The 72,089-nt window shown below is 44.3% G+C and overlaps 1 protein-coding gene across 1 annotated transcript; it reads right to left on the bottom strand.

The window, feature by feature from the left end:
• Positions 1–48,463: 48,463 nt before the first annotated feature.
• LOC125544137 (Pectin lyase-like superfamily protein) lies at positions 48,464–52,166 on the bottom strand. Its single transcript, XM_048707717.2, has 5 exons — positions 51,391–52,166; positions 50,677–50,797; positions 50,239–50,413; positions 49,378–49,448; positions 48,464–49,283 (listed from the first exon to the last, which is right to left on the bottom strand). The coding sequence occupies exons 1-5, from the start codon at positions 51,739–51,741 to the stop codon at positions 48,649–48,651; spliced, it is 1,353 nt and encodes a 450-aa protein (XP_048563674.1). The 5' UTR covers positions 51,742–52,166; the 3' UTR covers positions 48,464–48,648.
• Positions 52,167–72,089: the final 19,923 nt, after the last annotated feature.

Raw genomic sequence — 72,089 nt, 5'->3', positions numbered from 1 at the left:
TGGGTTACCCACGTCCGGGTTGACAGGAATCCCTTGAAAAAAGGGAGGCACGATCTCCGCTTGGATAAGACGTGCCAATAAAGCCACGTCTTGGGACGTGGGGCGACGGGCCGGCTAAAACGGTTCGCAAGTGGTGGCCGGGTAGGCATGGTGTCATATTACCAAAAAGTGGTCGATGGGTTGAACTCGTAAAATATTATGTCCTCTGCGGTTGTGTATACAAGTCCGTATACAATCATCACATCTGAAGATCAACTGGGAGTTCGGAAGGGGGAACCCGCCTTGCAATGCTGAAGACAATCTGCGCACCGGACTCCTCGTTATTGAAGTCAGGTTCAGGGGCTAATGAGGGAGTCCTGGAATAAGGGGTCCTCGGGCGTCCGGCCTGTTGTCCATGGGCCGGACATATGGGCTATGAAGACATGAATGCCGAAGACTGTACCTGTGTCCGGATTGGACTCTCCTTGGCGTGGAAGGCAAGCTTGGCGACCGACTATGAAGATTCCTTCTTATGTAACCGACTCTATGTAACCTAGATTCCCCCCCCCCCTCGGTGTCTATATAAACCGGAGGGGTTAGTCCAGAAAGGATAGATATTCATTACCATAGTCATACAGGCTAGGATTCTAGGGTTTAGCCATTACGATCTCGTGGTAGATCAACTCTTTTAACACTCATATTCATCAAGATCAATCAAGCAGGACGTAGGGTATTACCTCCATAGAGAGGGCCCGAACCCGGGTAAACATCGTGTCCCCTGTCTCCTGTTACCATCGATCCTAGACGCATAGTTCGGGACCCCCTACCTGAGATCCGCCGGTTTTGACACCGACACACATCACTATAAGCCTTGCAAGCAATGCAACTAATGAGTTAGTTGCGGGATGATGCATTACGAAAACGAGTAAAGAGACTTGCCGGTAACGAGATTGAACTAGGTATTGAAATGCCGACGATCGAATCTCGGGCAAGTAACATACCGATGACAAAGGGAACAACGTATGTTGTTATGCGGTTTGACCGATAAAGATCTTCGTAGAATTTGTAGGAGTCAATATGAACATCCAGGTTCCGCTATTGGTTATTGACCGGAGATGTGTCTCGGTCATTTCTACATAGTTGTCGAACCCGTAGGGTCCGCACGCTTAACAGTGATGATCGGTATTATGAGTTTATGTGATTTGATGTACCGAAGGTAGTTCGGCGTCCCGGGTGATGTCGGGGATATGACGAGGATTCTCGAAATGGTTGAGATGTAAAGATCGATATATTGGACGACTATATTCAGACATCGGAAAGGTTCCGAGTGATTCAGGTATTTTTTGGAGTACCGGGGAGTTACGGGAATACGGGAAGAAGTATTGGGCCTCAATGGGCCAAGTGGTGGAAGAGAGGAGGCAGGGCGCGCGGCCCCCCTAGCCCAAACCGAATTGGACGAGGGGGCCGGCCCCCCTTTCCTCCTTTCCTCCCTCTTCTTCCTTCTCCCCTTCCCCCTTCCTTTCCTCCTCCTAGTAGGAGTAGGAAAGGGGAGTCCTACTCCTACTAGGAAGAGGACTCCTCCTCCTAGAGCGCCCTACAGGGCCAGCCGGCCTCCCCCCTTGCTCCTTTATATATGGGTGCCGGGGGGCACCCTCGAACACACAAGTTGATCATTGACCCCTTAGCCGTGTGCGGTGCCCCCCTCCACCATAATCCACCTCAATCATATCATAGCGGTGCTTAGGAGAAGCCCTGCGTCGGTAGCAACATCATCACCGTCATCACGCTGTCGTACTGACGAAACTCCCCCGTGAAGCTCTGCTGGATCGGAGTTCGTGGGACGTCATCGAGCTGAACGTGTGCTGAACTCAGAGGTGCCGTGCATTCGGTACTTGGAGCGGTTGGATCATGAAGACGTTTGAATACATCAACCGCATTCTCATAACGCTTCCGCTTACAGTCTACGAGGGTACGTTGATACGTCTCCAATGTATCTATAATTTTTGATTGCTCCATGCTATATTATCTACTATTTTGGACATTATTGGGCTTTATAATCCACTTTTATATTATTTTTGGGACTAACCTATTAACCGGAGGCCCAACCCACAATTGTTGTTTTTTGCCTGTTTTAGGGTTTCAAAGAAAAGGAATATCAAACGGAGTCCAAACGGAATGAAACCTTCGGGAACGTGATTTTCTCAACGAACAAGACCCAGGAGACTTGGACCCTATGTCAAGACACAAAAGAGGAGGCCACGAGGTAGGGGGCGCGCCTACCCCCCCCCCCCAGGCGCGCCCTCCACCCTCGTGGGCCCCCTGTTGCTCCACCGACATACTCCTTCCTCCTATATATACCTACGTACCCCCAAACGATCAGAGATAGAGCCAAAAACCTAATTCCACCGCCGTAACTTTTTGTATCCACGAGATCCCATCTTGGGGCCTGTTCTGGAGCTCCGCCGGAGGGGGCATCGATCACGGAGGGCTTCTACATCAACACCATAGCCCCTCTGATGAAGTGTGAGTAGTTTACCTCAGACCTACGGGTCCATAGTTATTAGCTAGATGGCTTCTTCTCTCTTTTTGGATCTCAATACAATGTTCTCCCCCTCTCTTGTGGAGAACTATTCGATGTAATCTTCTTTTTGTGGTGTGTTTGTTGAGACCGCTGAATTGTGGGTTTATGGTCAAGTCTATCTATGAACAATATTTGAATCTTCTCTAAATTCTTTTATGTATGATTGGTTATCTTTGCAAGTCTCTTTGAATTATCAGTTTGGTTTGGCCTACTAGATTGATCTTTCTTGCAATGGGAGAAGTGCTTAGCTTTGGGTTCAATCTTGCGGTGTCCTTTCCCAGTGACAGTAGGGGCAGCAAGGCACGTATTGTATTGTTGCCATTGAGGATAACAAGATGGGGTTTTCATCATATTGCATGAGTTTATCCCTCTACATCATGTCATCTTGCTTAAGGCGTTACTCTGTTTTTAACTTAATACTCTACATGCATGCTGGATAGCGATTGATGAGTGGAGTAATAGTAGTAGATGCAGGCAGGAGTCGGTCTACTTTGTCTCGGACGTGATGCCTATATACATGATCATACCTAGATATTCTCATAACTATGCTCAATTCTGTCAATTGCTCAACAGTAATTTGTTCACCCACCGTAGAATACTTATGCTCTCGAGAGAAGCCACTAGTGAAACCTATGGCCCTCGGGTCTATCTTTATCATATTAATCTCCTACTACTTAGTTATTTCCTTTGCTCTTTACTTTGCCTTTATTTTACTTTACATCTTTATCACAAAAATACCAAAAATATTATCTCATCAGATCTCACTCTCGTAAGTGGTTGTGTAGGGATTGACAACCCCTATTCGCATTGGTTGCAAGGATTTATTTGTTTTGTGCAGGTACGAGGGACTCACGCTTAGCCTCCTACTGGATTGATACCTTGGTTCTCAAAAACTTAGGTAAATACTTACGCTACTTTGCTGCATCATCCCTTCCTCTTCGGGGAAAACCAACACAGTGCTCAAGAGGTAGCAAGAAGGATTTCTGGCGCCGTTGCCGGGGTGGTCTACGCAAAAGTCAACATACCAAGTACCCATCACATACCCTTATTTCCCGCATTACATTATTTGCCATTTGCCTCTCATTTTCCTCACCCCACTTCACCCTTGCCGTTTTATTCGCCCTCTCTCTCTCTCTATCCTCCATCTCTTTCTCTATTTGCCTCTTTTTGCTCGCTTGCTTTTTGTTTGCTTGTGTGTTAGTTCGTTTGCTTGTCACGATGGATCAAGATAATACTAAATTATGTGACTTCACCAATACAAACAACAATGATTTTATTAGCACTCCGATTGCTCCTCTTACTGATGCTGAATCTTGTGAAATTAATATTGCTTTGCTGAATCTTGTCATGAAAGATCCGTTTTCCAGCCTTCCTAGTGAAGATGCCGCTACCCATCTAAATAGCTTTGTTGATTTGTGTGATATGCAAAAGAATAAATATGTGTATAATGATATTGTTAAATTGAAACTATTTCCTTTTTCACTTAGAGATCGTGCTAAAGCTTGGTTTTCGTCTTTGCCTAAAAATAGTATTGATTGATGGAACAAGTGCAAAGATGCTTTTATCTCTAAATATTTTCCTCCCGCTAAGATCATCTCTCTTAGAAACGATATTATGAAATTTAAACAACTTGATCATGAACATGTTGCACAAGCTTGGGAGAGAATGAAATTAATGATACATAATGGCCCTACTCATGGTTTAAATTTGTGGATGATTGTTCAGAATTTTTATGCCGGATTGAATTTTGCTTCTAGAAATCTTTTAGATTCAGCCACGGGAGGCACTTTTATGGAAATCACTTTAGGAGAAGCTACTAAACTCCTGGATAATATTATGGTTAATTATTCTCAATGGCATACTGAAAGATCTACTAAAAAGGTTCATGCGATAGAAGAAATTAATGTTTTGAGTGGAAAGATGGATGAACTTATGAAATTATTTGCTAATAAGAGTGTTTCTTTTGATCCTAATGATGTGCCCTTGTCTACTTTGATTGAGAATAATAATGAATCTATGGATGTGAATTTTGTTGGTAAGAACAATTTTGGTAACAACGCGTATAGAGGAAATTTCAATCCTAGGCCTTATCCTAGTAATCCCTCTAATAATTATGGTAATTCCTACAACAATTCTTATGGAAATTATAATAAGATGCCCTCTGATTTTGAATCTAATATTAAAGAATTTATTTCTTCGCAAAAGAATTTTAATGCTATGATTGAAGAAAAATTGCTTAAGATTGATGATTTGGCTAGGAACGTTGTTAGAATTGCTCTTGATGTTGATTCTTTGAAACTTAGATCTATTCCACCTAAGCATGATATCAATGAGTCTGTCAAAGCCATGAGAATTTCCATTGACGAGTGGAAAGAAAGAACCGCTAGGATGCGTGCTAAGAAAGATGCCTTTATAAAAGTGTGTTCTTCTAGTTCCTATGAAAATAATGATGAAGATCTAAAAGTTATTGATGTTTCCCCTATTAAATCTTTGTTTTGCAATATGAATCTTGATAATGATGGGACTGAATATGATCCACCTTTACCTAGAAGGCGTTCTAAGAATTCGGAATTTCTTGATCTTGATGCTAAATTTGATAAAATTGGGATTGAAGAAATTAAAACCCTAGATGTTGCTAAACCCACTATTATGGATTTCAAGGAATTTAACTATGAAAATTGCTCTTTGATTGATTGTATTTCCTTGTTGCAATCTGTGCTAAAATCTCCTCACGCTTATAGTCAAAATAAAGCGTTTACTAAACATATCGTTGATGCCTTGATGCAATCTTATGAAGAAAAACATGAATTGGAAGTTTCTATCCCTAGAAAAAACTTTATGATGAGTGGGAACCAAATATTAATATTAAAATTAAAATTTTTGAGTTTTATGCTTTGTGTGATTTGGGTGCTAGTGATACTATTCCCAAAACTTTGTGTGATTTACTAGATTTCCGTGATTTTGATGATTGCTCTCTAAACTTGCATCTTGCGGATTCCACTATTAAGAAACCTATGGGAATAATTAATGATGTTCTTATTGTTGTAAATAGGAATTATGTGCCCATAGATTTTATCGTTCTTGATATAGATTGCAATTCTTCTTGCCCTATTATTCTTGGTAGACCTTTCCTTAGAACGGTTGGTGCAATTATTGATATGAAGGAAGGGAATATTAGATTTCAATTTCCATTAGAAAAGGGCATGGAACACTTTCCTAAAAAGAAAATAAAATTACCATATTAATCTATCATGAGAGCCACTTATGGATTGCCTACCAAAGATGGCAATACCTAGATCTATCCTTGCTTGTTATGCCTAGCTTGGGGCGTTAAACGATAGCGCTTGTTGGGAGGAAACCCAATTTTATTTTATTCCTTGCTTTTTGCTCCTGTTTAGTAATAAATAATTTATCTAGCCTCTGTTTTGGTTGTGTTTTTGTGTTTAATTAGTGTTTGTGCCAAGTAGGACCGTTGGCAAGACTTGGGGAAAGTCTTGTTACACTTGCTGTAAAAAACAGAAACTTTAGCGCTCACGAGAACTACTTCCATTTTTATTTGGAAAGTGATATTTAGTTAATTCTTTTTTAAGATGATTAATAGATAAATTCCTCACGTCCAGAAATTTATTTTAGAATTTTTTGGGGTTCCAGATCTTGCGCTAGCTACAAATTACTACAGACTGTTCTGTTTTTGACAGATTCTGTTTTTCGTGCGTTGTTTGCTTATTTTGATGAATCTATGGCTAGTAAAATAGTTTATAAACCATAGAGAAGTTGGAATACATTAGGTATAACACCAATATAAATAAAGAATGAGTTCATTACAGTACCTTGAAGTGGTCTTTTGTTTTCTTTCGCTAACGGAGCTCACGAGATTTTCTACTTTAAGTTTTGTGTTGTGAAGTTTTCAAGTTTTGGGTAATGATTTGATGGATTATGGAACAAGTAGTGGCAAGAGCCTAAGCTTGGGGTTCCCATGGCACCCCCAAGGTAATCTAAGTACACCTAAAAGCCAAAGCTTGGGGATGCCCCATAAGGCATCCCCTCTTTCGTCTACTTCTATTGGTAACTTTACTTGGAGCTATATTTTTATTCGCCACATGATATGTGTTTTGCTTGGAGCGTCTTGTATGATTTGAGTCTTTAATTTTTAATTTACCACAATCATCATTGTTGTACACACCTTTTTAGAGAGCCATACATGATTTGGAATTTGTTAGAATAATCTATGTGCTTCGCTTATATTTTTTGAGTTATGTAGTTTTGCTCTAGTACTTCACTCATATCTTTTAGAGCATGGTGGTGGATTTGTTTAATAGAAACTATTGATATCTCATGATTCACTTAGATTATTTTGAGAGTCTTTAATAGCATGGTAATTTGCTTAAAATCTTAATATGCTTGGTACACAATATTAATAATAAAACTTTCTTATGAGTGTGTTGAATACTATGAGAAGTTCGATGCTTGATAATTGTTTTGAGATATGAAGATGGTGATATTAAAGTTGTGCTAGTTGAGTAGTTGTGAATTTGAAGAATACTTGTGTTAAAGTTGTGATTCCCGTAGCATGCACGTATGGTGAACCGTTATGTGATGAAGTCGGAGCATGATTTATTTTTTGATTGTCTTCCTTATGAGTGGCGGTCGGGGACGAGCGATGGTCTTTTCCTACCAATCTATCCCCCTAGGAGCATGCGCGTAATACTTTGCTTTGATAACTTGTAGATTTTTGCAATAAGTATATGAGTTCTTTATGACTAATGTTCAGTCCATGGATTATACGCACGCTCACCCTTCCATCATTGCTAGCCTCTCTAACACCGCGCACCTTTCGCCGGTATCATACACCCACCATATATCTTCCTCAAAACAGCCACCATACCTGCCTATTATGGCATTTCCATAGCCATTCCGAGATATATTGCCATGCAACTTTCCACCGTCCCGTTTATTATGACACAGTCCATCATTGTCATATTGCTTAGCATGATCATGTAGTCGACATCGTATTTGTGGCAAAGCCACCGTTCATAATTATTGCATACATGTCACTCATGAGTCATTGCATATCCCGGTACACCGTCGGAGGCATTCCTATAGAGTCATATTTTGTTCTAAGTATCGAGTTGTAATTGTTGAGTTGTAGGAAAAATAAAAGTGTGATGATCAACATTATTAGAGCATGGTCCCAGTGAGGGAAGGATGATGGAGACTATGATTCCCCCACAAGTCGGGATGAGACTCCGGACTAAAATAAAGAGGCCATAAAAAAGAGAAAAGGCCCAAATAAAAAAATGAGAGAAAAAGAGAGAAGGGACAATGCTACTATCCTTTTACCACACTTGTGCTTCAAAGTAGCACCATGATATTCATAGTAGAGAGTCTCTCATTTCGTCACTTTCATATACTAGTGGGAAATTTTCATTATAGAACTTGGCTTGTATATTCCAATGATGGGCTTCCTGAAATTGCCCTAGGTCTTCATGAGCAAGCAAGTTGGATGCACACCCACTTAGTTTCTTTTTGAGCTTTCATATACCTATAGCTCTAGTGCATCTGTTGCATGGCAATCCCTACTCACTCACATTGATATCTATTGATGGGCATCTCCATAGCCCATTGATACGCCTAGTTGATGTGAGACTATCTTCTCCTTTTTTGTCTTCTCCACAACCACCATTCTATTCCACCTATAAGTGTTATGTCCATGGCTCACGCTCATGTATTGCGTGAAAATTGAAAAAGTTAGAGAACACCAAAAGTATGAAACAATTGCTTGGCTTGTCATCGGGGTTGTGCATGATTTAAATATTTTGTGTGGTGAAGATAGAGCATAGCCAGACTATATGATTTTGTAGGGATAACTTTCTTTGGCCATGTTATTTTGAGAAGACATAATTGCTTTGTTAGTATGCTTGAAGTATTATTATTTTTATGTCAATATTAAACTCTTGTCTTGAATATTTTAGATCTGAATATTCATACCACAATTAAGAAGAATTACATCAAAATTATGCCAAGTAGCACTCCGCCTCAAAAATTCTGTTTTTATCATTTACCTACTCGAGGACGAGCAGGAATTAATCTTGGGGATGCTTGATACGTCTCCAACGTATCTATAATTTTTGATTGCTCCATGCTATATTATCTACTGTTTTAGACGTTATTGGGTTTTATTATCCACTTTTATATTATTTTTGGGACTAACCTATTAACCGGAGGCCCTGCCCAGAATTGCTGTTTTTTGCCTGTTTTAGGGTTTCGAAGAAAAGGAATATCAAACGGAGTCCAAATGGAATGAAAACTTCGGGAACGTGATTTTCTCAACGAACAAGACCCAGGAGACTTGGACCCTGCGTCAAGACACAAAAGAGGAGGCCACGAGGTAGGGGGCGCGCCTCCCCCCCCCCAGGCGCGCCCTCCACCCTCGTGGGCCCCCTGTTGCTCCACCGACGTACTCCTTCCTCCTATATATACCTACGTACCCCCAAACGATCAGAGACGGAGCCAAAAACCTAATTCCACCGCCGTAACTTTCTATATCCACGAGATCCTATCTTGGGGCCTGTTCCGGAGCTCCGCCGGAGGGGGCATCGATCACGGAGGGCTTCTACATCAACACCATAGCCCCTCCGATGAAGTGTGAGTAGTTTACCTCAGACCTACGGGTCCAAAGTTATTAGCTAGATGGCTTCTTCTCTCTTTTTGGATCTCAATACAATGTTCTCCCCCTCTCTTGTGGAGAACTATTCGATGTAATCTTCTTTTTGCGGTGTGTTTGTTGAGACCGATGAATTGTGGGTTTATGATCAAGTCTATCTATGAACAATATTTGAATCTTCTCTGAATTCTTTTATGTATGATTGGTTATATTTGCAAGTCTCTTCGAATTATCAGTTTGTTTTGGCCTACTAGATTGATCTTTGTTGCAATGGGAGAAGTGCTTAGCTTTGGGTTCAATCTTGCGGTGTCCTTTCCCAATGACAGTAGGGGCAGCAGGGCACGTATTGTATTGTTTCCATCGAGGATAACAAGATGGGGTTTTCATCATATTGCATGAGTTTATCCCTCTACATCATGTCATCTTGCTTAAGGCGTTACTCTGTTTTTAACTTAATACTCTAGATGCATGCTGGATAGCGGTCGATGAGTGGAGTAATAGTAGTAGATGCAGGCAGGAGTTGGTCTACTTGTCTCGAACGTGATGCCTATATACATGATCATACCTAGATATTCTCATAACTATGCTCAATTCTGTCAATTGCTCAACAGTAATTTGTTCACCGACCGTAGAATACTTATGCTCTCGAGAGAAGCCACTAGTGAAACCTATGGCCCCGGGTCTATCTTTATCATATTGATCTCCTACTACTTAGTTATTTCCTTTGCTCTTTACTTTGCCTTTATTTTACTTTGCATCTTTATCACAAAAATACCAAAAATATTATCTTATCATATCTATCAGATCTCGCTCTCGTAAGTGGCCGTGTAGGGATTGACAACCCCTTTTCGCGTTGGTTGCAAGGATTTATTTGTTTTGTGCAGGTACGAGGGACTCGTGCGTAGCATCCTACTGGATTGATACCTTGGTTCTCAAAAACTGAGGGAAATACTTACGCTACTTTGCTGCATCATCCCTTCCTCTTCGGGGAAAACCAACGCAGTGCTCAAGAGGTAGCATATGTGGATGATACTCTTCCCTCTCGTTGCTATGCATCACCATGATCTTGCGTGTGCGTGGGAATTTTTTTGAAATTACTACATTCCCCAACAGTGGCATTCGAGCCAGGTTTATGCGTAGATGTTATATGCACGAGTAGAACACAGGTGAGTTGCGGGCGATACAAGTCATACTACTTACCTGCATGTCATACTTTGGTTCAGCGGTATTGTTCGATGAAGCGGCCCGGACCGACATTACGGGTACACTTACGCGAGACTGGTTCTACCGTCATGCTTTGCACACAGGTGGCTGGCGGGTGTCAGTTTCTCCAACTTTAGTTGAACCGAGTGTGACTATGCCCGATCCTTGTTGAAGGTTAAAACAGCACTAACTTGACAAAATATCGTTGTGGTTTTGATGCGTAGGTAAGAACGATTCTTGCTCAGCCCGTAGCAGCCATGTAGAACTTGCAACAACAAAGTAGAGGATATCTAACTTGTTTTTGTAGGGCTTGATGTGATGTGATATGGTCAGCACATCATGCTAAATTTTATTGTATGAGATGATCATGTTTTGTAACACAGTTATCGGCAACTGGTAGGAGCCATATGGTTGTCGCTTTATTATATGAAATTCAATCGCCATGTAATTGCTTTACTTTATCACTAAGCGGTAGCGATAGTCGTGGAGGCAATATTTGGCATGACGACAACGATGCTTCGATGGGGATCAAGGTGTCAAGCCGGTGACGATGGTGATCATGATGGTGCTTTGGAGATGAAGATCACAGGCACAAGATGATGATGGCCATATCATATCACTTATATTGATTGCATGTGATGTTTATCCTTTATGCATCTTATTCTGCTTGATTGGCGGTAGCATTATAAGATGATCTCTCACTAAATTTCAAGGTACAAGTGTTCTCCCTGAGTATGCACTGTTGCCAAAGTTCGTCGTGCCGAGACACCACGTGATGATCGGGTGTGATAAGCTCTACATTCACATACAACGGGTGCAAGCCAGCTTTGCACACGCAGAAATACTCAGGTTAAACTTGACGAGCCTACCATATGCAGATATGGCCTCGGAACACTGAGACCGAAAGGTCGAGCGTGAATCATATAGTAGATATGATCAACATAGTGACGTTCACCATTGAAAACTACTCCATTTCACGTGACGATCGGTCATGGTTTAGTTGATATGGATCACGTGATCACTTATATGATCACAAGGATGTCTATCTAAGTGGGAGTTCTTAAATATGATTAATTGAACTTTAAATTTATCATGAACTTAGTACTTGATAGTATTTTGCTTGTCTATGTTATTGTAGATAGATGGATCGTGTTGTTGTTCCATTAAATTTTAATGCGTTCCTTGAGAAAGCAAAGTTGAAAGATGATGGTAGCAATTACACGGACTGGGTCCATAACTTGAGGATTATCCTCATTGCTGCACAGAAGAATTACATCCTGGAAGCACCGCTAGCTACCAAACCCGCTGCAGGAGCAATGCCAGATGTTATGAACGTCTGGCAGAGCAAAGCTGATGACTACTCGATAGTTCAGTGTGCCATGCTTTACGGCTTAGAACCGGGACTTCAACGACGTTTTGAACGTCATGGAGCATATGAGATGTTTGATGACCCACAAGTATAGGGGATCTATTGTAGTCCTTTCGATAAGTAAGAGTGTCGAACCCAACGAGGAGCAGAAGGAAATGATAAGCGGTTTCCAGCAAGGTATTCTCTGCAAGTATTGAAATAAGTGGTAACAGATAGTTTTGTGATGGGATAATTTGTAATGAGCAACAATTAACAAAAGTAAATAAAATGCAGCAAGGTGGCCCAATCCTTTTGTAGCAAAGGACAAGCCTGGACAAACTCTTATAAGATGTAAAGCGCTCCCGAGGAAACATGGGAATATCGTCAAGCTAGTTTTCATCACATTCATATGATTCACGTTCGGTACTTTGATAATTTGGTATGTGGGTGGACCGGTGCTTGGGTGCTGCCCTTACTTGGACAAGCATCCCACTTATGATTAACCTCTATTGCAAGCATCCAGAAATACAACAAAAGTATTAAGGTAAACCTAACCATAGCATGAAACATATGGATCCAAATCAGCCCCTTACGAAGCAACGCATAAACTAGGGTTTAAGCTTCTGTCACTCTAGCAACCCATCATCTACTTATTACTTCCCAATGCCTTCCTCTAGGCCCAAATAATGGTGAAGTGTCATGTAGTCGACGTTCACATAACACCACTAGAGGAGAGATAGCATACATCTCATCAAAATATCGAACGAATACCAAATTCACATGACTACTAATAGCAAGACTTCTCCCATGTCCTCAGGAACAAAAGTAACTACTCACAAAGCATAAGCATGTTCATAATCAGAGGGGTATTAATATGCATATAGGATCTAAACATATGATCTTCCACCAATTAAACCAACTAGCATCAACTACAAGGAGTAATTAACACCACTAGCAACCTACTAGCACCAATCCCGGACTTAGAGACAAGAATTGGATACAAGAGATGAACTAGGGTTTTGAGATGAGACGGTGCTGATGAAGATGTTGATGGAGATTGCCCTCTCCCAATGAGAGGAGCGTTGGTGATGACGATGGAGATGATTTCCCCCTCCGGGAGGGAAGTTTCCCCAGCAGAACAGCTCCGCCAGAGCCCTAGATTGGTTCCGCTTCGTGGTGGCGGAGTTTCGTCCAAGAAGATGGATTATGATTTTTTTTTTCCATCGAAAGACTCCATATAGCAGAAGATGGCCACCGGAGGGCCACCAGGGGGGGCATGAGGTAGGGAGGCGCGCCCAGGGGGTAGGGCACGCCCCACCCTCGTGGGAAGGGTGTGGCCTCCCTGGTGAGGTTCTTGCGCTCGGTATTTTTTATATATTTGGAAAACATCATCCGTGAAGTTTCGGGACTTTTGGAGCTGTGCAGAATAGGTCTCTAATATTTGCTCCTTTTCCAGCCCAGAATCCCAGCTGCCGGCATTCTCCCTCTTTATGTAAACCTTGTAAAATAAGAGAGAATAGGCATAAGTATTGTGACATAATGTGTAATAACAGCCCATACTGCAATATATATTGATATAAAAGCATGATGCAAAATGGACGTATCAACTCCCCCAAGCTTAGACCTCGCTTGTCCTCAAGCGAAAAGCCGAAATCGAAAAATATGTCCACATGTTTAGAGATAGAGGTGTCGATAAAAATAAAATACGGACATGAGGTCATCATGATCATTCTTAGAATGGTAACTTACATAATTCTTTGTCATATAATATCTGATGCTAGAGTAATAATTCAATCACAATATCAAGTAGGAATCGTAAACTTCATTGAAAACTAACAAACTACAATCTCGGTCATTGAAGCAATTGCAATTTATCACAACATAGGAAAGAGTCAATGTATAAGAGCTTTTCAGCAAGTCCACATACTCAACTATCATATAATCTTTCACAATTGCTGACACTCACGCAATACTTATGGGTATGGAGTTTCAATCAGACACAGAGAAAGATAGGGCTTATAGTTTTTCCTCCCAACGTTTTACCTCAAGGGTAATGTCAACAGTAATAGTTCATGAAAACTCACATCCAATTAGCCATATATACCAGGATCTTTCCAACATATTGTGCTTGCCAAAGGATAAAATGTAAAAAGGAAGGGTGAAGATCACCATGACTCTTATGCAATGTAGGAGATAAAAGTAAAAGATAGGCCCTTTGCAGAGGGAAGAAGAGGTTGTCATGCGCTTTTATGGTTGGATGCACAAAATCTCAATGCGAAAGAACGTCACTTTATATTTCCCCTTGTGATATGGACCTTTATTATGCAGTATGTCGCTTTTATTACTTCCATATCACACGATCGTATAAAGCTTATTTCATCCACACCAATCAATCATACATATTTAGAGAGCAATTTTTATTGCTTGCACCGATGACAACTTACTTGATGGATCTTACTCAATCCATAGGTAGGTATGGTGGACTCTTATGGCAAAACTGGTTTAAGGGTATTTGGAAGCACAAGTAGTATCTCTACTTGGTGCAATGAATTTGGCTAGCATGAGGGGGAAAGGCAATCTCATCATGTTGGAAGATCCAAGACAATATAATTTATCTCAGATGTAAGAAAACATAACCCATTATGTTGTCTTCCTTGTCCAATGTCAACTTTTTAGCATGTCATATTTTAATGAGTGCTCACAATCATAAAACATGTCCAAGATAGTATATTTATATGTGAAGACCTCTCTTTCTTTATTACTTCCTATTAATTGCAACGATGACCAAAATTGTGTTTGTCAACCCTCAATAACTTTTATTCATCATACTCTTTCTATGTGAGCTCATTACTCTCCATAAGACTCATATGATCTCTTTGTTTCTTTTTATTTATTTCTCTTTTCTTTTATTCCTTTAGGATCATGGCAAAATAATCAAGCCCTTGACTCAACACTAATCTTTATTATATAGCTCACGGACTCGATTACATAGAAGGATATTAAAGAAAAACTCGCAACTAGATCATACTAAGAACTTTTATTCTACTAGATCAAGATATTACCAAAAGGATCAAACTAAGAAAAATGGTAAAGATAGAGTGATGGTGATACGATACCGGGGCACTCCCCCAAGCTTGGCAGTTGCCAAGTGGAGTGCCCATACCAGATACTCAATTCTTCTTTGTTGGTGGAGACGGTGGTGATTTTGTTGATGGCGTAGGCTTGTCGTCCTCCTTCCAAGGCATAGGCTCACCATCATAGAAGGATGACCGAGTCTCCGGGATCCTCAAATTTGCAGCCAAACTCATCCTTTTGAATCTATATCCATACTCATAGTTTTGGTTTTGCAGGTCATAGATTTGAGCTTGAAGGTGCTCGATTTTCTCATGAAGCTTGAAGATGGTCTCCCCGATGTTGTCGGCATCCAGCTTGTGTTTGTTGGTGAATTCTGTGATCATCATGTAGTTGGAGTTGAGTCCACGCTCCACCATCCCCTGATACTTGAAAACTTGTTGCTCCATTGCCTCAAGCCTCGTCTCCATGCTTCCGGTCCCCTTTGGTCCCTCAGCATCACGGATGTGCACCAACCCATCACACATCTCAATGGTTTGAGGGTGTCGCTGCACCACCGCGAGGTAAGGGTTGATGACCTTCTCAAAGAACTTGTCCTTGGTGGCACTTGGAGACGTCATTACAACATAGATCTGTCAGAAAAATAGCTCGAAACAAAGACAGGAGATTTTTGTGTGATGCGGGAGTCAAAACCCCCAGGAGATTATATAATGAATTTTTACCGACCAAAATATGTGTTGTGTACGAAAACGGAGTCCGGAGAGCACACGAGGTGCCCACGAGGTAGGGGGGCGCGCCCTCCACCCTCGTGGAGGCCTCGTGTCCTTCCCGGACTGCTGCTTATTTTTCTATTTTTCTAAATATTCCAAAATGGAGAAATATTGCCTTAAAAATTGTCTTGGAGTCGGTTTACTTACCGTACCACATACCTATTCCTTTTCGGAGTCTGAAACGTTCCGGAAAGTGTCCCTTATGAATTCCTCCGGGGTTACGGTTTCAATAACATTGGTTTCAACATTTATGGGATTACCTGAGATATAATGTTTGATTCTTTGACCGTTCACCACCTTCGGATTTGTGCCTTCGAAGTTGTTGATTTTTATGGCACCGGAACGGTAGACCTCCTCGATAACGTAAGGACCTTCCCATTTAGAGAGAAGCTTTCCTGCAAAAAATCTTAAACGAGAGTTGTATAACAATACATAATCACCTACATTAAACTCACGCTTTTGTATCCTTTTGTCATGCCATCTTTTAACTTTTTCTTTAAACAACTTGGCATTTTCGTAGGCTTGGGTTCTCCATTCATCGAGTGAGCTAATATCAAATAACCTCTTTTCACCGGCAAGTTTAAAATCATAATTAAGTTCTTTAATAGCCCAATAAGCCTTGTGTTCTAGTCCGAGAGGTAAGTGACATGCTTTTCCATAGACCATTTTATACGGAGGCATACCCATAGGATTTTTATATGCAATTCTATAGGCCCATAATGCATCATCAAGTTTCTTGGACCAATTCTTTCTAGACCTATTAACAGTCTTTTGCAAAATTAATTTGAGCTCTCTAGGTAAGTGATAAGGAGATGCAATTCTATGATTAACATCATATTTAGCAAGCATTTTACGAAAGCACCATGAATAAAATGTGAACCACCATCAGTCATTAAATATCTAGGGACTCCAAATCTTGGAAAAATAACTTCTTTAAGCATTTTAATAGAAGTGTTATGATCAGCACTACTAGTTGGAATAGCTTCTACCCACTTAGTAACGTAATCAACAGCAACTAAAATATGTGTATAACCATTAGACTAAGGAAAAGGTCCCATATAGTCAAAGCCCCAAACATCAAATGGTTCAATAACAAGTGAATAATTCATAGGCATTTCTTGACGTCTACTAATATTACCAATTCTTTGACATTCATCACAAGATAGGACAAACTTACGGGCATCCTTGAGAGAGTAGGCCAATAAAAACCAGATTGTGGTACCTTATGTGCAGTCCTATCTCCAGCATGGTGTCCTCCATAAGCTTTGGAGTGACACTTGCGTAGGATATGTTCCTGTTCATGCTCAGGTACACAACGTCTAATAACACCATCTACTCCTTCTTTATAAAGATGTGGGTCATCCCAAAAGTAATGCCTCAAATCATAGAAGAACTTTTTCTTTTGCTGGTATGTGAAACTAGGTGGTATAAACTTAGCAACAATGTAATTAGCATAATCAGCATACCATGGAGCAGTATGAGAAGCATTTATGACATTTAATTGCTCATCAGGAAAACTATCATCAATAGGTAGTGGGTCATCAAGCACATTTTCTAACCTAGACAAGTTGTGTGCAACGGGGTTCTCAGCTCCTTTTCTATCAACAATATGCAAAACAAATTCTTGTAGTAAGAGAACCCATCTAATAAGTCTAGGTTTAGCATCTTTCTTTTCCATAAGATATTTAATAGCAGCATGATCAGTGTGAATAGTTACTTCAGAATCAACAATATAAGGTCTGAACTTATCACAAGCAAATACAACTGCTAAGAATTCTTTTTCAGCAGTAGCATAATTTCTTTGAGCATTGTCTAGAGTTTTACTAGCATATTGAATAACATTCAGTTTCTTATCAACTCTTTGTCCTAGAATAGCACCTACAACATAATCACTAGCATCAAACATAATTTCAAAGGGTAAATTCCAATCAGGTGGCTGAACAATAGGTGCAGAAATTAATGCTTTCTTAAGTATTTCAAATGCTTCTACACAATCATCATCAAAGACAAATGGTATATCTTTTTGTAATAAATTAGTCAGAGGCCGAGAGATTTTTGAGAAGTCCTTAATGAACCTCCTATAAAAACCGGCATGACCAAGGAAACTTCTTATACCTTTAATGTCCTTGGAACATGGCATCTTTTCAATAGCATCAACCTTGGCTTTATCAACTTCAATACCTATTTCAGAAACTTTATGCCCCAAGATAATACCTTCATTAACCATAAAGTGGCACTTTTCCCAATTTAAGACAAGATTAGTTTCTTCACATCTCTGCAAAACTCAATCAAGGTTGCTCAAGCAGTCATCAAAAGAAGATCCATAGACGGAAAAGTCGTCCATGAAAACCTCACAAATCTTTTCACAAAAGTCAGAGAATATAGCCATCATGCATCTTTGAAAGGTAGCAGGTGCATTACATAAACCAAAAGGCATACGTCTATAAGCAGAAGTACCAAAAGGGCATGTAAAAGTAGTCTTTGATTGATCTTTGGCTGACACAGGTATTTGAGAGAAACCAGAATAACCATCTAGAAAGCAAAATGTGTATGTTTAGATAATCTTTCTAGAATTTGATCGATAAAAGGTAAGGGGTAATAATATTTTTTAGTAGCCTTATTTAATTTGCGGAAATCAATTACCATCCTATAACCTGTAATAATTCTTTGAGGAATCAATTCATCTTTATCATTAGGAACAACAGTAATACCTCCCTTCTTAGGGACGTAATGGACAGGGCTTACCATTGACTATCAGCAACGGGATAAATTATACCTGCCTCAAGGAGCTTTAGTATCTCTTTTCTTACCACTTCTTTCATTTTAGGATTCAGCCGGCGTTGATGATCACAAACTGGTTTGGCATCTTCTTCCAAATTAATTTTATGTTGACATAGAGTGGGACTAATGCCCTTAAGATCATCAAGAGTATACCCAATAGCAGCACGGTGCTTCTTCAGACTTTTCAATAATCTCTCTTCCTCATGTTCTGAAAGGTTAGCACTAATAATAACAGGATATATCTTTTTCTCATCAAGATAAGCATATTTAAGAGTATCAGGTAACTGTTTAAGCTCAAACACTAGATCACCCTTGGGTGGGGGAGGATCCCCTAGGATTTCAACAGGTAAATTGTTTTTCAGCATAGGTTCATGTTTAAAGAATACTTCATCTAATTCCCTTCTTTCATTCATAAACATGTCATTTTCATGGTCTAGCAAATATTGTTCTAAAGGATCACTAGGAGGTACGGCAATGGAAGCAAGACCAATAATTTCATCCTTACTAGATAATTCTTCTTCGTGGTGTTGTCTACTAAATTTAGAAAAATTAAATTCATGAGTCATATCATTTAAACCGATAGTATTTTTTATATATTTGGAAAACATCATGTGAAGTTTCAGGACTTTTGGAGCTATGCAGAATAGGTCTCTAATATTTGCTCCTTTTCCAGCCCAGAATCCCAGCTGCCGGCATTCTCCCTCTTTATGTAAACCTTGTAAAATAAGAGAGAATAGGCATAAGTATTGTGACGTAATGTGTAATAACAGCCCATAATGCAATAAATATTGATATAAAATCATGATGCAAAATGGATGTATCAATGTTCCAGGAGTTGAAGTTAATATTTCAAGCAAATGCCCGGATTGAGAGATATGAAGTCTCCAATAAGTTCTATAGCTGCAAGATGGAGGAGAATAGTTCTGTCAGTGAACATATACTCAGAATGTCTGGGTACCATAACCACTTGACTCAAATGGGAGTTAATCTTCCTGTTGATAGTGTCATTGACAGAGTTCTTCAATCACTGCCACCAAGCTACAAGAGCCTCGTGATGAACTATAATATGCAAGTGATGGATAAGACAATTCCCGAGCTCTTCGCAATGCTAAAAACTGCAGAGGTAGAAATCAAGAAGGAGCATCAAGTGTTGATGGTCAACAAGACCACCAGTTTCAAGAAAAAGGGTAAAGGGAAAAAGAAAGGGAACTTCAAGAAGAATGGCAAACAAGTTGCTGCTCAAGAGAAGAAACCCAAGTCTGGACCTAAGCCTGAGACTGAGTGCTTCTACTGCAAAGGGACTGGTCACTGGAAGTGGAACTTCCCCAAGTATTTGGCGGATAAGAAGGATGGCAAGGTGAACAAAGGTATATGTGATATACATGTTATTGATGTGTACCTTACTAAAGCTCACAGTAGCACCTGGGTATTTGATACTGGTTATGTTGCTAATATTTGCAACTCAAAACAGAGACTACGGATTAAGCGAAGATTGGCTAAGGACGAGGTGACGATGCGTGTGGGAAATGGTTCCAAAGTCGATGTGATCGCTGTCGGCACGCTACCTCTACATCTGCCTTTGGGATTAGTATTAGACCTGAATAATTGTTATTTGGTGACAGTGTTGAGCATGAACATTATATCTGGATCTTGTTTGATGCGAGACGGTTATTCATTTAAATCAGAGAATAATGGTTGTTCTATTTATATGAGTAATATCTTTTATGGTCATGCACCCTTAAAGAGTGGTCTATTTTTAATGAATCTCGTTAGTAGTGATACACATATTCATAATGTTGAAGCCAAAAGATGCAGAGTTGATAATGATAGTCAACTTATTTGTGGCACTGCCGTTTAGGTCATATTGGTGTAAAGCGCGTGAAGAAACTCCATTGTGATGGACTTTTAGAATCACTTGATTATGAATCACTTGGTACTTGCGAACCATGCCTCATGGGCAAGATGACTAAAACGCCGTTCTCCGGAACTATGGAGCGAGCAACAGATTTGTCGAAAATCATACATACTGATGTATGTGGTCTGATGAATATTGAGGCTCGCGGCGGGTATCGTTATTTTCTCACCTTCACAGATGATTTGAGCAGATATGGGTATATCTACTTGATGAAACATAAGTCTGAAACTTTTGAAAAGTTCAAAGAATTTCAGAGTGAAGTGGAAATCATCGTAACAAGAAAATAAAGTTTCTACAATCTGATCATGGAGGAGAATATTTGAGTTACGAGTTTGGTCTTCTTTTGAAACAATGCGGAATAGTTTCGCAAATCACGCCACCCGGAACACCACAGCGTAATGGTGTGTCCGACCGTCGTAATCGTACTTTACTAGATATGGTGCGATCTATGATGTCTCTTACTGATTTACCGCTATCGTTTTGGGGTTATGCTTTAGAGACAGCTGAATTCACGTTAAATAGGGCACCATCTAAATCCTTTGAGACGACACCGTATGAACTATGGTTTGGCAAGAAACCAAAGTTGTCATTTCTTAAAGTTTGGGGCTGCGATGCTTACATGAAAAAGCTTCAACCTGATAAGCTCGAACCCAAATTGGAGAAATGTGCCTTCATAGGATACCCAAAGGAAACTGTTGGGTACACCTTCTATCACAGATCTGAAGGCAAGATATTTTTTGCTAAGAATGGATCCTTTCTAGAGGAGTTTCTCTCAAAAGAAGTGAGTGGGAGGAAAGTAGAACTTGATGAGATAACTATACTTGCTCCCTTATTGGAAATTAGTACATCATAGAAACCGGTTCCTCTGACACCTACACCAATTAGTGAGGAAGCTAATGATGATGATCATGAAACTTCAGATCAAGTTACTACTGAACCTCGTAGGTCAACCAGAGTAAGATCCGCACCAGAGTGGTACGGTAATCCTGTTCTGGAGATCATGTTACTTGACCATGACGAACCTACGAACTATGAGGAAGCGATGATGAGGCCAGATTCCGCAAAATGGCTTGAGGCCATGAAATCTGAGATGGGATCCATGTATGAGAACAAAGTGTGGACTTTGGTTGACTTGCCCGATGATCGGCAAGCCATCGAGAATAAATGGATCTTCAATAAGAAGACTGACGCTGATGGTAACGTTACTGTCTACAAAGCTCGACTTGTTGTGAAAGGTTTTCGACAAGTTCAAGGAGTTGACTACAATGAGACCTTCTCACCCGTAGCGATGCTTAATTCCATCCGAATCATGTTACCAATTGCCGCATTTTATGATTACGAAATTTGGCAAATGGATGTAAAGGCTGCATTCCTGAATGGATTTTCTAGAAGAAGAGTTGTATATGATGCAACCTGAAGGTTTTATCGATCCAAAGGGTACTAATAAAGTGTGCAAGCTCCAGCAATCCATTTATGGACTAGTGCAAGCCTCTCGGAGTTGGAATAAACGTTTTGATAGTGTGATCAAAGCATATGGTTTTGTACAGACTTTTGGAGAAGCCTGTATTTACAAGAAAGTGAGTGGGAGCTCTGTAGCATTTCTAATATTATATGTGGATGACATATTGTTGATTGGAAATGATATAGAATTTCTGGATAGCATAAAAGGGTACTTGAATAAGAGTTTTTCAATGAAAGACCTTGGCGAAACTGCTTATATATTAGGCATCAAGATCTATAGAGATAGATCAAGACGCTTAATTGGACTTTCACAAAGCACATACCTTGATAAAGTTTTGAAGAAGTTCAAAATGGATCAAGCTAATAAAGGGTTCTTGCCTGTATTACAAGGTATGAAGTTGAGTAAGACTCAATGCCCGACCACTGCAGAAGATAGAGAGAAAATGAAAAGTGTTCCCTATGCTTCAGCCATAGGCTCTATCATGTATGCAATGTTGTGTACCAGACCTGATGTGTGTGTTGCTATTAGCTTAGCAGGGAGGTACCGAAGTAATCCAGGAGTGGATCACTGGACAGCGGTCAAGAACATCCTGAAATACATGAAAAGGACTAAGGATATGTTTCTCGTTTATGGAGGTGACAAAGAGCTCGTCGTAAATGGTTACGTCGATGCAAGCTTTGACACTGATCCGAACGATTCTAAAACGCAAACCGGATACGTGTTTATATTGAACGGTGGAGCTGTCAGTTGGAGCAGTTCTAAACAAAGCGTTGTGGCGGGATCTACGTGTGAAGCAGAGTGCATAGCTGCTTCGGAAGCAGCAAATGAAGGAGTCTAGATGAAGGAGTTCATATCCGATCTAGGTGTCATACCTAGTGCATCAGGTCCAATGAAAATCTTTTGTGACAATACTGGTGCAATTGCCTTGGCAAAGGAATCCAGATTTCACAAGAGAACCAAACACATCAAGAGACGCTTCAATTCCATTCGTGATCAAGTCCAGGTGGGAGACATAGAGATTTGCAAGATACATATGGATCTGAATGTTGCAGACCCGTTGACTAAGCCTCTCTCACGAGCAAAACATGATCAGCATCAAGGCTCCATGGGTGTTAGAATCATTACTGTGTAATCTAGATTATTGACTCTAGTGCAAGTGGGAGACTGAAGGAAATATGCCCTAGAGGAAATAATAAAGTTATTATTTATTTCCTTATTTCATGATAAATGTTTATTATTCATGCTAGAATTTTATTAAACGAAAACATAATACATGTGTGAATACATAGACAAACAGAGTGTCACTAGTATGCCTCTACTTGACTAGCTCGTTGATCAAAGATGGTTATGTTTCCTAACCATAGACATGAGTTGTCATTTTATAAACGGGATCACATCATTAGGAGAATGATGTGATTGACTTGACCCATTCCGTTAGCTTAGCACTTTATCGTTTTAGTTCACTGCTATTGCTTTCTTCATGACTTATACATGTTCCTATGACTATGAGATTATGCAACTCCCGATTATCGGAGGAACACTTTGTGTGCTACCAAACGTCACAACGTAACTGGGTGATTATAAAGGTGCTCTACATGTATATCTGATGGTACTTGTTGAGTTGGCATAGATCGATATTAGGATTCGTCACTCCGATTGTCGGAGAGGTATCTCTGGGCCCTCTCGGTAATGCACATCACTATAAGCCTTGCAAGCAATGCAACTAATGAGTTAGTTGAGGGATGATGCATTACGAAAACGAGTAAAGAGACTTGCCGGTAACGAGATTGAACTAGGTATTGAGATACCGACGATCGAATCTCGGACAAGTAACATACTGATGACAAAGGGAACAACGTATGTTGTTATGCAGTTTGACCGATAAAGATCTTCGTAGAATATGTAGGAGCCAATATGAACATCTAGGTTCCGCTATTGGTTATTGACCGGAGACGTGTCTCGATCATGTCTACATAGTTCTCGAACCCGTAGGGTCTGCATGCTTAACGTTCGGTGACGATCGGTATTATGAGTTTATGTGATTTGATGTACCGAAGGTAGTTCAGAGTCCCAGATGAGATCAGGGATATGACGAGGAGTCTCGAAATGGTCGAGACATAAAGATCAATATATTGGACGACTATATTCGGACATCGGAAAGATTCTGAGTGATTCGGGTATTTTTTGGAGTACTGGGAAGTTACGGGAATACGGGAAGAAGTATTGGGCCTCAATGGGCCAAGTGGTGGAAGAGAGGAGGCAGGGCGCGCGGCCCCCCTAGCCCAAACCGAATTGGACTAGGGGGTCGGGCCCCCTTTCCTCCTTTCCTCCCTCTCCTTCCTTCTCCCCTTCCCCCTTCCTTTCCTCCTCCTAGTAGGAATAGGAAAGGGGAGTTGTCAGTGTCAAAACCGGCGGATCTCGGGTAGGGGGTCCCGAACTGTGCGTCTAGGCAGATGGTAACAGGAGGCAGGGGACACGATGTTTACCCAGGTTCGGGCCCTCCTGATGGAGCTAAAACCCTACGTCATGCTTGATTGTTCTTGATAATATGAGTAGTATAAGAGTTGATCTACCACGAGATCGAAGAGGCTAAACCCTAAAAGCTAGCCTATGGTATGATTTTTGTTGTTCGTCCTACGGACTAAACCCTCTGGTTTATACAGACACCAGAGGGGGCTAGGGTTACACAAAGTCGATTACAAGGAAGAAGATCTACATATCCATATTGTCAAGCTTTCCTTCCACGCCAAGGAGAGTCCCATCCGAACATGGGACGAAGTCTTCAATCTTGTATCTTCATAGTCCAACAGTCCGGCCAAAGGATATAGTCCGGCTATCCGAATACCCCCTAATTCAGGACTCCCTCAGTAGCCCCTGAACCAGGCTTCAACGACGATGAGTCCGGCGCGCAGATTGTTTTCGGCATTGCAAGGCGGGTTCCTCCTCCGAATACTTCATAGAAGATTTTGAACATGAGGATCGTGTCCGGCTCTGCAAAACAAGTTCCACATACCACCGTAGAGAGAATAATATTTCCATAAATCTAATCTGCTGACGTACCTCGTAGCTTGACATCACACCACAGCCAGGTCATTATTCGAATTGTTTTTCATAACCAATCTCAGCGTGTTTTGCGAGGCGGTTTCCTTGGCACGTCTTGTCGAAGCAAAGGTCGTGTCCCCTTTATTACGGGATTCCCATCAATACGGACGTGGGTAACCCAACCACGCCATCAATTACGGCGCTTGGGGGATAAGCGAGTTTTACCAGGCTGGTGGGGGCGCATAGTTTCGTCTGCCCCTTATAAAGGGATAAGGTTTCACCTTTTTCTACCCACGCCTTCTTCCTCCTTGCTCATCCATTCTCGCGCACTCGAGCTCCAGCGCCCAAGTCCACATCCTTCTCCTCAACTCTCTCCAAACATGTCCGGAGTGGGAGGCAAGTGGATGGTCTCCTCCGTCACAGAGGGACACATCAAAAAACTACGCGGGGCCGGATACTTAGCCGCGGATATCGCGCACTGGCTGCCAGCCGCGGGGCAGATCGTCCCTACCCCGGAACCTTACGAAAGGGTGGTTTTCCTCCCCTACTTCGTTCGTGGACTGGGGTTTCCCCTCCATCCATTCGTCCGCGGCCTTATGTTCTACTATGGGCTGGACTTTCATGATCTGGCCCATCTCGGCGTTCATCATCATGTGCGAGGCTTTCCTCCACATCCGGCCCCACTTCGGCATGTGGCTGAAGACCTTCAATATCAAGCCGAAGGTAGTAGGCGGCCAACAAGAGGAATGCGGCGGAGCCATGGTGGGCAAAATTCCCAACATTACATGGCTCGAGGGCTCCTTCGTGGAGACCATAAAGGGGTGGCAATCGGGGTGGTTCTACATCACTGAGCCGCGCGACACCAACTGGGTGGCGGCCCCCGAGTTTCAATCCAGAATCCCCACGCGGCTCACTTCCTGGAAGGAGAAGGGCCTGTCCTGGGGCTCATCGGTGGAGCTGGACGGACTCCAGAAACTTAAGCTTGTCAACATAGTCCAGGTCATGCTCTTCCGCCGGATCCTCCCGTGTCAACAACGGGCTTTTAACTTATGGGAGTTTGACCCGGCCCAGCACCAGACTCTACGCGAGCTCTTCGACACGACGCATAAGGACATCTGGAAGCTGCTGTCAAGGGCGCCAAGGTCCCCCCTTCTCTTACCGAGGACCGCGGGCTAAGCGCGAAGCGCCCTGCGAATCCGGTAAGTTCTGTACATCTGGTAGGGTATTTATTTCCCATAGCTTAACCATGTGCGGGGTCTGAGCTCCCATGCCTTTGACAGGACTGGGTGGAGACATCGGAGCAGATTAACTGTCCGGCCCCTCTGCCCAAAGACCCTGCAGACGCTCTCCTGATGGAGATGCGGATTCCGGCTCCTTATGAGGTGCCGAAGAAGACCAAGAAGAAGGCCACAGGAACCCGAAAGAGTTCCCGGCGCCAGGTGGTATCGGACACATCATCTGATAACTCCGATACGCACTCCTCTCGTGAAAACGAGGAGGAAGATGAAGATTCTCCCCCTCCAGCCGGGAGAGACAAGAAAAGGAAGGCCGCCCCAACCGGGGAGGCCGAAGGGTCCAAGAAGGGAAGGACTCTCCTTCCGGACTGTTCCACCACCGCCGCCGACGGCGAAGACGAGTGGCTACTCAGGGCCAAGCCCCTGGCGAAGTCGTAAGTATTCGGATACCAGAGTAACTCATAGCATACTTTTGCTGCACTGCTTCTCCTAACGTCGAATATGATTATGCAGTCCGCCCCGAGCCCGTATCGACGTATCCTCGTCGGACGGTTCCTTGGACTCGTCGGATATGGATAGTGATACACTTCCAACCGCCTCCTCTCCTTGCCCTACGGACAATGTCGAGGTATTGTCTCAAGGGGCACCGAGCCGGGGGGAGATAGTCCCGGAGGCGCCTCAAGGCGACCTTCTGGACTCCAGGAGCAAAGGGAGCAAGATTCCCAAGGGCTCCAAGTTCGGCCCTCAACCGAACACCGCGCCGGAACCTCCAGTGGTTCCGGACTCCGGCAGGCGGCCCCCTTCCAAGAGGGACAAGCCGCCCGTGACGGTGACCTCTGTCCATCCAGAGGCACCGGACAACCTGCTGGGAGCGCTTCGCGGCGCTTCCATCGACGAAGAGCACCGCACTATTATGAGTGCGGTGATCAAGAAGGTTCAGTCCGCCAAGAGCGGACTGACTGAAGCCTGTGCCAGCCTTCTAACTGGCTTTGAGGTAAGTATTTAAAATATAGGAAAATATTACCGCATAGACAGTAGCCCCTGATGCTCCGTTTGGTGTTCACAAAGAAAAGCCGGATAGAGGATCAAATAATATCTGCAGGAGTCTAATATAAGTATGTATGTATGCGTATACAGGCTTCGCTGCTGACCTCTGTCGCACTGACTACGGAGGTCGCCGCACTGAAGCGGGACCTCGAGCGGTCCGAGAAAGATCTCGGCCTTGCCAAGAGGCAGCTCGAGGAGAACAAAGGTAAGTAATACTTATATATATATATATATAGAGAGAGAGAGAGAGAGAGTAGCACTATTATGATCCCGGGATCAAAATAACTATTTGGATCACGGCGCCCCTCCTATAGGGGGCGATCAGACGTTCCTGAGATCCCGAAACCAACCGGACCGATTAAAAAAAACACCACACCTCTGATCCCGCTGCTGCCCCCGATCCCCACCTCCTCCCTCAATCCACTCCCCCGGATGCCAGATCTCGCCGCCGCCTCCTCCCCAAACCGTCGCCGGGGCCACCTCCTCACCCAACCGCCGCCGGGGCCGGCTCCTCTCCCGAGCCCCTCATCCCGCCGCCACCCTCTGATCCCGCTGCGCCGCGCCCTCACCAAGCCCCACGTCGCGTGCCCCTTCCTCGAAACCCCACGCCGCGCGCGCCCTCCCAGGAATGCCCGGCCGCCACGAGCCCTCCCGGGAACCCCCGCCGCCGCGCACCCTCCCTGGAACCACCGCCACAGCCCGCCCTCCCCTGACCCCCGCGCCACCATGCCGCCATCGGGATCCAATCGCGACCCCCCTCCCAGTCGCGGTCGAGGCCAGACGCCTCGATGCCGTCGAACGCCGTCTGTTGCCCGGTAGACCCGCACCATCCCAGAGTCGTCGTGCCTTCTTGGGCCTCGTCTGGTACGCCGTCGCGCCTCCCCTGCCACCTAGGCTCCCCCGGCGTCGCCCAGCTCCTCCTCCGGCGACGACCCCCCGGCCACGCGAGCCTCCTTGCTGCTTTGCCACGGCCATGGGCACCTCCCCGTCCACTCTCCGGCGACACAAACCACCTCCGCCCACCGTAGCAGAGGGCAGTCCACCGTTCGTGGTCTTCGCTCCCCTCCGCCACTATGTGAGAGAGTTCACCAATTCGGCGTGACCTTCCTTTTGCTTCGGCGCGGCCTGCCCTTCCCTCTGATGTGACCTGCCCTCTGCTATGACGAGCCCTCCTCTAGCGCGCCTGCACTCTGCTCCGTCGGTGCATCGACCGAGCACCAGCTCCCTTCTCTCTCCACTACGATGGCAGTGTGGGTAGACAGTCTCTGAAGTTCAACTGTATCTATAAGTCCAGCTGTATCAGTGTTTCACTCCATTAGAAAATTCATGTTATGCTCTGCTTGTGGCATTGGAGCATGCTACAAACTTTCGTTTAGTTCTGAAACTCTAATTCTGTTACTTTAGTCCTTGTATTGTTCTTGTAGGCAAAAACTTGAAGAGCCAAAGAAAATGGAAAAAAAGAATGCATTAGTATAGCTATTCAGCAGAAAATCGTCAAAGAGATGTTGCTTCGATGGGTTTTTGTGTGCTTGTATTTGAAAAAATATGTCAAAGAAAATTCAGCTGCTTGTGTACGTATGTGGATGTGGATAATGTGGGAACAATGTTCTGTTCACCATCTATTTTTGCTAATGAGTTTGTGTGACTTTCATTTTATATGTTTGAAAACTAATAATGATGAAAACAGGAAAACTCTGTAACAAAAAAGTATTTGAAATAGGAGTTCTGTGGCACGTGCAGAATTAGATCAAAGAAAAAGGAAAATAACACCGAAAGTGTGTGTGTGTGTGTGTGTGTGTGATGCAGATAGAGTATTAGTTGGTGGGCACGTACTGAAGTTCAATTGTATCTGTAGGTGCAAAAAACTTGTGGTTTTGGTCCATTGCTTTTGGTTTCATAGGTTGGTTTCTTCCAAGTTTATCTTCAAAATGCATAAATATTTTTGGTACAATTTTTTGATGTACCATATTTATTTAGAACTAAAAAGGGCATGCTTTTTTAATAATCTGGAAGTTCAACGACTTCCACCTAGAAAGTTTAAAAGACATTGTTTTTGGGGTACAATCCATCCCGCCTAGAAGACGCACATAGAATAAAAATCATTCATCACGCAGCAGTATAGAGATACAATTTATTTTGTTGTGGTCGCTCACTCCCGTTTCTAGATAAAGCCTAGAGGTTCAAATTTAAAAGACGAAAAATTTCAATGTTTGTTACAAAACCAAAAGACGGTCAAATAAAAAACCAAAAGAATCTCAAAACAATTTTATAACAAAGGGATTTTCTCCCTTCAAAAAACTCTATGTGCAAATTTAAAAAACAGAGCGACTTGATCTTTATTAAAAACTAAGACTTTTTGTTACTAAAAGAAATAAAACCAGGAAGTCCAAATTTTAAAAAGAGCAGTTCGATGTTTATACGAAATTCAGATTTTCCTTATTATTAGATAATGAAAACAAAGAAGTTCAAAACTAAAAAAACAAGAAGTTCAAATTTGAAAAATAGAGCAGTTTAAAATTCATAAAAAAAGGATTTTCACCGTTCCTAACAAATACTAGAAGTTAAAAATTTAAATTTTCATATAAATTTAAATCTAAATTTGAAAATAGAGCAGTTCAAAATTCATAAAAAAGGATTTTCCCCGGTACTAAAGATTAAACCAAGAAGTTCAATTTTAAAAAACAGAGTAATTCAATGTACATTAAAAACTCAGTTTTTCTCATTACTAAAGAATAAAACACAAAAGTTCAATTTAAAAACGTGGAGAAGTTTGATGATTCTAACAAAACTACAAATTTCATATTTCTAAAGGTGCATAAAATAAACTCAAATAAAAAAGTTAGAGCAGTTCGATATAGAAGTTCGTTGATTATAGAAAACTCAGATTTTCCTCATTATTAAAAATGGAAACAAGAAGTTTAAAAATAAAAAAATAAGTTCAACTTTTAAAAATAGAACGCTTCAAAATTTCATAAAAAAGATTAAAAAATAAAACCGGGAAGTCCATATTAAAAATATGGAGAAATTCGATGATTATAGAAAACTCAAATTTTCCTCGTTATCAAAGAACTGAAACAAGAAGTTCAAAAAAATAACAAGAAGTTCAACTTTTAAAAATAGAGCGCTTCAAAATTCATAAAAAAAGGTTAAGAAAATCATATTAAAAATTCATAAAAAAGCTCATATATTTTCACGTAACCGAGAAAAGTTCATATTGATAACTGCGAGAAGTTCACGTACTACACGGTGTGCATTTTGTATTAAAAAGAATAAAAAGGCAAAGTCCAAAAAAATTGTTGCTAGAAGTTCAAGTGCTTGGCCTGAGAAAGTTAAAAATTTCTTGTGAGAGAGGTTGAACAAAAATATGTGACGGAAGTTCAAGATGAAAACAGCGGGAAGTTTAACAACTATGTGAAATGCATTTCAGATAGGAATATAAGAAAAAAACTAAAAGCTTAAAAGGTTTTTTGCAAGAAGTTCATGTGCTCCTCACGGTGAAGTTCAAGATCTCTAGTGTGAGACGTCCGACCTTCAATTACATGTAAAAAACAGGCAAAAACTATGTTCTTTTTCCCATTTTTAAAACTGCTCTCAAAAACAAAAATCTATAACGTCTGTCTACATGAAAAAGATGCTCCTATTCATAAGCTTCTCAACGGTATATTGTAAGCTATATTACGATGAATGGTTTAAAAAATTTGTGTATACCATTAAAAACACATTTTTACGCATTAAAAAAATATTTTGAAACATCGCGAGTATGAAAAGCTGATCAACATGGAAAAGTTGAGTGTTTTCAACAGCTTTCCATTGGTATATCATTTGCTCAATTCCGGTAAGTGGTTTGGGAGTTTTTGATAAAAAAAACAGCACGTCAAAAACAGAGTGAAGTTCAGGCAAACATGCCCAAGAAGTTCAACCACTTCACGCAGTGCATTTCCATTCGTGATGAAGGCAGAAAACCATGATCTCGTCATTTTCTAATTTATTTCAAAATGGGAGGAATATCATTTGTGTAAGTTCAAGTCATCAGAAGGAGAAAATTAAAAAATTTATTGTGAGAGAGGTTTGTACAAAACAAATATCATTTGTGTAACACTGACAAAATGAATGAGAAAATTACAAACGAAAATACGTCACAGAAGTTCAACCTGAAAACAGCAGGAAGTTCGACTACTATAGTGAATGAATTTGAGATGAAAAACTTTTAAAATCATCGCGAGTATGAAAAAATTATTAACACGGGAAAGTTGCGTGTTTACATCAGCTTTCCACCGGTACATTACTTGCTTAATTCCGGTGTGTGTTCCGGTGAGTGGATGGAGACCTATGAGCAAAAAAGTCACGTGAAAAACAGAGTGAAGTTCAGGTACACGCGCCGAGAAGTTCACGTTCTACATGCGGTGCATTTTTGAAGAATCTGTTTCGCGATAAAGGCAGAACGCATGATCCCGCCATTTTTGAAATTACTTGAAAACGGCTAGGAATCAGAGAAAACCATCAACATGGAAAAGTTTCGCATTTTCCATAGCTTTTCAGCGGTATATTATTTGCCCCATTCCGATAAAGTTTGTAGAAATTACGGCGAAAATACGTTTTTCGCCATTTTCAAAACTGACTTAAAACCGTAAAGAATTAGGAGAAACAATACATACCAAAAAGTTTCGCATTTGTTCAAGCTTTCCAACGCCATATCATTTGCTGCATTCGGAAGCACGGTTAAAAAATTAGCTCTAAAATACGAACTCGGTAGGACTTGGACCATTTTCTAAATTACTCTTAAACCATTCAAAATTACTCTTAAACCATTCAAAAATAGAAAAAACTGTCAAGATGAAAAAGTAGCGCATTTTCATAAGCTTTCCAACGCCGTATCATATGCCTCCATTGGATTAGCCATTTAGAAATGACATTGAAAAAACGAACTCAGCTGTTCGATTTACGAAATTTTACGTTTTTTCAAATTACTCTTTAACCATAGGGAATTAGAGAAAACTTTCAACATGTGGAAGGAGCGGTTTTGCAGCATCTTTCCAACGCCATATTATATGCCTCATTCCGATAAACGGTTTAGAAATGCGATCAAAAATATGATTCACGTTTTTTGTGCGAAGAAAAAACGGTTTTCAAAACTGCTCTTAAACTGCTTATATTTTGCCAAAAAATTAAGTTGGGTCATGATATTGGTGTCCATAGCTTTCCAACGGTATATCGCAAGCCCCATTTGGGCAATGTTGGCGGAAGTTCAACCCAGTTCATAGGGAAGTTCAACGTACTACTAGTGGGGCAGGTCAGGTTGTGATCAGAATATTATTCTGATCCCGTGATCAGAATAGTGTTTATATATATATATATAATATGTGGTTGCAAAATGATAGGATCATCATGGATGTGCCAGGGGCCACGACCGAAGTGGCGACCCTGAAGCGAGCGTTGTCCGAGGCCGAAAACAAAGCGGCCGAGGAGCGCACCGAGCAGGAGAAACAAGAGGCACGGGTGGGCGAGGTGCAGCAATAGCTCCAAGCTCTCATGAAGAAGCACGAGACTTTGGAGCTTGACTCGAAGACGCGAGAGTCAGAGCTTGCCGCGGCCCTCGAGAGCACAAAGCATGCCAAGGCTGAAGCCCAAAAGGCCCTCCAGGAAATTGAGACGACGAGGAAGATAGCGGCGGGTAAGGCATTCAATATGCAAAGCAAGCATGTGAAAGTAAATTACTTGTTACTTACCCGAGTCCAGAGCTCTCCAGGAGCATTTGCAGATTTGCCCCGCAGCGTGTCGGATGCCGCGAAGTATTACCAGGCCGAGGAGGGAAGCTCGACGGAGAAGTTATTCTGGTCTCAGTATACTGGGACCGAACACCCGATGCCTGTGAGCGGCCAGCTGAAGCAACTGGTCGAGCTGCACAAGGCGGCCGAACAGGCCATGAGGGGCCTTATAGTTCGGATGTGGCCTGGCGACTCCCTTCCCAACAGCTACTTCGGCCTGGTGAGGTGGCTTGTGGATGCCTGCCCACAGCTGGAAGTCATAAAGGGGTCTGTCTGCATCGAAGGTGCACGCCGGGCTTTTGCCCGTGCGAAGGTGCACTGGACCAAGATGGACGCCGAGAAGCTGGTGAAGGAGGGGCCGCCGCAGGGCAAGGAGCATCGCCACCCCGAAATGTATTATGAGGGTGTCCTGAAGGGTGCCCGTCTTGTGGCGGACGAGTGTGCGAAGGATGTAATTTTTGAATGAACTTGCTCGTGTGATCATGTACTATGAAAACTTGTTCATATGCGCTATGCAACGCTTGTTTGAATTTAAAATATTACCTTATGTGTGGCTATTTATTAAATCTGAGAGATGGCCAGTCGTCGGCTTCTGCCCCCATGCCACGAGTGCTGGGGTGTTCGGGATAAATCTGAGCACTCTTTTTCCCATTGTTGGGTCCTTCGAGGGAGGTGCTCAGCACAACGAACAAGGAAATCGGACTATAATGCTTTATCACTCTCACTTAGCCATAGAAGTCTACAATTTTAAATTTTGGCGAAGCCCCTAGTATTCGGAAGGCCGAATTCGAGGCGCTATACATGCCCTAAGCCGAACAAAGCCGACTCCTCGGTCTAAGAGGCATAAGTCTTTAGGGACTCGAGACCTCTCGAACAGCGACCAACTCTCGCCTTATCATGACAGTCAGTTTTAGCTTTCTCTACTGAGGTGCTTGCCCAGATGAACCGGGGCACAATCGCAGTAGTTCTCCCAGTGCTACCTTAGCCGATATAGCAGAACGTAAGGTACCAAAACATGGGAGCCGGGCAAACCCAACTATTGACCCAAGACATGATTCGAAGCTGATGCATATAATGCTATAAGTTCAGGGTGCCGCACTGTCGAAAGTGTTCGGACTTCTCACGCCGTATTATGGGGTATGCTTAAGCCCCTGGCATATTGGCCATACCAGAGTGTACGGGTGTTGAATGTCATGAATGAACATATATATATATATATAAAAGAATAGAGAATACGGTAATAGTCTAGTGTTATGCATTGTTTACTCAAAAAGGTGCATTGAAGCATAATGATACAAGTAGTGCGATAAGCAAAAAGTAGGACTATTTGAAATGTCCCCTCCAAGGGCAAGCTGAGGAATGGTATTTAAAGTAGGTATTTCACTCGTTATCAGAGACCACCTGGGAATTCCATGATGTGACGTAGCTTTCTGCCTCCAAGGGCAAGCTGAGGAATCGTACTACCGGACGGGGTTTCCAGAGAGTAAAGTCCTTAAAGAGAGAAAAAATAATAAGGCTGGAAGCCCCTAGTGCGGTTGAGCCGCGTTTTGGGGCGTGCCGTAGTCGTGCCCCCCCCATCTATGCCCATGGTATTTTCAATGCGTAATTATGTACGCGTGGCACGGATTTCGCCGTTTGGCGGGGACTGGGGTGGGGACCGCATTGCTATGCGAGCTCGGAGCGTGCCAGGCGGTCTTGTTGCAGATTACTCCGGGCGCGCTTGACGGTGTCTGGGCGTTTAATCACCGAACTGGTGGATTGCCTGAAGAGGCTGCTTTGTGCTTCTGCTGCGAGGGCCGCAGTGTGCTCCTCCGTGCGGAGAGAGCGCTCTGTGTTTCCATTGACTGTGATGACCCCCCGAGGTCCTGGCATCTTGAGCTTGAGGTATGCATAATGCGGTACCGCATTGAATCTCGCAAATGCGGTTCGCCCGAGCAGTGCATGATAGCCACTGCGGAACGGGACTATATCGAAGATTAACTCCTCGCTTCGGAAGTTATCCGGGGATCCGAAGACCACTTCCAGTGTGACTGAGCCTGTGCAATGGGCCTCTACACCTGGTATGACGCCTTTGAAGGTCGTTTTGGTGGGTTTGATCCTTGAGGGGTCTATACCCATTTTGCGCACTGTGTCCTGATAAAGAAGGTTTAGGCTGCTGCCGCCGTCCATAAGGACTCGAGTGAGGGGAAATCCATCGATGATTGGGTCTAGGACCAGTGCGGCGAATCCGCCATGACGGATACTAGTGGGATGGTCCCTGCGATCGAAGGTGATCGGACAGGAGGACCATGGGTTGAACTTTGGGGCGACTGGCTCCAACGCATATACGTCCCTTAACGCACGCTTCCGCTCCCTCTTGGGATGTGGGTTGCGTATATCATGTTCACCGTCCGCACTTGTGGGGGGAACCTCTTCTGTCCTCCGGTGTTCGGCGGCCGGGGCTCCTCCTCGTCATCGCTATGTGACCCCTTATCTTTGTTTTCGGCATTTAACTTGCCGGCCTACTTGAACACCCAACATTCCTTGTTGGTGTAGTTGGCTGGCTTGTCGGGGGTGCCGTGTATTTGACACAAGCGATCGAGTATACGGTCCAAACTGGACGGGTCCGGGGTGCTTCTTTTGAATGGCTTTTTCCGCTGACTGGGTTTAGAGCCTCTGAATCCGGCATTGACTGTCGTATCCTTGGTATTGTCGTTGTTGATGCGGCACTTGTGTTTGTTGCGACGTGACCTGCCATTGCCATCCTTGGTATCCGAAGTACCATGGTTCTTTGATATATTATTGCTGCGAGCCAGCCAGCTGTCCTCTCCCGCGCAAAAGCGGGTCATGAGTGTCGTGAGGGCTGCCATAGATTTCGGCTTTTCCTGGCCAAGGTGCCGGGCGAGCCACTCGTCACGGATGTTGTGCTTAAAAGCTGCTAGGGCCTCTGCATCCGGAAAGTCGACGATTTGATTTTTCTTTATTGGGAACCGTGTCCATAATTGCCTGGCTGGTTCCTCTGGCTATTGAATTATGTGGCTCAAGTCATCGGCATCTGGTGGTCGCACATAAGTGCCCTGGAAGTTGTCAAGGAATGCGGCTTCCAGATCTTCCCAACAGCCAATGGATTCTGCTGGCAGGCTGTTGAGCCAATGCCGAGATGGTCCTTTGAGCTTGAGTGGGAGGTATTTGATGGCGTGTAGATCGTCACCGCGGGCCATGTGGATGTGCAGGAGGAAGTCCTCGATCCATACCGCAGGATCTGTTGTGCCGTCGTATGATTCGATATTTACGGGTTTGAAACCCTTTGGGATTTGGTGATCCATTACTTCGCCTGTGAAGCATAGGGGGTGTGCGGAGCCTCTGTACTGGGATATGTCGCGACGCAGCTCAAATGAGTCTTGTCCATTGTGTTCGGCCCGGCCGGATTTACTTTTACTGTATCTGGCGTGACGGTTATCGTCTCGTGTAGTGGCGCACCCTCGTGATCCGTAGATCGATCTTGCGTGTTTTGCTTTGTCCTCCAATACGTCTCGCAGGTCTAGCGTGTTTCCCCGTGCCTTGACATTTTTATTTGAGTGGCGTCGGGGTGCGGGCTGAGCTTTTGGTTGAAATGCCTCTCTGTCGCGGCCACGAGGTGGCCGATCAGCCGCGTCATATGCTGGAGATGTAGGTTTTAATGCTTCCTCCTCCAGTCGGGGTAGCAACCTGCGCTTTGGGTAACTCTTGGAGGGGTGTTCGAGTTCATATTCCTCGACCGCAAGGACTTCAGTCCATCTGTCAGCTAGCAAATCTTGATCAGCTTGAAGCTGCTGTTGCTTTTTCTTAAGGCTATTTGCCGTGGCTATAAGCCGGCGCTTGAAGCGCTCTTGCTCGACGGGATCCTCAGGCACGACAAATTCTTCATCGTCGAGGCTTGCCTCGTCTTCGGAGGAAGGCATGTAATTATCATCCTCCGCCTCTCCATCTGCCGCTCTCTCGGGAGGGCTGGCTTCTCCATCCTCCTGCTCTAAATCTTGCTGGAGGGGATTGTTGTCATCTTCGGCACTGTCCAGAGTGCTATTATCTCCTGTGCCGGTATCACCGCTTTTGCTTTGGTGAGACTTAGAGCGGCACCGCTGACGTCGGCGCTTGGGTTGCTTCTTGGAGGGGTCATCCTCCGCTGTCCCGTCGCCATTGCCTTCTTTGGGTGTGTCCACCATGTATATATCATATGATGAGGTGGTTGTCTAGTGCCCTGTGGGCAGTGGTTCCTGTTCGTCTCCCGCATCGTCGTCCATACCGTCGATGTCTTCGGAGTCGAAGTCGAGCGTGTCGGTCAAATCGTCGACAGTGGCTACTAAGTGGGTGGTGGGTGGGCGGCGAATTTCTTCGTCATCCGCATCCCAATCCTGCCGAACATAGTTTGGCCAGGACTCTCCTGTCAAGGAGAGAGACTTTAATGAGTTCAGTATGTCGCCGAAGGGCGAGTGCTGAAAGATATCCGCGGAGGTGAACTCCATGATCGGCGCCTAGTCGGATTCGATAGGCACGGGCGCAGGTGGTTCGGAGTCCGCGGCCGGGGAAGAATCCGGCAGTTCGGCGTCATGGCTCCCTTGAAGGATAAGGTCGATAGTCGGCTTGATCGCCGCTAAGGATGCAGCCTCTGTGGCGGGGTCTATCCACCCGTCCATGGATGGCGCGATTGGCTCCGAATTGAGGGTCGGAGCGGTTGGCGGTGCGATCTCCTAAACACTGTCCGATGGTAGAGCTAAATCATGCTCATCGTGACCGTGTGGCGCACTCGGAAGGGGCTCGAATCCGTCGAAGATCAAGTCCCCGTGGATATCGGCCGTGTAGTTTAAGTTTCCAAATCTGATCTGGTGGCCAGGGGCGTAACTCTCGATCTGCTCCAGATGGCCAAGCGAGTTGACCCGCAGTGAGAAGCCGCCGAATACAAAGATCTGTCTGGGGAGAAAAGTCTTACCCTGGACCGCATCGCTATCGATGATTGAAGGAGCCATCAAGCCTAATGATGACAACATAGAGGAACTCTCAATGAAAGCACCAATGTCGGTGTCAAAACCAGCGGATCTCGGGTAGGGGGTCCCGAACTATGCGTCTAGGCGGATGGTAACAGGAGGCAGGGGACACGATGTTTACCCAGGTTCGGGCCCTCTTGATGGAGGTAAAACCCTACGCCCTGCTTGATTGTTCTTGATAATATGAGTAGTACAAGAGTTGATCTACCACGAGATCGAAGAGGCTAAACCCTAAAAGCTAGCCTATGGTATGATTGTTGTTGTTCGTCCTACGGACTAAACCCTCTGGTTTATATAGACACCAGAGGGGGCTAGGGTTACACAGAGTCGGTTACAAGGAAGGAGATCTACATATCTGTATTGCCAAGCTTGCCTTCCACGCCAAGGAGAGTCACATCCAGACACGGGACGAAGTCTTCAATCTTGTATCTTCATAGTCCAACAGTCCGGCCAAAGGATATAGTCTGGCTATCCGGATACCCCCTAATACAGGACTCCCTCAGGAGTCCTACTCCTACTAGGAGGAGGACTCCTCCTGGTGCGCCCTATAGGGCCGGTCGGCCTCCCCCCTTGCTCCTTTATATATAGGGGCAGGAGGGCACCCTAGAACACACAAGTTGATCATTGATCCCTTAGCCGTGTGTGGTGCCCCCTCCACCATAATTCACCTCGATCATATCATAGCGATGCTTAGGAGAAGCCTTGCGTCGGTAGCAACATCATCACCGTCATCACGCCGTCGTACTGACGAAACTCTCCCGTGAAGCTCTGCTGGATCGGAGTTCATGGGACGTCATCGAGCTGAACGTGTGCTGAACTCGGAGGTGTCGTGCGTTCTGTACTTGGATCGGTCGGATCGTGAAGACGTTCGACTACATCAACCGCGTTCTCATAACGCTTCCGCTTACGGTCTACGAGGGTACGTGGACGCTACTCTTCCCTCTCGTTGCTATGCATCGCCATGATCTTGCGTGTGCGTAGGAAATTTTTTGAAATTACTACGTTCCCCAACATTACTTGTGTAGGTGTGAGAATTGACAAGATCCGATACCAATTATGCTTTTTCCTTGTTACATTATTGAGTGATCATTAATCCATTTTCAACATTGGTTAAGGTACATTTGGTCTAGTTCTTCTCTTTCTCCCACTCACATTTGCTCGAGTCTTGTGATGGATAGGCAAGGCATTTCACCTTCGGTCTACACCAACAACGACGAGTTCGATGCCAAGAAAAACTCCACCGACGCCAAGATGCAAGCTCAAATGGAGAAGATCAAAGCCCTCATCAAGTCCTACAAGCAATCTTCCTCATCTTCGAGATGACGCTCAAGTACACATGCTTCCAAGCTACCATCTTCGGCAAGGTCACATCGGCATCGACACCATCACCACCACGAACGTGAAGGTCAAGAGATCAACACCAACAACCGCTCAATGACTTCACCATCTCCCTTGGCATCTTCGCCAAGCAACTTCAAGGCATCTTCGCCTTCGGATATACGGCATCTTCGCCAACAAGCACCTCAAGACTACGCTCAAGAGAAGCTCCCCAAGCTCAAGTCCGCAACTTCCACGAGCTACTACGACCTCGTAACTTACCATGAGATTCCTTTCTATGGGACTCTAGAACCCGAGGAGTATCTCGAGTGGGAGCGTTTGATGGACGACTACCTCAAGCTACATCAAGTTCCTCCCAAAGATCAAGTGAAGTGCGCCACAAGAAACTTCCACGACTACGTGTCCACATGGTGGCTTCACACACCTTCGGAGACCTATGACATGAGTTGGCCCAAGAAAAAGAGAGCTATGCGGCAAGAGTTTGTGCCTCCAACCTACACGGAACAACTTCTATGCCAATTGGAGAACACCATCCAAGGATCCAAGTACATCGACGAGTACTTCAAGAAGATGAAGCATGCCTTGCGACGAGCCAGCGTGGACGACCCCATTTCAATGAAGTTCCACTTCATGATGGGATTGCACAACGACATCTCCAAGACGATCTTCCTCGAGAACTACAAGTCCCTCGACGACAACTACATTGGTGCTCTCAAGGCAGAACAAGAACTCATGAAGGCCAAGGCTTCTCCACCCCAAGCTCACTTTGCGATGACCAAGCTCCATGAGAACGAGCATGAGGCTAGTACCACCACGATGTCTAAGCCTGATGAGTTCCAAGACGATGCTCCCAAGTTCGACTTCACCGCCATCCCTCTTTGTGGCATTGATGGTCCCGAGTCTACTTCGACTCTTTTTCAAGACGGTGCGATGACGACTACGACTATGGAGCCAATCAAGGAACATGCTTTGGAGGCGAGCGACAAGGTGGTGAGCAAGGATGATGCTTCCATCTTAGGAGGCGAGAGTGATGATGTGCCATCTTCGGCCTTCATCCACGGCAACGACAACGAGATGGTTGAGCATGGGATTCTCCCTTCGACCACAGCGACGTATGATGACTTGAGTGAATTTAGCCACCATATTGAGAGTGAGAGTGACTTCACCACTAGCCCCATATATGATGTGTTGCCCCAATTCCCATGTGAGGAGAGCCACAATCCCCACCACTTGAGTGAGATGAGTGACTCCACCATATGTGACATTGAGTGCACCTATTTTGAGGGAGTGGATGAACCACCACATAGAGAGAGTGTGTGTGATAGTTGATAGGGCATCTGAGGCCACTTCAATTTCTAACGACTTAACCTCTACCTCTATTATGTCTTCTCATTTGGTGCTAGGTCCCATATATGATGACGCGCCGATTCGCGACGACTACGTCCTTCCTTTGGACAAGACGATGGCCATGGTGGAATATGATGCACCCCCCACATGGTTCCATCAAGATAAAGATGACCACCATTTGGTATTTGCCACCTCACCTACACTACATGAGTGGAATGACATAGGTAACAAAGGTGAAGGTGATGCTCTAGTCCCACTAGTGGACATTCTTGACATTGATTGCTTGCATGATGTTGATCAACCTATTACCATGCTTCATGCTAGTTCGACTTCCCCATGTGATGATTTATTGCCCATCTATGATGAGTATGATCATTGCCATGTGGAGTCTATTAGTTGTGATGCCATCTTACATATGATTTCTTGTGACAATTCTCTAGGTCACATCGTGTTTGACAATCCGCTTGACTTGTCATATGCTATGCATGAGATCAACAATATGTCATATTTGCAATCTCATCGTAGTGACTATGCATGTGCCATTAAAATTAACCCAATTTGCACTTATTGCATAGATGACAAGCCCATGGTTATTGGCATTTGTTTTTCTTATGATGATATTAATATGCTCCCTTTGCATCATTTATCTCATATGCCATGCCATGACTACCTAGTTTCGGATATGCATTGTTTTGGATGTTGTTCCACTTCTTCATATCATGTTTCCAATATTGCTCATGAGGAGACCCTCATAGTTTCCTCATACATTTTAGGAGATTTTGATCCATCCCATCCATTACATGATCCTCATACTTATGTGCACAATATGCTCCCCATGAATGAAAATGCTATTGATGTGCCATTTACTTGTATGCTAAATTTGTGTCCCCACCATGTCATACATAATAACTATTCTTTCATGATGGATGACATGTTATTATACCATGCATCAAATTTCTTTGAGAAATGCTTATCTTGCACTAACTCACACGTGCACATACACATCAAGATGGATGATGTGTACATTTACCACACACAATTTCTTCCGTTTGTGTATTTGTTGTGTAGGTACCCATGCTTACTTGTCAACCTCACAATCCCATGAGTTGACAAAACGAGCTTTATAGAGCATTGATGACTTGGGATCCCATGGATTGCCTTTCCCACCGCTCTCTTCGTGCAAATACTTCACGCATTTCTTCTACATGGCCCTCACTTGGCTATGGGTTATTGTCCATTACATATTATATGCCCATCTTGCCATGTTCACTTTGCATGATATTCTCATTCCTATGCCTTTGCCATGCATTTGTGACCCATGCTTTGCATTACACATGATGATTGATTCTAGTACTTGTATGTGTATTTGCAAGCTTGGTGGAGATATTACTTGTTATTGCCATGTTCCATCTATGACCCATTCCTATGATGATACTATGATCTTGCTTTGTGTTCGTGCTTGCGATATGTCATGTGCATTGTCTATTCCTATTAATTGCTCACATGACATGATTGCCATGATTTCCCCTAGTGTGTTGCATCTTCGCTCCACTAGTTTGCACGACATGATTGATATGCTTGCCTATGTTGCATCACCCATGATTCATACTTGCTCATTTCTTGCGGTTGATGACAACCACCTGCATGATTTGCACATGCTTGTTATTGCTTCTTGTCATATATCTCCATATATTGCCTCTCTCATGCTAGATGATTTGCCATGTATTGAGTGCAACTATGCCTTTAGTCTTGATAATGAGTTTGCCCCCATAGCATTCTCACATATATTTGGAGATTATGACATATTCCTTGTGAAGCATGCTTGTCTTACCTCTTTGCACCATGTACCTAGTGCCATGAATATAGCCATTGTTGCATCATAGTATTCATGCACTTGTGCTTCTAATGGTTATGTGCAAGAAAAGAGAACCATCGTGATGGATGATGTGTTTATCTACCATGCGCATGCATTCTTTCTTTTGTTGTGTGCATGTGTATGATACTTGGACTTTGTATCGACTTCCACTTCATGTGAGTTGACCATTTGAGCTCTTGAGAGCGAACCACCTTCTACCACAACAATTCTACATCGCACTTGCTTGTGTTTCGGCATTGTGAAGGATGCACAAGGACATGCTTTCAAGGTGATATCCTTCTCTTCTGAGAACCCCCAAACCATGAGCATGGATATTATGGATCATACTACTTGTGTTGCTTTCCCCATGAGACTTATTGCTCATCTTGGACCACTTGATTGCACACTTGTTAGAGATCTTGCTTCGAATTGTCATTTTCACCATTCCATGCATCATGATATATATGCCTTGTTTGTTGCATCCAATTCTTGGATTACTTGCTCCTCTCATATGTTTGGTTGTAACAATGTCATCACTTCACATATGCCATGTCCCATTGCTTGTCACATGATTGACTTGATTGCCTCACACATGATGAACAATTGCTCTTTCTATTGTGTTGAGTGACACACTATCTTCACTACACCCTATGCACGTTATGCTTGGATTGTCTTATACTTGTCCCATGTGTTTAGACACTTCATTTTATTTGGTGTTGTGAATGTTTCTTATGCCTACCATCGATCATTTGTCGAGTGTTTTATGCATGATTGTTATGATCTTGAGGTAGATGCTTATTCTCTTGACACACATATTTGCATCACTACCTCACTATTGCATACTTGTCCCCATGATTTCTTTGCTTGTGCTTGATTGATATGCTTACATGCCATATCACAATCCTTTGTCACACCATATGCTTTGCATGATGACGACACTTGTTTGGTGAATCACCTCTTGAATGCTTGGTTTTGCACTAACGCTAACCACATTTATTTTTCCAAGTGTTTGTTGTCCTTACTCCTTTTGAAGGAATCACAAGACGGTGCGACATTGGAGAGTGCCCATTCCGAGCTTCAAGACGACGAGTACTTGGTGAACGTCCACTTCTACATGGCGAAGCCATCTCTTTCCCATGGTGATTTGGTTTTCGATCCGAGGTCGGATCTTTCCCAAAGGGGGGGGGGGGGATGATGCGGAGCATCCTATGGACATCACCATGTCAAGAGTCCGTTCGGCGAGTGACACGTGTGACACCTACTTCACATACACAAAGGTGAATCATCTCCTTTACACGTGCTCACTTGACCCCTTCGAGGATGGTATACTACTTGACACTTCTCTCGTGTGCATGCATAGGTATTGTCGGAGCTTCATGGATGTTGAGGAGGAGTGCAAGCACAAAGGAACAACTACACCATCCGCAAGGGAAGCCTGGAAGTGACGACAGAAGACGGAGCTGCTGAAGCTACAGCGGCCGGACATCTGGCGCGTGGGCAGCCGCGCAGGAGCTGCCCCAACAGTCGGCCGAACAAGCTTCAGCGGCCGGACATCCGGCGCCAGCCCCGGACATCCGGCGCCTCCCGACAGCCCGGACATCCGGCATCTCCCCCGAATATCCAGCACCGACGTATCTAGAGAGCAACTGAACCTCCACTTCAGCCCGGACATCTGGCCGAGACCCCGGACATCCAGCTCGTCCCGAAACCCTGGACATCTGACCCCCAGCCCGGACGTCCGGCACCTGCGCGTGGCTAACCGGGCCAAAGGCCCATGTATCCCCTCCTCACTTACCCCTTCGTGGCCCTAGACTATATATACTCCTCCACCTCCTTCTAGTTGGGGTTAGCAAAGGATTAGCTCATTTAGAGATAGAGCTTTGCTCATCCATACGGATCTACTCCACGAGAGAGACCGTGGCCTCTACGGAGAAGATCCACCTTGGATTCAAGACCCCTCACGGGAAGATCCCCTCGTGGATTCAAGACCTCCTCACAGAGATGAACTAGTTACCCTATGTATCGTCCTTTGTTGGTTTTGGATCGTGTATCTCTTTGTCTTTCGAGGATCTAGCATATGTGTGATCGCTTCTTGTCTATTTGAGTGTTTCCTCTCGTTTCCCCTCGTGATTTCCCTCGCATTTCCCCTCGTGTTCTTCGTGTTCTTCATAGGATCCCCTCCAATCATGAAAGATCGAGCGTCTAGGATTCTACCCTACATCATACAGTGTACTGACTAAGTTCCAAATTTAACCTGGTGGCTCCAGGGACAAAACTTCACTAGTCCTATGAAAGTACTGTAGTTGGGAAGTTATGACATTATTTTGGGCATGGACTGGTTAGAAAATGGGGAGTGATGGACAGTCCGTGAAATTGCAAGGAGTGCTACCCATTCAGACCTCAGAACTGAAGGGAATGCCTGTAGAAGAGTTACTGAAATGGGATAAGGGAAATGATATTGTGGCAGTGGCTTTAATTCATCTTGTGTATGAGAAAGAGGAAAAACATGACTTTCCTAAACCTATCAAAGAATTGCTCCAACAAATACTGATGTTTTCACTGACCCAAAAACTCTACCTCCTCGTAGACAGATTGATCATGCTATTAATCTGGTTCCTGGGGCTGTACCTATTAATAGTAGAACTTATAGGTATTCTCCTTTGTAGAAGGATGAAATTGGAAGTCAAGTAGCTGAGATGATGAAGGTAGGTCTCATTACAACTAGTTTGAGCCCTTTTGCCTCTCGAGTGTTGCTAGTTAAGAAAAAGGATGGAACATGGAGGTTTTGTGTAGATTATAGAAAACTCAATGCTCTGACAATCAAAAGCAGATTTCCCTTGCCAGTCATAGATGAACTACTAGATGAACTGGCTAGAGCAAAATGATTTTCTAAATTGGATTTGAGAGCTGGATATCATCAAATTAGAATGGTCCCTGAAGATGAATATAAAATAGCCTTTAAAACACATCATGGTCAATTCCAGTTCAGAGTAGTGCCCTTTGGGTTAGCAACTGCTCCTGGCACTTTTCAGTGTATGATGAACTTCTTATTTCCTGGCAGAAAGAAGGTTCTCTCCTTTATGGATGACATACTTGTTTTCAGTAAGACCTTGGAAGATCATCTCAAAGATTTTAGAGAAGTGCTAACAGTACTGAGAGAAAATCAGTTTTATGTAAAAGAGAGTAAATGTTCCTTTGGGCAGCAGTCTTTGGAATATTTAGGGCATGTGATCTTTGATAAAGGTGTGGCCACTGATCCCTCAAAAACTTCTGCTATGTTGGATTGGCATGTACCCAGTAATGTAACTTAGCTCAGATGATTTCTTGGACTCACTGGGTACTATAGAAAATTTGTCCAGAATTATGGGATTATAGCAAAACCCTTGACAATGTTGTTGAAGAAGCAGTCATTTCTTTGGTCAGAGGAGGCTCAAAATGCTTTTGAACAGTTAAAGCAAGCAATGGCCTCCACTCCAGTTCTAGCTCTACCTGATTTTGACAAGCAATTTTGTGTGGAAACCGATGCATGTGACTCTGGAGTTAGAGCTGTGCTTGCCCAAGAGGGACATCCTATGGCTTTTTACAGCAAAGCATTGGGTCAGAAAAACCAGAAGTTGTCAATTTATGAAAAAGAGTTTCTCGCAATTATGATGGCTATAGATAAGTGGAGGTCTTATTTGTCCAGAGGCCCTTTTGTAATCAAGACAGATCACCGGAGCTTATGTCACTTGGGAGATCAAGTTCTAACTTCAGAGCTGCAGAGAAAGGCCATGACCAAATTAGTGGGACTACAATTCCCAATTCAATACAAGAAAGGGGTGGAGAACACAGTGGCAGATGCACTGTCTAGGGTAGCTCACTTGTTTCCAATGCATGCCATATCCACTTCACAACCTGTTTGGATTCAAGAGGTTTTAAATTCTTACTCTGTGGACTCTGTAGCTCAAGAAATGCTACAGAAACTGGCTATTGATACAAATGCTTGCCCTGGGTTTACATTGCAGGAGGGAATTCTGAAACATAATGATAAAATCTGGATTGGAGCTAATGTGGGGTTGCAAACCAGACTGATACAAGCCTTTCACTCTACTCCTGTAGGAGGTCATTCTGGAGTTCTCCCTACTTATTTCAGAGTCAAGCACCTATTCAGTTGGCAAGGTATGAAACTGATGTGGAAAACTTTGTGAAGCAGTGTGCTATCTGTCAACAAGAAAATCATGAGCTGTGTAAATCTCCTGAATTGCTACAACCCTTACCAATACCTGAAGGGCCCTGGCAGTCCATCAGCATGGATTTCATAGAAGGGTTGCCCGAATCTGAAGGACACAACTCTATTTTGGTGGTGGCTGATAGATTTACTAAAGTAAGTCATTTTATACCTCTCAAACATCCATTCACTGCTGCTGGAGTGGCCAAAGCATTTCTTCATAACGTTGTTAGGCTGCATGGGCTACCCCTGTCTATAGTGTTTACAAGTGCATTTTGGAAAGAGCTTTTTAGAGTATGGGGCACTGAATTGCAAATGAGTACAGCTTATCATCCACAAACTGATGCCAGACTGAATGTGTGAATCAGTGTTTGGAGATGTATCTCAGATGTGCAGTTCATGATTGTCCTGCCAAGTGGAAACAGTGGCTGCCACAGGCTGAATTCTGGTACAATTCCACATTTCACTCCTCTTTAGGTTGTTCTCCTTACAAAGCACTGTATAGAGATGAGCCTAACATTGGTCAGTTGGCAAACTCATCAAATCTCTCAATCCTGATGTTTCTAGTTGGATTTCAGCTCAGTCAGAACACACTGCCACTCTGAAAGAACATTTACATAGAGCTCAAGTTAAGTACAAGCACTATGCAAATAAAAACAGATCTCCTCGAGAATTTATGGTGGGGGAACGGGTGTACTTGAGGTTGCAGCCGTATGCTCAGTCGTGAGTGGTCAATAGACCCTGTCCCAAATTGGCTCTCAAATTTTTCGGTACCGTCCAGGTTTTGGAAAAAAGTTGGGTTAGCAGCTTACAAACTGGAGCTACCGAAAGGCAGTCAAGTTCATCCAGTTTTCTATGTATCGCAGTTGGAGTCCCATGTGCCGGATCACACTCCGGTGTTTGCTGTGTTGCCTAAACCGTTAGATATCTCAGTGCCTAGAGTGATACCTGAGATCTTGGATCGCAGATTGGTGAAAAAAAGAAACACATCACACTTACAAGCTTTGATCAAGTGGTCGAATGTTCCAGCTTCAGCGGCAACCTGGGAAGATTACGAAGTGCTCAAGGTCAAGTTTCCTGATGCACCAGCATGGGGACACACCGGTTCTCAAGGGGAGGACAATGTCAGCATGCAGCTACTGACACTGGCAGTGAAACAGCCAGAAAGACGTATTCGCTGTGCCAAGGCGGAAGCGTAGTGGCGGGAGGTTTGAATAGGCGTTGGGCCATGTGTAGTTGAGTTGGGCTGGGTGAGTAAACAGGCTGAGGCCCATGAATGTAACGAGCAGATATAAGCTCGAGTGGCTGGCCTGTACGGGTATCGATGTATTGAATTTGAATCTCATTTTCCTGAGCTTATCTCTTTCTCTCTCTCTATTTTCCTGAGCTTATCTCTTTCTCTCTCTCTCACTCGCTTGCGTCCGCATCTCTCCCACTGTCTGGCCCCTCTCCTCGCCAGCGACGAGGCCCAAATCTGGCGGTCCCTCATGGCCAACGGCAAGGGCGTTACAACACGGTTGGATGGCCGGCTCACCAATCAGTGTTCGCAGACGTGTCCTATGTCTGATTTGGTGATTCACGTTGGAGTTGCCCTGAATCGACATAGAGCAACCAATGACACGCCACCAAGGCCATCAGACGCATGTCACAGGCGCCCGGACCGCCCCCTTGGTGATCTTTGTGTCTATCCTACCAGCTTCGTCCAGTCTATTTTGGCTACCCGCGGTGCCTGACTCAAACGCGTGACCCTTTGCATACACCAAGTCTAATTCGTATCAGCTCAACGCCAACGGTTGAAATGCAGAACTAAAAATGATTCGCTGACACAGAGAACTGAGCAGCTTTGTGGACAAGTATTGAACCACCGGATAGCATTTCACTTGTTGAACTAGATTCCAGTGATGCTAAGCACAAGGTTTCTGAAAATATAATACATAATAAACAAACAAAAATTATTTGGCCTACCCTTTGATGTCATCTCATTGGAGGAATCAAGGGCATTGACACCGAAACTGAAGTGCAAGACTTGATTCACCATCAGAGGGAACTCGTACAGAAGCTCATCCCGGACGTGCTAACCAATTCTGTGCACGGGGAGGGCTGCACGTCGAGTGCACCTCCACTCACAGCCGCGCATTTCCATGGGCGGACTGGCGCGCTGCCATGAAGCTTAATGTTAGACAGACAGATCCGGGAGAATGCCGAGTTTGGAATGCCCTTGATCAGCCCAGCCTCCTTGATGTTCTGCCCTTGAACATTCTTTATTGTCAGGCTGTCGACCTTTGGGAGCGCATTGTGGTCGTACCGCTCATCAGGATGTCCTCCAACATCACCGGCAATCCTCAGACCATAACGGACATTGTCCAAGATCACGTCAGAGACGGTGATGTTTCGAATGAACCCTCCCCTGCCGGAGTTGGTCTTGATGTGAACACCAAACCCTGAGCTGTAGAAATTCAGATGCTCAGCGAGGACATCCTCCACACCGCCAGAGGTCTCACTCCCGACAGAAAAGCCAGCAAAAGGGGAGGAGCCCGTGATCCGCCTAATGGTGATGCCCGAGCTGGGGCGACCATAGGCTATGCCATATTCATCCCATCCACTCTTGATGGCGATCAGGTCATCTCCCGTCGAGATGTTGCAATCCTCAATGCACACATTGCTGCTCGAATCTGTACAGTTTGGAGCACAACTCTGGGTTCAGAATCAGGAGCTAAATTTTGTCATGTATATATTGTCAGTGAGAAAGGAAAATAGCATTTGTACCTGGATCAATTCCATCAGTGTTGGGAGAGTCATGTGGAGCCAGTATAGTCAAATTTCTGATCAACACATTGCTGCACAAGCAAAACAGATGATGTAGACATTTATGTCTCAGCTGGGACAATAATAAATGCAGATCTGGACCACAAGTTTTGCTAGCAAGTAGCAACAACTAAAACAAAAAAACTTTGGAGCCTACGTTAAAGTGCTAATCTTGTATGGTACTGTTTGGTAGCTTCTGTACTTTGGTTATGTAGTTCTGTTCACTACACTTCACTATTTGCTCCAGTTTAATGCGGTAATATTACCAATTATATAACAGGACAGGAACCCAGCCTGGAGATCCTGTGCAATTTGTGATGGTGCTAATGGAGAGGCGGTACAACCATGGATCCTTATCCTGCTAGTGCTATATAACTGCAGTACGGTTAAAAGCAAGCAAGTTTGTCCCAAATAAGCTAGAGCAATTGGAGTGCAAGATGAAGGAGCACTGCAGCACCCAACTCTGCAAAACTGACTAGTGGTCTTCCTCGTTGAATCCATAAGGAGCAGACATAGAAATTAGGGATTTTGGTACAGTTATGACAGGACAAGAACACAGGCTGGAGTTCATGTGCAATTTGTGATGGTGCAAATGGAGATGCAGTGCAAGGGTGGATCCTTGCACTGCTATATATAACTGCAGTACTGCTAAAAGCAAGCTGTCCCGATTCCCAAATAATGTAAGCCATTGCACTGCAAGATGAAGGTGCACTGCAGCACCCAATTCTGCAAAACTGACCAGTGGTCTTCCTTGTTGAATCCGTAAGTAGCAAACACAAAATTTGGGAATTTAGGTATAGAGAACTAAATCGATGTTCTCACCTGCAATACACTGGATGGATGTTCCAAAATGGCGAATCCTGGAAGACCAAATTGGAGACAATAGCATTAGACGAGTCCATCAGCTCGAGTAGATGGGGTCTTGTGAAGGGCAATGTACCCTTCTTCCACATGTCCCACCACACACTACCTTGGCCATCGATGGTGCCATTCTCACCTGCACAAATAACAGTTCCAACCATGAAAACAATCATCATCTAGATGAAGACAAGGGTAGATCTATATAAAGAAGGACATTCTACAGGTTTCCACAATGGCATATTCTTGTAGCACGTGCTTATGCACGGCGTCACTAGCATGATGCCAAATTTAAACCTTGCTCTACTGCAGTATAACAGGCTGGAACATTCTAGGATAAACCCTATGGTGATGTCACTAGCCAAATCAAGTATGATAAATTTAATAATGCAGAATGAGAACCTGTAATGAAAACATCCTGAAGTCCATTGCCATGGATCAAACTGATGTATCTCTTGCCGGGCAGCTCACGCCCTCTCCCGTATGAGGGCAGCGGGTCGATCAGCGGCCAACTAGATGTGTCCTGCTCAAAAATAAAATAAAAAAGATTTCACAAAGATATCCAACTGTTTTTTACCTTCACATCACCCATAACTGGATGAGCTAGACATTAATAGAAGATGAGAAGACACAGGTCACATGTCAACTAAGTAATCGTCTTGCAAGTGGCAACACAGGAACTATAACACTAACAGAGTGAAAAACATCAAGACCAATGTGTTGTTTTTCAACTCCAATAAACCACCATGAGACATGGCAAACCATAAAGAGCAAGTTTTCCTGTTCTTTGAATTAAGCTAGAACTCGAGAGATTTGAAACCTGGAAGAAACTGCTCCCTCCCTTCCTAAATATAGGTTTTTTTTTAGAAATTTCAATATGGACTACATACGGATGTATATAGACATATTTTAGAGTGTAGATTCACCCATTTTGCTCCCTATGTAGTCCATATTGGAGTATTTAGGAATGGAGGGAGTACTTGTTATCGTAGCAACAGAACAAGGAAACTGAAAACAACTATTCTGAATGCTGCAGTCTGCACTATCTGGTAAAGATCCAATAGTAATAGGCCAGAAGAGTAATGGCGGTCGTGAACGAGAAGCAGGAGGTCTGACCTGTGTGGCGCGGATGACGGCGCCTCGCGCGAGGAAGAGGGTCATGTGTGAGGTGAGGCTGAAGGGCCCCGTGAGCCACACCCCGGGCGGCACGTAGAGCAGCGCCCCGCCCCGCGCGCGTCGGCGCTGGATGCTGGCGACGGCGGCCGCGAAGGCCGCCGTGTTGAGCGTCCGGCCGTCGCCGGCGCCGCCGAAGCTGGCAATGGACATCCAGGCCCCGCGCTTGGGCGGCGCCGGCACCGCACCCGAGCACGTCTCCTGCGCCCCGGCGCCGCCCGCCGCCGACAGCACCGCGGCGATAGCCATGGCCACGGCTAGCAGGCACCGCCACCTTGGAGCCACATATAACATCTTGGATCGATCTCCTCGTCCTCCCTCGTCTTTGTAGAATATATTATATCTAGACTAGACTAGAGTAGAAGCTGAGGGGCACCCACCCTGCGAGGAGTGGATGCCAAGGGGAGGAAGGAAAACCAAATCCGCCGGAAAAGCTGCCGCGGGCAATTTTGCGCGTGGATTCACGTGGGAGCAGGGTGGGTGATAACCGATCTATGGTTGCGATGCGATTGTGTAGAGTAGGCGGCGAGGCAGACAAGGAGAAGAGTACAGCGGAGAAGGAAGGGGACGGGGGTGGGAGTGGGAGTGGGAGCTCGCAAGCGCATGTGCAGCGCAGCGTTGGGGTGAGGGCAGTGGCGACGCCGGTCCGGTGCGGAGACCGACAGGCGTCGTGGTGGTGGGTCAGGTTTAGGGCGATCGGACCTCAATCGCGCGCTCCACTCAGGCCGTTCACTCGTTCCTTTGCAGCTGGCTCGCGCCGCGCCGCGCCGCACGGCTGCTGGGTTGGGTAGCCGCCGCGTACGGTGCGTCACGCCGTATCGTCGTCGTGCCCTTTTCTTCTAGAAACAAACACAGTACACCCACATACCCGTCGCACGTACACCGGAATTACTGCACATTAGACACTTTATATGTACTACGATCCTGGTACGAATTTATTCTATGCATGGACGGCTGGATGTGTAAGGCCAACTTCGACGCAGACCTCAAACGGACGTTCTTTTTGTCCGAATTTTGTCTACTTGGACAGAGCAATCGGACGGCGTCAGGCCATTCTTCTGCATGTGCCGGCCGTGCGCCTTACGCATGCACACATAATGTCCGCCACGGCCGGTTGGAGCCTCTCTCTATATATTTTTCGAACTATGTGCTAATAGTTTTAGAACCAAATATATTAAGCAGTGCAAGCAGTTTTACAATCAAATAGTTCCACATCCGAATAAAAACATAATTAAATAGTTTTACAATTCAATTGAAATTGTCTTCAACACATGAAAAATATACATCTATTGGTTGTCAATGTGAGTCTACATGTGCTCAAACAGGTTATTTTGGAGCTGTATATGAGTATGTCAATGCAGGATTTCGAATGATACCTCATCGAGATTGAAGCATACCTAAAGCACACTCCACATCATTCCTAGCACTCTCTTGCTATTGGAAAAATCTCGTGTTCTTCTCTCCTTATAGATTGGGTATTGTCTTCACAAGAGTTGATCAATGAGAATAGATACCATCACCTATGTAAATCCCTTGTTGTAATGGTGGCCATTGATCTTAAAGTTGACCTCTGGGGAGTGGCCTTCTGCAATCCTTGCGAACACTGGAGAACGCTGAAGCACGTTGATATCATTGTGAGAATCAGCCATGCCGAAGAAATAATGTCATATCCAAAGATCTTGTGAAGCCACCGCTTATAGTATGACAGTGGCACCTTTCACATGCCTCTTGTACTGCCCATGCCAAGCAAATGAACAGTTCTTCCTTTCCAATGCATACAATCTATACCACCAAGCATGCTTGGAAAGCCCCTATCGGCATTGATCGCCAACGACCTTTTTGTATCAGCGACAGTTGGCTCTCTCGGGTACTCAGGGCCAAACATTGCCACCACAACCTTGCAGAAATTGCACATTGATAGAAGACATGTGGACTCACTCATGCATACGTACTCATCCAAGAGATTGCCCAGAATTCCACATGCAAGCATGCGAATAGTCGCAGTACATATCTGGTAAGAGGAGAAACCAAGCTTGTCATGGGCGTCCTCTTTGCACTCAAAGTAGGGTCATATGATACCACTCCCTCCCGAATACGATTGAACACATGTCTTGCCATACGGAAGCGGCGACATAATTGATGTGGGTTGAAGAGAGCGGTATCTCAAAGTAATCGACATAGAGCAGGGCGTGGCCGCTCTCCCTATTGCAATTCAAGGCTGGAGCTGTTGGAAATATGCCCTAGAGGCAATAATAAATTGGTTATTATTATATTTCTTTGTTCATGATAATCGTTTATTATCCATGCTAGAATTGTATTGATAGGAAACTCAGATACATGTGTGGATACATAGACAACACCATGTCCCTAGTAAGCCTCTAGTTGACTAGCTCGTTGATCAATAGATGGTTACGGTTTCCTGACCATGGACATTGGATGTCGTTGATAACGGGATCACATCATTAGGAGAATGATGTGATGGACAAGACCCAATCCTAAGCATAGCACTAGATCGTGTAGTTCGTATGCTAAAGCTTTTCTAATGTCAAGTATCATTTCCTTAGACCATGAGATTGTGCAACTCCCGGATACCGTAGGAGTGCTTTGGGTGTACCAAACGTCACAACGTAACTGGGTGACTATAAAGGTGCACTACGGGTATCTCCGAAAGTGTCTGTTGGGTTGGCACGAATCAAGACTGGGATTTGTCACTCCGTGTAAACGGAGAGGTATCTCTGGGCCCACTCGGTAGGACATCATCATAATGTGCACAATGTGATCAAGGAGTTGATCACGGGATGATGTGTTACGGAACGAGTAAAGAGACTTGCCGGTAACGAGATTGAACAAGGTATCGGATACCGACGATCGAATCTCGGGCAAGTATCGTACCGCTAGACAAAGGGAATTGTATACGGGATTGATTAAGTCCTTGACATTGTGGTTCATCCGATGAGATCATCGTGGAACATGTGGGAGCCAACATGGGTATCCAGATCCCACTGTTGGTTATTGACCAGAGAGTCATCTCGGTCATGTCTGCATGTCTCCCGAACCCGTAGGGTCTACACACTTAAGGTTCGGTGACGCTAGGGTTATAGAGATATTAGTATGCGGTAACCCGAAAGTTGTTCGGAGTCCCGGATGAGATCCCGGACATCACGAGGAGTTCCGGAATGGTCCGGAGGTAAAGAATTATATATAGGAAGTGCTATTTCGGCCATCGGGACAAGTTTCGGGGTCACCGGTATTGTACCGGGACCACCGGAAGGGTCCCAGGGGTCCACCGGGTGGGGCCACCTGCCCCGAGGGGCCACATGGGCTGTAGGGGGTGCGCCTTGGCCTACATGGGCCAAGGGCACCAGCCCCAAGAGGCCCATGCGCCAAGAGAAGAGAAAAAGGGGAGAGTCCTAAAAGGGGAAGGCACCTCCGAGGTGCCTTGGGGAGGATGGACTCCTCCCCCCCTTGGCCGCACCCTTCCTTGGAGGAAGGGGCAAGGGCTGCGCCTCCCCCCTCTCCCTTGGCCCTATATATAGTGGGGAATGGAAGGCAACCATACCTAAGGCCTGGCGCCTCCCTCTCCCTCCCGTGACACATCTCCCTCCTCCCGCAGCGCTTAGCGAAGCCCTGTTGGAATCCCGCTACTTCCACCACCACGCCGTCGTGTTGTTGGATCTCCATCAACCTCTCCTCCCCCCTTGCTGGATCAAGAAGGAGGAGACGTCGCTGCTCCGTACGTGTGTTGAACGCGGAGGTGCCGTCCGTTCGGCGCTGGGATCATCGGTGATTTGGATCACGACGAGTACGACTCCATCAACCCCGTTCTCTTGAACGCTTCCGCGCGCGATCTACAAGGGTATGTAGATCCAATCCTCCCTCGTTGCTAGATGACTCCATAGATTGATCTTGGTGACACGTAGGAAAATTTTGAATTTATGCTACGTTCTCCAACAGTGGCATCATGAGCTAGGTCTATGCGTAGTTTCTATGCACGAGTAGAACACAAAGTAGTTGTGGGCGTTGATTTTGTTCAATATGCTTGCCGTTAATAGTCTTATCTTGATTCGGCGGCATCGTGGGATGAAGCGGCCCGGACCGACCTTACACGTACTCTTACGTGAGACTGGTTCCACCGACTGACATGCACTAGTTGCATAAGGTGGCTAGCGGGTGTCTGTCTCTCCTACTTTAGTCGGATCGGATTCGATGAAAAGGGTCCTTATGAAGGGTAAATAGCAATTGGCATATCACGTTGTGGTTTTTGCGTAGGTAAGAAACGTTCTTGCTAGAAACCCATAGCAGCCACGTAAAACATGCAAACAACAATTAGAGGACGTCTAACTTGTTTTTGCAGGGTATGCTATGTGATGTGATATGGCCAAAAGGATGTGATGAATGATATATGTGATGTATGAGATTGATCATGTTCTTGTAATAGGAATCACGACTTTCATGTCGATGAGTATGACAACCGGCAGGAGCCATAGGAGTTGTCTTAATTTATTTATGACCTGCGTGTCAACATAAACGTCATGTAATTACTTTACTTTATTGCTAACCGTTAGCTGTAGTAGTAGAAGTAATAGTTGGCGAGGCAACTTCATGGAGACACAATGATGGAGATCATGGTGTCATGCCGGTGACAAGATGATCATGGAGCCCCAAGATGGAGATCAAAGGAGCTATATGATATTGGCCATATCATGTCACTATTTGATTGCATGTGATGTTTATCATGTTTATACATCTTGTTTACTTAGAATGACGGTAGTAAATAAGATGATCCCTCATTAAAATTTCAAGAAAGTGTTCTCCCCTAACTGTGCACCGTTGCTAAAGTTCGTCGTTTCGAAGCACCACGTGATGATCGGGTGTGATAGATCCTTACGTTCACATACAACGGGTGTAAGATAGTTTTACACATGCAAAACACTTAGGGTTAACTTGACGAGCCTAGCATGTGCATAGACATGGCCTCGGAACACAAGAGACCGAAAGGTCGAGCATGAGTCGTATGGTAGATACGATCAACATGAAGATGTTCACCGATGATGACTAGTCCGTCTCACCTGATGATCGGACACGGCCTAGTTGACTCGGATCATGTGATCACTTAGATGACTAGAGGGATGTCTATCTGAATGGGAGTTCATAAGATGAACTTAATTATCCTGAACATAGTCAAAAGGTCTTCGCAAATTATGTCGTAGCTCGCGCTTCAGTTCTACTGTTTAGATATGTTCCTAGAGAAAATTTAGTTGAAAGTTGATAGTAGTAATTATGCGGACTAGGTCCGTAAACTGAGGATTGTCCTCATTGCTTCATAGAAGGCTTATGTCCTTAATGCACCTCTTAGTATGCTGAACCTCGAACGTTGTCTGTGGATGTTGCGAACATCTGACATACACATTTTGATAACTACATGATAGTTCAGTGTGTAATGCTAAATGGTTTAGAGTTGAGGCACCAAAGACGTTTTGAAACGTCGCGAAACATATGAGATGTTTCGAGGGCTGAAATTGGGATTTCAGGCTCGTGCCCACGTCAAGAGGTATAAGACCTCCGACGATTTTCTTAGCCTACAAAATAAGGAGAAAAGCTCAATTGTTGAGCTTGTGCTCAGATTGTCTAAGTACAACAGTCGCTTGAATCGAGTGGGAGTTGATCTTCCAGATGAAATAGTGATGGTTCTCCGAAGTCATTACCACCAAGCTGCTAGAGCTTCGTGATGAACTATAATATATCAGGGACATATATGATGATCCTTGAGATATTCACGATGTTTGACACCACAAAAGTAGAAAACAAGAAGGAGCATCAATTGTTGATGGTTGGTGAAACCACTAGTTTCAAGAAGGGCAAGGGCAAGAAGGGATACTTCATGAAACGGCAATTCAGCTACTGCTCTAGTGAAGAAACCCAAGGTTGAACCCAAACCCGAGACTAAGTGCTTCTGTAATAAGGGGAACAAACCACTGGAGCAGAATTACCCTAGATACTTGGTAGATGAGAAGGCTGGCAAGGTCGATAGAAGTATATTGGATATACATTGTGTTGATGTGTACTTTACTAGTACTCCTAGTAGCACCAGGGTATTACATACCGGTTCAGTTGCTAAGTGTTAGTAACTCGAAACAAAAGGCTACGGAATAAACGGAGACTAGCTAAAGGTGAGCTGACGATATGTGTTGGAAGTGTTTCCAATGTTGATATGATCAAGCATCGCACGCTCCCTCTACCATCGAGATTGGTGTTTGCGTTGAGCATAGACATGATTGGATTATGTCTATCGCAATACGGTTATTCATTTAAAGAGAATAATGGTTACTCTGTTTATTTGAATAATACCTTCAATGGTCTTGCACCTAAAATGAATGGTTCATTGAAATCTCGATCGTAGTGATACACATGTTCATGCCGAAAGATAGTAATGATAGTACCACCTACTTGTGGCACTGCCACGTAAGTCATATTGGTATAAAACGCATGAAGAAGCTCCATGTTGATGGATCTTTGGGCTCACTCGTTTTTGAAAAGTTTAAGGCATGCGAACCATGTCTATTGGTGTATATGCATGAAGAAACTCCATGCAAATGGACCGTTTGGACTCACTTGATTTTGAATCACTTGAGACATGCAAATCATACCACATGGGCAAGATGACTGAAAGCCTCGTTTTCAGTAAAATGGAACTAGAAAGCAACTTGTTGGAAGAAATACATTTTGATGTGTGCAGTCCAATGAGTGCTGAGGCGTGTAGTGGATATCATTATGTTCTCACTTCACAGATGATTTGAGTAGATGTTGAGTATATTTACTTGATGAATCATGAGTCTGAATTATTGAAAGGTTCAAGTAATTTCAGGGTGAAGTTGAAAGATCGTCGTGACAAGAGGATAAAAGATCTATGATATGATCATAGAGATGAATATCTGAATTACGAGTTTGGCACAAAATTAAGACATTGTGGAAATTGTTTCACAACCAATACAGCCTGGAACACCATAGTGTGATGGTGTGTCCGAACATCATAACTGCACCCTATTGGATATGATGCATACCATGATGTCTCTTATCGAATTACCACAATAGTTTATGGGTTAGGCATTAGAGACAACCACATTCACTTTAAAAGGGGCACCACGTAATTCCGATGAGATGACACCGTATGAACTATGGTTTAGAGAAACCTAAGCTGTCATTTCTTAAAAGTTTGGGGCTGCGACGCTTATGCGAAAAAGTTTCAGGCTGATAAGCTCGAACCCAAAGCGGATAAATGCATCTTCATAGGACACCCAAAACAGTTGGGTATACCTCCTGTCTCAGATTTGAAAGCAATAAGGGATTGTTTCTAGAATCAGGTCCTTTCTCGAGGAAAAGCTTCTCTCGAAAGAATTGAGTGGGAGGATGGTGGAGACTTGATGAGGTTGTTAAACCGTCTCTTCAACTAGTGTGTGGCAGGGCACAGGAAGTTGTTCCTGTGGCACCTACACCAATTGAAGTGGAAGCTTATGATAGTGATCATGAAACTTCAGATCAAGTCACTACCAAACCTCGTAGGATGACAAGGATGCGTACTACTTCAGAGTGGTACGTAATCCTATCTCGGAAGTCATGTTGCTAGACAACAATGAACCTACGAGCTATGGAGAAGCGATGATGGGCCCGGATTCCGATAAATGGCTCGAGGCCATAAAATCCGAGAGAGGATCCATGTATGGAAACAAAGTGTAGACTTTGACAGAACAGCTCGATGGTCATAAGGCTGTTGAGTGCAGATGGATTTTAAAAGGAAGACGGACAATGATGGTAAATGTCACCATTAAGAAAGCTCGACTTGTCGTTAAGATGTTTTCCGACAAGTTCAAAGAGTTGACTACGATGAGACTTTCTCACTCGTAGCGATGCTAAGAGTCTGTTGGAATTATATTAGCGATTACTACATTATTTATGAAATCTTGCAGATAGGATGTCAAAACATTGTTTCCTCGACGATTTTCTTGAGGAAAGGTTGTATGTGATACAACCGGAAGGTTTTGTCAATCCTGAAAGATGCTAATAAGTATGCAAAGCTCCAGCAATCCTTCTAAGGACTGGAGTAAGCATCTCGGAGTTGGAATGTACGCTTTGATGAGATGATCAAAGATTTTGGGTTTATACAAAGTTTATGAGAAACTTGTATTTCCAAAGAAGTGAGTGGGAGCACTATAGAATTTCTGATGAGTATATGTTATGGATCAGAAATGATGTAGATTTTCTGGAAAGCATATAGGGTTATTTGGAAAGTGTTTTTCAATGGAAAGCCTGGATTAAGCTACTTGAACATTGAGCATCAAGATCTATAAGGATAGATCAAAACGCTTAATGGTACTTTCAAATGAGCACATACCTTGACATGATCTTGAAGGTGTTCAAGATGGATCAGTCAAAGAAGGAGTTCTTGCCTGAGTTGTAAGGTATGAAGTTAAGACTTAAAGCTCGACCATGGAAGAATAGAGAGAAAGGACGAAGGTCGTCCCCTATGCTTAAGACGTAGGCTCTACAGTATGCTATGCTGTGTACCGCACCTGAAGTGTGCCTTGCCATGAGTCAGTCAAGGGGTACAAGAGTGATCCAAGAATGGATCACAGGACAGCGGTCAAAGTTATCCTTAGTAACTAGTGGACTAAGGAAGTTTCTCGGTTATGGGGGTGGTAAAAGAGTTCGTCGTAAAGGGTTACGTCGATGCAAGCTTAACACCTATCCGGATAGCTCTGAGTAGAGATACCGGATACGTATAATGGAGCAACAATTTAGAATAGCTCCAAGTAGAACAGTTATTTGAAATGGCTCCAAATAGAACGTGGTAGCTGCATCTAGGAGATGACATAGAGATTTGTAAAGCACACACGGATCTAAAAGGTTCAGATCCGTTGACTATAACATCTCTCACAAGCGTAACATGATCAAACCCAGAACTCATCGAGTGTTAATCACATGGTAATGTGAACAAGATTATTGACTCTAGTAAACTCTTTGGGTGTTAGTCACATGGGGATGTGACCTTGAGTGTTAATCACATATCGATGTGAACTGGATTATTGACTCTAGTGCAAGTGGGAGACTGTTGGAAATATGCCCAGGAGGCAATAATAAATTGGTTGTTATTATATTTCCTTGTTCATGATAATCGTTTATTATCCATGCTAGAATTGTATTGATAGGAAACTCAGATACATGTGTGGATACATAGACAACACCATGTCCCTAGTAAGCCTCTAGTTGACTAGCTCGTTGATCAATAGATGGTTACGGTTTCCTGACCATGGACATTGGATGTCGTTGATAACGGGATCACATCATTAGGAGAATGATGTGATGGACAAGACCCAATCCTAAGCATAGCACTAGATCGTGTAGTTCGTATGCTAAAGCTTTTCTAATGTCAAGTATCATTTCCTTAGACCATGAGATTGTGCAACTCCCGGATACCGTAGGAGTGCTTTGGGTGTACCAAACGTCACAACGTAACTGGGTGACTATAAAGGTGCACTACGGGTATCTCCGAAAGTGTCTGTTGGGTTGGCACGAATCAAGACTGGGATTTGTCACTCCGTGTAAACGGAGAGGTATCTCTGGGCCCACTCGGTAGGACATCATCATAATGTGCACAATGTGATCAAGGAGTTGATCACGGGATGATGTGTTACAGAACGAGTAAAGAGACTTGCCGGTAACGAGATTGAACAAGGTATCGGATACCGACGATCGAATCTCGGGCAAGTATCGTACCGCTAGACAAAGGGAATTGTATACGGGATTGATTAAGTCCTTGACATCGTGGTTCATCCGATGAGATCATCGTGGAACATGTGGGAGCCAACATGGGTATCCAGATCCCGCTGTTGGTTATTGACCGGAGAGTCATCTCGGTCATGTCTGCATGTCTCCCGAACCCGTAGGGTCTACACACTTAAGGTTCGGTGACGCTAGGGTTATAGAGATATTAGTATGCGGTAACCCGAAAGTTGTTCGGAGTCCCGGATGAGATCCCGGACATCATGAGGAGTTCCGGAATGGTCCGGAGGTAAATAATTATATATAGGAAGTGCTATTTCGGCCATCGGGACAAGTTTCGGGGTCACCGGTATTGTACCGGGACCACCGGAAGGGTCCCGGGGGTCCACCGGGTGGGGCCACCTGCCCCGGGGGGCCACATGGGCTGTAGGGGGTGCGCCTTGGCCTACATGGGCCAAGGGCACCAGCCCCAAGAGGCCCATGCGCCAAGAGAAGAGAAAAAGGGGAGAGTCCTAAAAGGGGAAGGCACCTCCGAGGTGCCTTGGGGAGGATGGACTCCTCCCCCCCTTGGCCGCACCCTTCCTTGGAGGAAGGGGCAAGGGCTGCGCCTCCCCCTCTCCCTTGGCCCTATATATAGTGGGGAAGGGAGGGCAACCATACCTAAGGCCTGGCGCCTCCCTCTCCCTCCCGTGACACATCTCCCTCCTCCCGCAGCGCTTAGCGAAGCCCTGTTGGAATCCCGCTACTTCCACCACCACGCCGTCGTGTTGTTGGATCTCCATCAACCTCTCCTCCCCCCCTTGCTGGATCAAGAAGGAGGAGACGTCGCTGCTCCGTACGTGTGTTGAACGCGGAGGTGCCGTCCGTTCGGCGCTAGGATCATCGGTGATTTGGATCACGATGAGTACAACTCCATCAACCCCGTTCTCTTGAACGCTTCCGCGCGCGATCTACAAGGGTATGTAGATCCAATCCTCCCTCGTTGCTAGATGACTCCATAGATTGATCTTGGTGACACGTAGGAAAATTTTGAATTTATGCTACGTTCTCCAACAGGAGCATGCCCCAGGACTTATGATGGGGAACGAAGCATGAAAAAAAAATCTTACGAACACCCAAGATCTAATCTAGGAGATACAAAGCAATGAGAATGGAGTGTGTCTACATACCCTTGTAGACCAAAAGCATTAGCGTCGTAATGTAGTTAATGTAGTCGTACTCTTCACGATCCAATCATGATCCAATCTGATCTAGTGCTGAAAGGATGGCACCTCCGAGTTTAGCACACGTTCAGCTCAATGGCGTTCTCTCCTTCTTGATCTAGCAAGCAAGGGAGAGGAGGTAGATGAGATCGGGACCAGGGCAAAGGCAAGGTGGTAGCGGTGGTGGCAGTGGAAATGCAACAGGGCTTCGCTAAGCAACTGTGCGAGGAGGAGGAGTATACAAGAGAGACGGGGCTGCGCTAGGCTTAGGGTTGGCTATCCCCTGCACCTCCCCACTATATATAGGGGTGAGGGAGGGGTGCTCCAGCCCTATCCCACCTCCCAAGGCAGGGGCGGCTGCCAGGGGATGGAGTGCCCTCCAAGCCAGGTGGAGGTGCCTCCCCCTTAGGGTTTCCACCCCTTGGTGCATGGGCCAAGTAGGGGCCGGTGCGCTTGTCCCAATAAGGCCAGGGCGCTCCCCTACACTCCATGCTGACCTAGAGTACGTGGTAAAACACTTTGTGGACTTCTAGACCCCTCCGGAATCCTCGGGGAACTTCTGGAAGCTTCCCGGTACAATACCAAAAAACCGAACTTTTTTCGGAACCATGATAACAAGTTTCCATATATGAATCTTTTCCTGTGGACCATTCCGGAGCTCCTCGTGATGTCCCGGATCCCATCAGGGACTCCGAACAACATTCTAACTTCACCATACTAATATCTCAATACTACCCTGGCGCTATCAAATGTTACGTGTGTGACCATGCGGGTTCGAGAATCATGTATACATGACCGAGACTCCTCTCTGGTCAATAACCAATAGCGGGACTTGGATACCCATATTGGTTCCTACATATTTTGCGAAGATCTTTATCGATTGAACCACGATGTCAAGGATTCGGTTAATCCCATATGTATTTCCCTCTGTCCGGTGCTACGTTACTTGCCTGAGATTCGATCATCGGTATCTCCATACCTAGTTCAATATCGTTACTGGCAAGTCCCTTTACTCATTCCGTAATACAAGATCCTGTGAATAAACTCATTAGTCACATGAAGCTTCTTGTGACGTTGTATTAACGAGAGGGCCTAGAGACATCTCTCCGTCACATGAAGTGACAAATCCCAATCTCGATCCATGCAACCCAACATACACCTTAGGAGATACCTGTAGAGCACCTTTATGATCACCCAGTTATGAAGTGACATTTGCTAGCACACAAGGCATTCCTCTGGTGTCTGGGATTGAAATGATTTCATGGTCTAAGGAATAGATACTTGACATGAAGAAAGTTGTAGCAAATAACTAAACGATCTAATGCTAAGCTTATGGTTGGGTTTGTCCATCACATCATTCTCCTAATGATATGATCCCATTATCAAATGAAAACTCATGTCTATGGTTAGAAAACCTTAACCATCTTTGATCAACGAGCTAGTCTAGTAGATGCCTAGTAGGGACACGGTGTTATTTATGTATTCACACATGTATTTCAGTTTCTGGACAATACAATTCTAGCATGAATAATAAACATTTATCATGAACAAGGAAGTATGATAATAACCAATTTATTATTGCCTCTAGGGCATATTTTCAATAGTCTCCCACTTGCACTAGAGTCAATAATCTAGTTTACATCGCAATGAATTGAACACCTAATGAGTTCTGGGGCTGATCATGTTTTGCTTCTGAGAGAGGTTTTAGTCAACGGGTATGCAACATTGAGATCTATGTTTACTTTGCAAATCTCTATGTCATATGTAGATGTTGCTACCACACTCTGCTTGTAACTACTCCGAATGACTTCTCCACTATACCTATCCGGTTCGAGACTCAAAGTCATCCGGATCAGTGTCAAAACTTGCATCGACGTAACCCTTTACAATGAACTCTTTATCACCTCCATAAATGAGAAACATTTCCTTGGTCATCTTTAGGTACTTAAGGATAATTTTTGACCGTTGTCCAGTGATCTACTCTTGGATCACTCTGGTACCCCCTTACCAGACTCATGGCAAGGCACCAAACAAGTCTGGTACACAGCATGGCATACATCATAGAGCCTATGGCTGAGGCATAGGGGACAACCTTCATCCTTTCTCTTTCTTCTGACGTGGTCGAGCTTGCAACACAAGCAAGAACAACTTCTTTAGCTGGTTCGTTTTGAACTCCTTAAAAATCTTGTCAAGGTATGTTCTCTATGAAAGTCTTATCACACGTCTTGGTCCATCTCTACAGATATTGATGCCCAATATGTAAGTAACTTTACCCAGGTCTTCCATTGAAAAACTCCTTTCAAATAACCCTTTATGCCTTTCAGAAATTCTGTATCACTTTACAATCAATAATAGGTCATCCACATGTGGTATTAGAAATGCTACAGAGCTCCCACTCACTTTCTTGTAAATACAAACTTCTCCATAAGTTTGTATAAAACGAAAAGCTTTGATCACCTCATCAAAGCATATATTCCAACTCTTAGATGCGTGCACCAGTCCATAGATAGATCTCTGGAGCTTGCATACCTTGTTAGCATCCATAGGATCGACAAAACCTTCCGGTTGCATCATATACAACTCTCCCATAACAAAACCATTAAGGAACGCTTGTTTTGACGTCCATTTGCCAGATTTCATAATCATAATATGCGGCAATTGCTAACATAATTCTAACAGACTTAAGCACCGCTAAGGGTGAGAAAGTCTCATCGTAGTCAACCCCTTGAACATGTTGGAAACCCTTTGCAACAAGTCGAGCTTTATAAGACATTACCATCAGCATATGTCTTCTTCTTAAAGATCCATTTGTTCTCAATGGCCTGTCGGTCATCAGGCAAGACCACCAAAGTCCATGCTTTGTTTTCATACATGGATCCTATCTTGGATTCCATGGCCTCAAGCCATTTGTTGGAATCCGGGCTCATCATTTCTTCTTGATAGTTTGTAGGTTCGCCGTTGTCTAACAACATGACTTCCAGGATAGGATTACTATACCACTCTGGTGTGGAACGTGTCTTGGTTGACCTACGAAGTTTAGTAGTAACTTGATCTGAAGTTTCATGATCATCATCATTAGCTTCCTCTCCGATTGGTGCAAGCATCACGAGAACTGCTTTGTGTGATGTGCTACTTTCCAATTCGAGAGTAGGTATGATTACCTCATCAAGTTCTACTTTCCTCCCACTCACTTCTTTCGAGAGAAACTCCTTCTCTAGAAAGGACTCATTCTTGGGAACAAAAGATCTTGCCCTCAAATATGTGATAGAAGGTATACCCTATGGTCTCCTTAGGGTATCCTATGAAGACACACATCTCCGCTTTGGGTTCGAGTTTATCAGGCTGAAGCCTCTTGACATAACCGTCCCATCCCCAAACTTAAGAAATGACAGCTTAGGTGTCTTTCCAAACCATAGTTCATACGGTGTCGTCTCAACGGATTTAGACGGCGCCCTATTTAAAGTGAGTGTGGCTGTTGTTGGGTAATGCAGTAATTTCAAAAAAAATCCTACGCACACGCAAGATCATGGTGATGCATATCAACGAGAGGGGAGAGTGTTGCCTACATGCCCTCGTAGGCCATAAGCGGAAGCGTTATGACAACACGGTTGATTTAGTCGTACGTCTTCACGATCGACCGATCCTAGTACCGAAAGTACGGCACCTCCGCGATATGCACACGTTCGGCTCGGTGACGTCCCACGAACTCATGATCCAGCAGAGTGTAGAGGGAGAGCTTCGTCAGCACGATGGCGTGATGACGGTGATGATGATGCTACCGGAACAGGGCTTCGCCTAAGCACCGCTATGATATGACCGAGGTGGATTATGGTGGAGGGGGGCACCGCACACGGCTAAGAGATCAATGATCAACTTGTGTGTCTATGGTGTGCCCCCTTCCCCCGTATATAAAGGAGTGGAGGAGGGGGAGGGCCGACCCTCCACTATGGCGCGCCCTGGGGAGTCCTACTCCCATCGGGAGTAGGATTCCCCCTTCCATGTAGTAGGAGTAGGAGAGTAGGAAAGGGAAGAGAGAAGAGAAGGAAGGAGCAGTACAAAAAAAAGACACATCTGTGACATTTTGGGCCGAACGAATTTTTTTTCTGCCATACATATGACACTTCTATGATGATAATTGTGAGAAAACCCGGTATCAAAGGGGTGGGCTCCTACTTCTATGACAAAAAATCATGACAGAAAATGGGCTTTTCGTCCTGGGTGGGCCAGAGACGCAGTTGCATGACATTCTTTGGGCCGTCCATAATGGAAAAAACCGTGGTAGAAGCGAGGGGGAGGAAAATTTCGGGGAGTTCCCGGTTATGGTGGGAGGTCGGGGGCCGAGCGATGCGCGTTTCTCTCGTACACATACGCGCGTGTGTGCGAGGCGTTGGCTCTAACTGAACCCGAGCGAGGCGTTGGGCTCTAACTGAACCCGAGTAATTGCACTACAGGCTACGCGTTACTGAACCCGAGCGATCGATTGATGGCTGTTAACTGAACCCGATCGAGCGATTCCTTTGCTACTGCTGCTAACTGAAGCCGATCGATACTGCCTCTGGGATGAACAGTGAGTGTTGCGGGGGGTTTGGATGAACAGTGAGCGGTGGCGTTGCCTTTGGATGAATAGGACCCCGTGGTGTGGTGGAGGGCTGGATGAACAGTAGACGGTGGAAGGGGTGCCCGTGGAGGGGTGGTTGAACAGGACCCCGTGGTGTGGAGGGCTGGATGAACAGTAGACGGTGGAGGGGTGACCGTGGAGGGGTGGTTGAACAGTAGCCGGTGGAGTAGCGCGCGGTGGAGGCTGGATGAACAGGAACCCGTGGAGGCTGGAGGAGGTCGACGGTAGCCCGTGGAGGCTGGAGGAGGTCGACGGTGGAGATGAACAGTATCCCTTGGAGTCCCGTTTTGCGGTACGCCACACCCCTCCCGATGAACAGGACCCCGTTTCGACCGTAGCGCTCCAACACAAGTCCGTTTCGTCCGTTTTGCGGTACGCCACACCCCTCCCGATCAACAGGACCCCCGTTTCGACCGTAGGAGGTCCGTTTCCTCCGCGGTACGCCAGACCCCTCCCGATCAACAGGACCCCATTCCGAACGTAGGAGGTTTGTTTCCTCCGTTGTGCGGTACGCCAGGCCTCGTTTCCATCGCCTGTTCCGTCCAAGCCCTCCCGATGAACACGACCACGCATTCCGTTCCGACCCAGTCAGTTGGCTCCCATGCGTTCCGTTGCCTCCCGATGAACACGACGCATTTTGTTGCCTCCCCATGAACACGACGCATTCCGTTGCCTCCCCATGAACACGACGACGACGTTGTTTCTCCGTTCCGACCCAGCCATGTACACGAGCCCTGGCCGTACGTATGCGCGAGTAGGCGTTCGAGACCCTGCCCGTATGTACACATACGTGGCCGTATTTTCTTTCTTGCACCCTGGTCGCTGTACGTACGTGTACATGCTACGTGCGTGCCTCTACTACGACACGTACGCGCCTCTACTACGACATGTATGTGCCTCTACTACGACACGTGCATGCCTCTACATCCACCAGTATATATGTACGTACACGTTCGCGACCAGAATGACAACGCTACGTACGCTTTGACCAGGTGGGTCCCGACTGTTGCTACCTCTTGAGCACTGCGTTGGATTTCCCCGAAGTGGAGAGGATGATGCAGCAAAGTAGCGTAAGTATTTTCCTCAGTTTTTGAGAACCAAGGTATCAATCCAGTAGGATGCTACGCACGAGTCCCTTGTACCTACACAAAAACAATAGCTCAACGCAACCAACGCTCTTAGGGGTTCTCAATCCCTTCACGGTCACTTACGAAAATGAGACCTGATAGAGATGATAAATAATATTTTTGGTATTTTTGGTATAGAGATGCAAAGTGAAAAGTAAAAGGCAAAGTAAAAGCAAAGCAATAATAAAGTGATGGAGATTGATATGATGAGAAAGAGACCCGGGGGCCATAGGTTTCACTAGTGGCTTCTGTCAAGAACATAAGTATTCTACGGTGGGTGAACAAATTACTGTTGAGCAATTGACAGAATTGAGCATAGTTATGAGAATATCTAGGTATGATCATGTATATAGGCATCACGTCCGGGACAAGTAGACCGACTCCTGCCTGCATCTACTACTATTACTCCACTCATCGACCGCTATCCAGCATCCATCTAGAGTATTAAGTTAAAAACAGAGTAACGCCTTAAGCAAGATGACATGGTGTAGAGGGATAGTTTCATGCAATATGATAAAAAACCCATCTTGTTATCCTCGATGGCAACGATACAATACGTGCCTTGTTGCCCCTTCTATCACTGGGAAAGGACACCGCAAGATCGAACCCAAAGCTAAGCACTTCTCCCATGGCAAGAACAACCAATCTAGTAGGCCAAACCAAACTAATAATTCGAAGAGACTTGCAAAGATAACCAATCATACATAAAAGAATCCAGAGAAGATTCAAATATTATTCATAGATAGACTTGATCATAAACCCATAATTCATCGGTCTCAACAAACACACCGCAAAAAGAAGATTACATCGAATAGATCTCCACGAGAGAGGGGGAGAACATTGTATCGAAATCCAAAAAGAGAGAAGAAGCCATCTACCTACTAACTATGGACCGGTAGGTCTGAAGTAAACTACTCACACTTCATCGGAGGGGCTTGGGTGATGATGTAGAAGCCCTCCGTGATCGACGCCCCCTCCGACGGAGCTCCGGAACAGGCCCCAAGATGGGATCTCGTGGATACAGAAAGTTGCGGTGGTGGAATTAGGTTTTTGGCTCCGTATCTGATCGTTTGGGGGTACGTGGATATATGTAGGAGGAAGAAGCACGTCGGTGGAGCAACAGGGGGCCCATGAGGGTGGAGGGTGCGCCTGGGGGGCAGGCGCGCCCCCTACCTCATGGCCTCCTGTTAATTGGCTTGACGTATGGTCCAAGTCTCCTGAGTTGTATTCGGTGAGAAAATCACGTTCCCGAAGGTTTCATTCCGTTTGGACTCCGTTTGATATTCCTTTTCTTCGAAACCCTAAAACAGGCAAAAAAACAACAATTCTGGGCTGGGCCTCCGGCTAATAGGTTAGTCCCAAAAATAATATAAAAGTGGATAATAAAGCCCAGTAATGTCCAAAACAGTAGATAATATAGCATGGAGCAATCAAAAATTATAGATACGTTGGAGACGTATCAAGCATCCCCAAGCTTAATTCCTGCTCGTCCTCGAATAGGTAAATGATAAAAATAGAATTTTTGATGCGGAGTGCTACTTGGCATAATTTCAATGTAAATCTTCTTAATTGTGGTATGAATATTCAGATTCAAAAGATTCAAGACAAAAGTTTATGTTGACATAAAAATAATAATACTTCAAGCATACTAACAAAGCAATTATGTCTTCTCAAAATAACATGGCCAAAGAAAGGTATCCCTACAAAATCATATAGTCTGGCTATGCTCTATCTTCACCACACAAAGTATAAATCATGCACAACCCTGATGACAAGCCAAGCAATTGTTTCATACTTTTGACATTTTCAAAACTTTTTCGATCTTCACGCAATACATGAGCGTGAGCCATGGATATAGCACTATATGTGGAATAGAATGGTGGTTGTGGAGAAGACAAAAAGAGGGGAAGATAGTCTCACATCAACTAGGCGTATCAACGAGCTATGGAGATGCCCATCAATAGATATCAATGTGAGTGAGTAGGGATTGCCATGCAACGGATGCACTAGAGCTATAAGTATATGAAAGCTCAACAAAAGAAACTAAGTGGGTGTGCATCCAGCTCGCTTGCTCATGAAGACCTAGGGCATTTTGAGGAAGCCCATCATTGGAATATACAATCCAAGTTCTATAATGAAAAATTCCCACTAGTATATGAAAGTGACAGAATGAGAGACTCTCTATCATGAAGATCATGGTGCTACTTTGAAGCACAAGTGTGGTAAAAGGATAGTAACATTGTCCCTTCTCTCTTTTTCTCTCATTTTTTTATTTGGGTCTTTCTCTTTTTTATGGCCTCTTTTCTCTTCTTTTTTATTTGGGCTTCTTTGGCCTCTTTTATTTTTTATTTTCGCCCGGAGTCTCATCCCGACTTGTGGGGGAATCATGGTCTCCATCATCCTTTCCTCACTGGGACAATGCTCTAATAATGATGATCATCACACTTTTATTTACTTACAAATCAAGAATTACAACTCGATACTTAGAACAAAATATGACTCTATACGAATGCCTCCGGCGGTGTACCGGAATGTGCAATGACTCATGAGTGACATGTATGAAAGAATTATGAACGGTGGCTTTGCCACAAATACGATGTCAACTACATGATCATGCTAGAAATATGACAATGATGGAGCGTGTCATAATGAACGGAATGGTGGAAAGTTGCATGGCAATATATCTCGGAATGACTATGGAAATGCCATGATAGGTAGGTATGGTGGCTGTTTTGAGGAAGGTATTTGGTGGGTGTATGATACCGGCGAAAAGTGCGCGGTATTAGCGATGCTAGCAATCGTGGAAGGAAGGAAAGTGCGTATAATCCATGGACTCAACATTAGTCATAAAGAACTCATATACTTATTGCAAAAATCTAGAAGTTATCAAAGCAAAGTATTACGCGCATGCTCCTAGGGGGATAGATTGGTAGGAAAAGACCATCGCTCGTCCCTGACCGCCACTCATAAGGAAGACAATCAGTAAATAAATCATGCTCCGACTTCATCACATAACGGTTCACCATACATGCATGCTACGGGAATCACAAACTTTAACACAAGCATTTCTCAAATTCACAACTACTCAACTAGCATGACTCTAATATCACCATCCTCATATCTCAAAACAATTATCAAGCATCAATTTTTTTTCTTAGTATTCAACGCACTCAAAAGAAAGTTTTACAAATCTTGAATACCAAGCATATTATTATTAAGCAAATTAACATGCTATTAAGACTCTCAAAATAATCTAAGTGAAGCATGAGAGATCAATAGTTTCTATAAAACAAATCCACCACCATGCTCTAAAAGATATAAGTGAAGCACTAGAGCAAAATTATATAACTCAAAACATATAAGTGAAGCACATAGAGTATTCTATCAAATTCCAAATTATGTATGGCTCTCTCAAAAGGTGTGTACAGCAAGGATGATTGTGGTAGGATAACAAGCAAAGACTCAAATCATAAAAGATCCAAGCAAAACACATATCATGTGGTGAATAAAAATATAGCTCCAAATAAAGTTACAGATAGAAGTAGACGAAAGAGGGGATGCCTTCCGGGGCATCCCCAAGCTTTGGCTTTTAGGTGTCCTTAGATTATCTTGGGTGTGCCATGGGCATCCCCAAGCTTAGGCTCTTGCCACTTCTTGTTCCATAATCCATCAAATCTTTACCCAAAACTTGAAAACTTCACAACACAAAACTTAAAGTAGAAAATCTCGTGAGCTCCGTTAGCGAAAGAAAACAAAAGACCACTTCAAGGTACTGTAATGAACTCATTCTTTATTTATATGGGTGTTATACCTACTGTATTCCAACTTCTCTATGGTTCATAAACTATTTACTAGCCATAGATTCATCAAAATAAGCAAACAACACACGAAAAACAGAATCTGTCAAAAACAGAACAG

This window comes from Triticum urartu, chromosome 3A (genome assembly GCF_056163025.1).
Source record: "Triticum urartu cultivar PI428250 chromosome 3A, HENAU_Tu73, whole genome shotgun sequence".
Taxonomy (NCBI): Eukaryota; Viridiplantae; Streptophyta; class Magnoliopsida; order Poales; family Poaceae; genus Triticum; species Triticum urartu.
Note: the sequence above shows the minus strand (reverse complement) of the source record. Positions and strands in the feature narration are given on the sequence as shown.

What these genes read in the sequence shown, in the direction of transcription:
- LOC125544137 (XM_048707717.2), bottom strand. Translation starts at nt 51,741, where the DNA reads ATGTTATATGTGGCTCCAAGGTGGCGGTGCCTGCTAGCCGTGGCCATG. An exon ending in TCAGGATGTTTTCATTACAG is followed by an intron (nt 50,414 to 50,676) that starts GTTCTCATTCTG and finishes TTATTTGTGCAG; the next exon opens with GTGAGAATGGCACCATCGAT. An exon ending in ATCCATCCAGTGTATTGCAG is followed by an intron (nt 49,449 to 50,238) that starts GTGAGAACATCG and finishes TTGCTTGTGCAG; the next exon opens with CAATGTGTTGATCAGAAATT.